A 72,089-nucleotide genomic window follows, 5' to 3' on the forward strand; every position below is an offset into this window, starting at 1 on the left:
AAAGCCAAGATGCACACTCAGGTGGTCCTACTCCAGAGCTTGCCTTTTTAGTTATCTACGGCCTAGCTGACCTTGTGAAGCCTTACTGGACAGTCTATTCCAGAGTCCTCGTCACCCGAGTTCTTGTTACACCATTACTAACCAACATGAGAGTGTTTATCAGCACATTACAAACCAATGTCTGACTATCCACATGACTTTAAGCAAGTTACTATCTCCAATGCCAGCTGACTCGTGTAAAAAGGAGATACACTGCAGTGGGGACTGAATTAAATAACATATGTAAATGGCCTAGTACACATCAGCCATATAATAGGCACTCAATTAATTGTATTTACAAATCAGACTGATATGAGAATTTATTGTTTAAAAAGTACTCTGGGGTTGGAGGAGGGGGCAATTCATTTTGACTGGGGAGATCAGAGGTGTTACAGGAAAGGTAACAGCTGGACCTTGAAGAACAAAAAAAATGTTAACAGGTGAGGAAGGGCATGCTATGGTCTGAATATTTACGTACCCCCAAAATTCATATGTTGAAGTCCTAGTGTCTGTTGTGATGGTTTTAGGAAGTGCAGGGCCTTTAAGAAGTGGTTAGGTCATGAGGCAGAGCAAAGGGATCCCTAGCTCCTACTGCCACATGAGGACACAGGGAGATGTCCCGGAAAGAGAGAGGGTCCTCATGAGAATGTGACCATGTTGGCACCTTGCTCTTGGATTTACAGCCTCCGTAACTGTGAGAAATAAATTTCTTTTGTGTATAAGCTACCAGTCTGTGGTATTTTGTTATAGCAGCCGGAACAAACTAAGACAGGACATTCTAGGCAGAGAAACCTACATAAACAAAATAGCAATATCTCAAGCTGCCCCTGCCTAGAAGAACAGGAGTCAGAAGACTGAGACTCCCCTATAGGATTGTGGGAACTGCGACCCCCAAATCCGTGATTTCCACCAGTGTTGCTGAGTAGTTAAAATAAAGCCCATTCCTTCTGCAGCTATCAGCAGTTTGTAATTCTCTATTCACACGTGGGGACCACTGCCAGTTACTCATGCGTCACTTTTACTTTTTACCAATGGCGAGTCACTCTTGTATTGGCAGGAATAGCTGCAGTCACTGCATTGGCTCATCTGAGCCTGAGGTACTTGATCCTTTTCTTCTCTGGGGACTGTCATGCCTTTAGCCTGAAACAGTAGGCCACCACATCTACAAGGGAGATGTGTACGCCCTTGGGTTTGCAGTTGTGGGGCAGGGCAGTTACTTAATTTCCACATCCACTCTGCTGGGCTAAAGTCAGTGGTAACTCATCTCTCTTTGGCCAAGATCCAGTGACCCTGGGACAGCACTCGCTGGTCTAGTCTCCTTGCAATCTTTGGGGTAGGGTAGGGGAGAGAGTAAGAGTCAGGGAAGTTCTCTGCCCAAGTGATCCTAAGATGGCCTCTTCACAAGTCAGCAATTCCAGGATTCTTGCCCCCCCCCATCACCTCTTAGTACCACTGCTAAGTTTCTGCTTCCATGCTCCTGTTCACAATGCTCCCATTATCTAGACTTTTCCTCTTCACTGCCCATGTAAATGCCATCCACTCTTCAAGGTCCACTTCCTAACCTCTGTTGATCTCATAAAACTCCTATGGTACTTGGCATCTGAATTTTATTATTTCAGAAAAAGCAGAGGCCTTTCCAAAAAAATGCCTAAAACTTGATCAGAAAACTGGCCTAAGCATCTGAAAATCTATGTTCTAATTCCAGTTCTATCATTTTATCACTGATTATTACAATCTCAGTCTTCATCTTTTATGAATGGGTTATATACTAGGTATCCTGCCTCAGAGGACTGAAATGAGGCTCATATAAAAATGTATGCAAAAACATTCCTGAAAACTGTAAACCACTATTCAACTGAGGTATTAATGTGGGTAGGTTTTATCTTCCTAACTAGAAAAGTTCTTTGGAGGATAAAGATCATGTCTGTTTTGTATAACCTCCAAAACTCTTCAGAATGTGCTAGAGTCACAGAAGGCATTCAGTATTTGTTGACTAACGAGACACAATATTTTTACTAAAAAAGAGGCCTTTTGGTCAGTTTCAAGAGCTTTACACTCTTAATTTTATTAAATAAGATTTTAATTAAAGTATTCATTCAGTGTTTTAAAGATCCAGTGATTTTTCTGATTTTTGAATGACATTTACAAGCATTGTCTTTTTGTACTCTTCTGCCATCTAAATCTAATTTCATTGTTTTTGCTAGATTTATCTGAAACATCAGCATTTTCCTTTTGAAGTTTCCAATTTCAAAAAACTGATTTTTGAAAAACAAAACTGGAATTCTTCAAAATTTTCACCTTAAAATGAATAGTTTTCCTTTTAAAATATTTTATTTGATGCAAATGTGAAACTCAGGGAAGCACAAATCTCATTTAACGACATGTAGTCAGTCTTTCAATTTATGGTGGGTTTAATATTGACAAAAATGTTATAATTTTAAAACTTTAAGTTAAATCTGATTTTTTCAGAGGCTTGGAGGTTATGTCAACTTTCTATGACCAAACCACCAGTTAAATGACATATTTTTTTAATCTACATATTGTTCTCTAATATATTTAACTCACTCATATAACTCACTTATATGAGAACCACAGCACTCATATAAAATTTTCTTTACTAAATCAGCATTAGTCTGTACCTATAAAAAGGGAAAGGAACACTTAATTATCACTCACAGGGGCAAGCCTGGTGGCATAGTCATTAAGTTCACGCACTCTGCTTTGGCAGCCTGGGGCTCACCCGTTCAGATCCTGGGGACAGACCTATGCACTGCTTATCAAGCCATGCTGTGGGAGGCATCCCATATACAAAATAGAGGAAGATGGGCACAGATGTTAGCTCAGGGCCAGTCTTCCTCAGCAAAAAGAGGAGAATTGGCTTCGGATGTTAGTTCAGGGCTAATTTTCCTCAAAAAAAAATAGCACTTACATTGTGCCAATCACTATGCTTATCACTTTAATTACAGTTAATCTTTATTATTCCTGCCTTCTGTATTTGCAAATATGCCTACTTCTTAAAGTTTATTTGTAACCCCCAAATCAAACCTGGAGTGGTTTTGTGAAGTAGACATACACACACGCGAAGTGGGGAACATTTGAGTTGCTCAAGGATGCACACGTTCCCGGCTGAGGTCTAAGAAGGCCACACTCTGCCTTCCTGTTTCAGGTCTCATGCTGTAAACACATGTCTTTTTTGTGGTCTGCTTAGTTCCATGATTTTCATGTTTTTGTGCTTTTTGTTGCTGAGTTCGCTGTTTAAAATGGCCCCTAAGTGTAGTGCTGAAATGCTGTCCAGTGTTCCTAAGCGCGAGAAGGCCGTGAAGTGCTCCACGGAGAAAACACGTGTTAGATAAGCTTCCTTCAGGCCTGAGTTGTAGTGCTGGCCTTGTATAGTCCTGGCCAATAGTGTTGGCCCTGATTTCACTGTTAATGAATCAACAATATACATGAAATAAGGTGTCCTTAAACAGAAACGTAAATAAAACAAGGTTACGTTTTGATTGGTTGACAAAATGTTGTGATTAGAGGCTCACGGGAACCTCGCCTTTATTCTCCCTGGGAACAACAGTTCAGTAGATGCCAGGTCAGTGTTCCCAGAGACTTTGTAGAACCTAATGACTGAGAAGAATGAGGATCCACTGTACATTTGTTTGTTTTTAATCAACAAAAAAATTAATGAGCTAATTCTTCTCTTAAAACATTAGGGAAAATTTCAAATATGCACATAGACAGAACAGCATAATGAATCCCCAGGTGCCTATGACCCAGTCTCAGCAATTAACAACTCATAGCAAGTCTTGTTTCCTCTTTCTCCTCTCCATAGCCGGGTTGTTTTCAGACAAATCCCAGACATTATATCACTTCATCCATAGCTATTTTATGGGTACATTCTTGTTAACTTTTTTTAAATTATAAGAGTAGAAAATCTGGAAAACAGAAAGTAACAAAGAAGAAAATAACAATATAAATCGATACTGAATTAACATTTTGATTTATTTCTTCTCTTTTTATGCATAGAGTAGATTAAAAGACTGGAACCATACTCATTGGATGCTCCCTTTTTATTTAACATTAACATAGGTTTCCATGTCGTTGAATATTGTTCAAAAAGATAATAAAATATAACTCGATACCTTTAATAAGAGGCATGTCACGTCTTTATAATGTCTGTTTTATCTTTTTGAGAGATGTGACTGGTTGTTTAAAATTAGGCTTTTTACTTTGAGACAATTGTACATTCACATACACTGTAAGAAATAATACAGAAGATACAGTATACTCTTTACCCAGTTTCCCCCCAGTGGAAACATCTTGGCAAACTATACAGTAATATCACAACCAGGATAACGACAGCCATACAGGAAAGACATAGAACTTTCCATCACAGGAGGATCCCTCCTGTTGCCTGTTTATAGCCAAACCCACTTCTTTCTCGCCCTCAACTCTTCCTTAACTCCTGGCAACCACTAATCTGTTCTCTGTTTCTATAATTTTGTCATTTCAAGAATCTTATATAAGTGGAATCACTCAGTATGCAAACTTTTGGGGCTGGCCTTGTTCGTTTAGCATAAGATTTATTCAAGTTGTTGCATACATCAATAGTTTTTTCCTTTTTATTACTGACTAGTCTGCCAGGTGTGGGTGTAGCACAGTTTGTTTAACCATTCATCCTCTGAAGGACTAGGTTGTTTTCAGTTTTTGGCTATTATGAGTAAAGCTGCTACAAAAATTTGTGTACAGGTTTTGGTGTGAACATAAACATGCATTAGTTTCCTCTTGCTGCTCTAACAAATGACCACAAACTTAATTTAAAAATCTCAAATTTATTATCTTACGGTTATGGAGGTCAGAAGTCCAAGTTTCTTCTGCAAGCTCTAGGGGAGAATCTGATCCTTGCCTTTTCTTTCTAGAGTTGGCTGGCATTCCTTGGTTCCTGGCTGCATTAATCCGACCTCTGCTTTCAATATCACAGGATTCTCTGACTCTGGCCCTCCAGCCTCCCTCTTATAAGGTCCCTTATGATTACATTGGGCCCACTTGGATCATCCTAAATAAGCTCTCCATCTCAAGATCATTAACTTAATCAGAACTGCAAAGACCCTTCTGTCATGTAAGGTAACACATTTACAAATTCCGGGAGTTAGCATGTGGACATTCTTGTGGGGCTATTATTTAGCCAACAACAAGTTTTCATTTCTCTGGGATAAGTGCCCAAGAGCTCAGTTTTATAGGAAATTGTCAAGCTGTTCTCCATAGTGGCTGTACTAGTCTACAATCCCACCAGCAATATTTGAGCAATGCAGTTTCTCTACAACCTAGCCAGCATTTGGTCACTTTATTTTAGCAACTCTATAGGTGTGTAGTGGTATCTCATTGTGGTTTTAATTTGCATTTCTCTAATGGCTAAAGATGTTGAACATCTTTTTATGTGCTTATTTGCCATCTGTATATCCTCTTTGGTGAAATATCTGTCCACATCTTATGTGCTTTATTTTTAATGCAAATAACCAGAAGCTCTTCAAAAACTTTTTCACCAGGGCTAATCACAGAATTTACGACTTCTTTGGGTGGATTTTTGGCCTAGATCTTTGAGGAAACTTAAGTTCAGTGGTTCTAAAACTTAGTGTGCCTCAGAATCACCTGTTGGACTTGATGAAACACAGCTTATCAGGACCCACCCCAGAGTTTCTGATTTTATAACTATGGGGTGGGGCCTAGAGAATTTGCATTTCTAACAAACTCCCACCTAGCACTGATGCTCTTATCCCAGGACCACACTAAGATATGCTTTAGGGAAACATTAGGCTTACTTGATGTTTTCTGCTGCCTTTTCTCTGTCATTGTAAATTTCCCTGTATTAAACATGAGAATGAATGAATGAATGAAAAAATTGTTGTGCTCCAAAGTGAAGTGCTGAAAAAAAAAGGATGGGGCCATGTCAAAAGGACACAAAAATTAACCTGATCTCCTAGTGGCCAGAGCTTGGAACAATTTGAGCAACAAAATAAATAATGATAATACTGGATTACATGAATTCCAAATAAGACATGTAGATACTCCAAGAGATGGAGCTTTAATTCTCTTCTCCTTGAGTGTGGATTTGAGGGCTGGATTTCATGACTCACCTCCCAAGAGTGGAGTATGAAAGGTGGAAAACAGTAACTTTGCTGCGGATGCCACCTTAATCAAATGACCAAGATTAACATCACTAGCCATAAGTCATATTGATGTCATGTGCCCCTTGATGTCATACAATGAGAAAGGCACCTCACTTGTGGTATTGTCCTCCACAATCCCTCACCCCAGTCTCGTCGTGAGAAAACATCAGACGAACTCAATTTGAGGTTCATTCTAAAAAATATCTGCCTAGTACTCTTCAAAATTGTCAAGGTCACGAAAGACAAGGAAAGACCAAGAAACTGTCGCAGAATGAAGGAGACAGAAAAACGACATTCATGACAACACTGTGGAAATTCAAATAGTCTGTAGTTAACAGTATTGCATCAATGTCAATCCCCTAGTTTTGATAAATTCACTGTGGTCACGAAAGATGTGAACATTAGGGGAAGCTCAGTGAAAAACACAGAACTCTCTGTACTATCTTTGCAACAGTCCTGTTCATCTATAATTATTTCAAAATAAAGAAGTTTCCTCCTCTCTACCATACACGGAGTTTGGTCCCAACCCTAGACATTCTGATTTGGTTAATACAGTGGGTCCCCAAAATTTGCATTTGTATTAAGTTCCCCAGAGATGATGCTGTCAGAACCCCGGGAAACACTTTGGAAAACATTGGTTTAGGGAAACCTTTAGGCTACTTCATGTTTTCTGCTTTGTCTTCTCATTGTAAATTTCTCTGCAGTAAACACAAGAAAGAAAAAAAAGTTGTTGACTTTTCTGTTTCAAAGCAGGTTTAATTTTTTTTTGTTTAGGCTTTATTCAGTGTCCTCAGCTTTTAATTTTACCTTAAGCATGATATTTAAGTATACCTTACTTTTAAAAAGGCAACAATCAATCTTCAAACTGAATTTTCCAGGCTTGTTTCACTTACTATGTTACTTAAAGATAACAAAAAGCCTTAAAAGTTTGGTTTAAATACGGGCAAAATTCACAGCTAAGTTTAAGTGCTGTTAAGAAAAGAAGCGACTCTGGGTAATTGCTATGCTTACACAGTTTATTACTATTTATCTCTCACTATCTATTGTCCCCTTCTTCCTTAGAAGTAAACTTTCTGATTTTTAGCTGAGCACATGGCCACCCAGAATATATCAGAAGAGGGCACCCAGAATATATCAGAATATATAAGTTTCCTTCAACCAGGTATTTCGTAAGATTGTGTTCTAGTTAGTTAGAGGTAGGTGGAAGTGGGAAATGCAATTTCTACAAAATGTCCTTAAAGGGAAGAGATGTGCCTTTCTTCACCTTGCTTTCTGCTGGTAGGAATGTGATTATGATCGCTGGAAGTTGAGCAGCCATCCTGGACCATGATGGAAGTGTTACTATGAGGATGGTGGGGCTAGAAGGAGCTGGATACCCGACACCCTGACAGCAGCCCAAGCCTTGGACTGACTACCTTCAGACTTCTTCTGTATGAGAGAAAAACAAACCTCTATCTTAAGTTCCCGTTATTTTGGACTTGATATCACCTGCAGCTGAACTTAATTTGAACTGATACAGTAAGTTCAATCAGTTCGATACAATCAGGAGTCATGCATAAGTGCAAGGCCAGTGATTATAGCCGTGCAGAGAGGAAGTTCCCTGGATAAAGGCACCAAGGTGGCCGAAATCCAGCCTGCCCTCTCCTTTCCAAGCTCTGAACAGTGCTGTTCAGGAGGGTGACATACCAGTGGCCCTGTAGAACAGGGAAATTTTGTCTACAATCTAGAGAGAGCAGCATTTTCCAAAATAGCATCTGCATTCTCCTGGAGGCAGTGGAGATGATTTTAGATAGTTCCCAGATATACTTCAAAAAATATATATTATTAAATTAAATAGGTTTGTATATATCAGGGCAGTTAAGCACTCCATCCGGCAAGTTCAGACCTCAATGCTACAAAGGACAATAAGGAAGGAAGGAGTTTGTTGAGGGACAGGAATGAAAGAGAACAGAAACTCACCAGAACATCATGGCATCAAGCAGTATTATATGTGGCGACAGTACAAGCTTTGGAGTCAAACTGCCTATGTTCAAATCCTGGCTCTCACAGTGACTGTTATTTTGGGCATGTTTCTTAACCTCACTGTGTGTCAGATTTTATGATAGCACTTAACACACAAGGATGTTGTAAAGATTTAAATGATTATTACAGTCTCTGACATATAATGAACACTCAATAAATGTAAGCTATTACCACCATTCTGAAAATTTAGCAAAGGAACCAGAAACTAGCCCTGTATAGCAACTGTCTGTTGACAGCTTACTCTGTGCCAGGAATGGTACATATCTGACCTAATTTTATTCATGAGGAAACAAACTAAGGCTTAGAAAGGCTCAGTGGCTTGAGGTTATACAACTAATTCTAGCCCAGCCAGAATTCAAGATTGGTTGGAGTCCAAAGCTAGCTTTTTAACTAAGATAATTAAGGATCAGATATAAGGCCTGCAAGCGTTCACAGGATTCCTCTTGTGTACTCTCAATTTCCCCACTCAAGCACTTTCAAACTAGAAAGGTCTGTGCCTGAGTGGAGGATGGGCAGACCGGCGAGACGAACAGCGACAACTGGAAAAGTGGGAGGAGTCTTGGGAAATAGCCAGAGGGCTCAGCCTGAGCTGAAAACCAGGCTGAGTCCCTGGGAGGTGTGGCAAAACGGAAGAGCAGGGGAGCTGAACAGACGTGACAAGTGCTTCTCGGCCTTTTACAAAAACGGTACTCTCAAGATAAGTTTCAGTTCTACTACTCAGTGCTTCTAAAATCTTGTTACATTGTAAAACCCAAAATTAATCCTATAATTCATCAATTTTATACTTTCTAAATTATCACTTATTTTATGGCTTTAAAATAAAGGATTTGGTTATTTAAATTATTTCTTTATATGGAGACCGCATCACACCTGTTAGGCAAGGAATCTTTGCCTTTACTGCAAAGAAGTTACTTTAACAAACAGTTCAAAACGTTGCAAATTGGCTCTTTTGGTTTTGCCAATTTGCAGAAAAGTAACTGTCAGTTTCTATTGAAACTTCAAACGTTTCTCCTTTTAGGAGTAAAAACGCAACTATGCTTCTCTTTCCTAAGGTAACTTTATTCATTCCTCAAAATCAACAACGTCAGGGTAGGGGAACACAAGTCCATGAACTGGGTGGCAACGTTAGACTCCCGGGGTGACGGGTGAACCGTGACTAATTCTCATCCAGTTCCTGGGGCTCGGAGAGAACGAACACTTGTGGGCGCACCTCTTATTTGCTTCCGCGTGGCGGTGCCCAGAGCTCCAAGGAAACCGCGTTCGCTGCACGTGACGGCTCGCGCGGACGGCCCAGCAACCCTATCCTGAGGGCGCCTGGCTGACTCAACCACCCACGTGGCTCTGGATGGCCTCGGGAGACTCCCGCGGAGGCCGGGCCACCACGGCTGGCCCACCCGGGGCTGGCGCGGCTGCGGCATTCCAACCGGCCAAGGGCCAGTCCAACGCCAGGAAGGCGCCGCCAACCCTGCGCCTTCGGCCCCGCTCTACAATCCCTGGCAGCCGCCACCTCCCGCCCAGGCCCACTTCCTGCCCAGAATGCGACCGAATCTGGGTCCGGTCCGGCTTCCCGCAGCCACCGAGCGGGATAGAAGGAACGCACCGCCGCGACCCGGGCAGTCGGCGCTCGCAAACACGCAGACGCTCTACCTCCTCGGCGCATGCGCCGGGGCCGGCCGCGCGATGCCGTCTCCGGTGACGTGGCGAGGCGGGGGCGGAGCCAAGGTCGGTGGCGGGAGGGTGGGGGAGGGAGAGCGAGGTGAGCACGGACGTCAGAGTGGAGAGCGGAAGGTCAGGGAGGCTCGGAGCGGAAGTGAGACTAAGGCGTCTGTCCGCCATTGTGGACCCGAGAAGCGGAGAGAGAGAGGGGGAAGAGGAGCGTGCAAGCGGAAAAGACGGGCCCCTTCCACCGACTCCTGAGCGCGAGGCCCTCTTCTGGCTTCTCAGCAAGCGGCGGCGGCGGCGGCGGCTGGAACAGTCCCTCGGCCGAGGGCGGCAGCCAACTGCTGTGAGTGCACGGGGAGAGGCCCAGGCGGCGGCGGCGGCGGCGGCAGCAGCAGCAGCTCCTCTCGGGTTGCGGTGAAGAATGTCAGCCACTAGCGTGGATCAGGTGAGGGAGCAGAGGCCTCAGGCTCAGCGAAGGCCTGAGCCCCGGAGCTCCACCCTCGCGCGGGGCTCCGGCTCCTCCCCGCCGCCGCCGCCGCCGGCCCCATAACGGTGCCCCGGGCGCAGGTTGCGGCGCTCCTGCCGCCCGGGCCGGGGCGTGCGCTCTGGCCCCGGAGCCTGCGGCCGAGGCGGGCGCCGCGGGCCGCGCCGGGTGGGGGAAGGACCGCTCGCGGGGCCCCGGGGCGCATCCCGAGGGCGGCGGACGTAGGGCCGAGAGCGGGCGCGCCGGGAGCCGGATCCCGAGCGGCGGGGAGGAGGTTTAAAGCCCGGGGTGGGTGGGAAATCGGTGGCCCTGGAGGAGGCGGTGGGTTTTCCTCCTACGCGGATTGTTTAAAATAACTTGTCGTTGATAACGTCTTTGATTAACACACGTTCCCTCTCTTCTGTTTCTTTTCCCTTTTCGTTACCACGCCTTTCGTCTTGCTACACAGAGACCTAAAGGGCAAGGAAATAAAGGTGAGTTTGGATATTTTTCTCTTATTTCCCAGTGTTGGTTTGCTGTTACTTTTAAAATATGTGAGGGGCTTTTCTTTGTTTTTGCTCCCGTTTCTTTTTAAATGTTTCTTTGAAATGTAAGGTTAGAGAAACGTTCATCACGGTTAAGGCTGCCAAATGCTATCCAAAGGTTCGGTGGTTCCTTCCTTTGAAGCCACTTTTATAGAAACCAAAGTGGTACAAGAAACAGTTTTCTTAGTTGTATTTCAGTTAAGGAGGTGTTGTGATGGAGGTAGTGCCATTTCTTTAATTCTACAGTTTTATCTGTATTACGTAACTACTTGTGCCACAAACATTTCTACTAATGTATGTAAGTAAGTGGACATCTTGTTTGGCATGTCCGGATTATATTGGCACATGCAGCCCACATGGAACACCATGTCACATTAGTGAAAATTGTGCTGTTGATCACTGATTGTATTGAAGTAGGCTGCAGTGAGGCACTAACACGTGAGAGATCAAAACCGAACAGGCATGTCATCTTGCTGTGTAGTCCTGATGGCAAGGTGTGACTCAATCTGGTATTTTAGAAAGGACTGAGAAGGAAATAATTTGTGAGGTTTCTGCCAGGATTATGTGATTTACTTCTTAGTTAAAAAAATATATCTATTACTGAAAGTAAAGCATTTTAAAAAATAAGTGTAATTTGTATTTATTAGTATGGTATGATACAGTCTACTGATTGAAACATTATGACATTAATCATGTGACCTTAGTAAGTATAGAACAATACGTGCTTTCTTGGGACAGGGCCAATTAAATAACATTGCAGCAAATTATATATTTATAACATTTGTAATAGGGCTTGAAATTAGACTAAGTAGAATTATGCTTCCTGTTTTTTTATTTTAGTAGCAAAGTATTACCTAGAAAATAAGATCTACAGTAGCCTTTTAGATGTAAGTTCAGTGTTTATTGGTGCTCTTTATATTCTTAGGTTTTTTTAATTTGCTATTGCAAATTTGAAAGGAATGGGTTCTGTACCACAGCTTAATTAATTTTCTTTGAGTGGTAGTACAATTTATTTGGGAATTTGTACATACCCAGGATATGGCACTGTATTAGGTAACATAAATTTATTGCTTTGTTTTGATGAAAGATATATTTTCTTGGAGTATATAAACATTTAGAAAATTTAATTTTTACAATTTAATTTTTAACTTTTAGTTAAGGTTTTAATTTTAGAATTATGCTCTGTGTTGTAAGCATAAACCTCAGAATTTGATATTGTTGACTTATTTTAAATAAGTTTTAAAAAATTTGTCTGTATATTTAAAAAGAATGATCCATTAATTTCTTTTTGCTAGTCTACCCATTAGGAAGTTTATAGACTTGGAGATATGTGGAATCTGTGGTTATTGCCTAGCATAAATTATTTTATCCTAGATCTGTGGGGAGGTGGCACTTTGCAAGGCTATTTGAAATGCTAAGTGTTTTGTGTTATCTGCTTTAAGGTAAGTATGCAAGTTCTATGAAGTACTTAACTTGTTTGACAAAACAAAATAGAGCATCTACAGCATTGTAAGCCATTAACTATATTACTTTGTTTGACTTATGACATAGTCATTTCACTTAGGTATGTCCTAGTAACATCTTTGATGATAGTAAATAAAAGTTATCTATAAACAATATTGCCTATTGATTATAAATAAATATTTTTTGGTTATCTAAATTTTTTTAATCTATCAGTGTCACCTCTGTTAGATGTATTTAGACACACATGCGAAGTACTTATTTGGATAGTTCTTTATTCCAAGAAATTTTCTTTCTTTCCCCCTTATTGTTCAGTTAATAATATCTTCCATGGATAGAACGTGGACTGGGATCCTAGGAGACCTGTGTTCTAATACTGCCTGTGGCTACTGACATGCCAAGTGAGCTTGGACACGTTGCACCTTTTGGTCAGAATTTCCCCTCTATCTATAAAAGTATTAATGCTAGCCATAAATCCTTTTGTATGCCTTGAGGATTGTTGTAATTACAATTACGGTAATCCGATGGTAGCCATTATATTTGCTGGATTTCTTTTCACCGTCCTCCCCTCATCTATTTTTAAGGTGCAGGAAGACTGTTGACTCAGACCGGGCAGGAGGGAAAAACTCTACTGCCTAAAAGTATTGGTAATCATTTAAGATGCTTTAAAATGGTAGATACTACAAGTGCACAAATACACATAGACATTACTTGTGTTTTTATGCCTCTGTAAGGCAAATTACGAGGAGGAGGCAGCACCTCCAGTGAACTGATATAAGGAGCTGTGTATGTATTTAAGAAAAACTACTCTGCCTTAGCTGACTTGGTTTTCAAGCTAGTAAAATTGTTTTATAATTCTTGTTTACTCTTATGAAGCAGAAAGCAAAGTTATTTTTCTTGAGCTATGGCCTCACTATTCTAAGAATATGAGTATTAAACTTGAATTCAGAACTTATCAAACTTATGAAAAATACGTATTTCTGAAGAGTTAAAGTTTTGAAAGGATAATCCTTTTCAGTTGACTTAATGTAATTTCAGAGGTGGTATATTCCTTTCCTGAATTATCTTCAGTTAACAGTGTTAGCCTAACACCTGGCTTTAGTGTCTGATTTTCTGCTGAGTGTTTTTCTGTATATCCTTAATGACATAAATCCATTAAAGCAGCTGAAATTTGAAAGGAGTTCTGTATCAGTCTCTTTGTAGGGCAAAAATGCTTTTGTAGTATAAATAATAGTTCTAGGTTTACTTGTTTATAAATATGAATTCTTTTTAATTAACAAATTGTCCCTATGTTCAATATTATAATTATCCTTGACCGGGATAGTACTCAAGGGTAGTAGAAGTTTAAGGATAATTAATTGCTTATTGGTCCATAATGCAAAATTGACTTCATTATCACTTTTATTGATTAGCAAGTGGAATTTTTGCTTCCTGGAATAAAAGTGTACTGTTGCTTTTCCCTGCAGGTAGCACACATAGAAGTGTCAGATCCCTTATACCTAGTAGCCTCAGGCCTTGCTGCCTGCTTCCTCCTATCCCTTAAGTTTATAAATAGGCAAATATATGGAAGGGAATTTATCTTTTCCTTCCTCTCCTCCCCATTCTCTTCTGGCGGAAGGACCCATTCATTGTTTGGTACAACTGCAATTTAAAAGACTAAGGTTGAATTTGGCTCTCTTACAGTGTTTCAGAAAAGTAGCGGAAAATGCCTTGTATTTTGGCAATATTCTTTTGTATCCTCTCCCCACCTCCCCTCTGGAAATGATTGCAAAGCACTTTACTGTCATTTTAGGCTTCATTTTAATACTAATCCTCAAAACATTCCTATAAGGAGATAGAGGGTACATGGTATTGTCACTGTTTTTGTAGGTGGGAAAACATGATGCACAGATCTGTTGACTTTCCTAACTTGATGTAGTCAGGACCAGAGCAAAGAATCACCTGGCTCCTAAGGCCCATGTTCTATCTTGATTTGACTCTGCTTCATAGAGCAGAGGAAACAGGCGAAGAATCATGTAAGTCATCTGTTCTTTTTTCCCTGAAGAACTTGTACAGACTATGGAACTGGCTTGGATTTCATTACTATTTACTGGCTTTCAATCTCCAAGACATTAGATTGTCTTTAAGTAATGTTTGAAAACTAAAGTCTTTAAGATAGTTAAATTTCTTAAAGGAAGGTATGCTTCTGAAACTCAAGGGCTAGCTTCTATTCTCATTTCTAATTTAATGCAAATTGCTTGTCAGTATGAGTGAAATACTTTTGGTAAACATTTTTTTGCTTAGAGTGCCATACTCTTTGAATAATCTTTTAGGAGTTTTTAGATGTATTTATGCATCATTTATAAATGACCGTAGACAGTATTTACTTAGTGTATGCGAATATTTTGTTCTTAGTCTCAGCCTCTCAGAATTAGAAAAGAGAAAGGATAGAACAGGAAATGAGTAAGAATAGCAGTATAATATCTATTTAGATGAATTTTAAGTAGGCACTTTTTTTTTTTTTTTTTGCTGTATTAGCAGTATGGACTAACTTCCTGAGAATCTTAATGAATGTGAGAAATAGTTGTAATTTTGAAATGGGTACCTGTTTCAGATACTGACTAATATATACTAGTGTAATAGTACAATAGTGTGAAGAATTTTTTTTCAAGAGGTAATAAACTGTGCGTAACTACCTTTGATAAAGGAGGGGTAAAGGAGAACAGGTATGTCAGAATCTCTTGGACTGAAATGATTATTAGCCCACCAGAAATAACCTAAAGGCGCCCTCCTCTTTATTTTCCTCTCTAGTGGCTGTTACGTATTTAAATTCTAGGGAGCGCATTTAGCTCAGGCCTGATTCTGATGCAGTCCTTCTACAGTTAACCACCTCAGGGGAGCCAGGATCAAGGTGACATTGAGGTTGCTCTTGTAGTCTTTGAGGGGCAGTGTAGTATCATAAGAGGTCTACTTTGACGGCTTCACAGAGTAGCATCGTTTCTTTGATCATTGCTACTCAGCGGGTGGATTTCACCTGTCTTTGCTTCCATGCCACTGTCAACTCATAGTATTTTAGGTGATGTTGGGAAAATTAGGGAAAATAAAAATGTTGTGATATTATAGAAGAACACACAACTTAAATCCATTGCCCCAAACCTAATTTATACTTTGTGACGCTGTATTTTTAAGCAATAAATCTTGCAGATTTTGAGGGATTTTTTGTTTCTAAGAGATTAGTCAACATGCATCAGAAACTTTGTTTTTTCATCTCACGTATTTCAGAAGTAGTATAAACAGTGTGTTTACATAGTGCTAGCACATCAAGTTTTAGTCTTGTAAAATTTCTGTTTATGTGGTCTAGAGTAATTTTTGGTCCTGTTTGGATCTTGTAATATTTTATGTAGTACTGTCATTGAATACTCAGATGAGCTGAGGTAGGTACTATTAATAACCTCCTTGAGCAGAGAAGTGGAGTTAGAGAGACTTAGTCGCTAACTAGAGATCACCCAGCTTCTCACTGTTGGACTTGGGATTCAAACCCAGGACATTCTTACCTTAAGTCTCTGTTCAGAAGCACTCTGAGACATTGTCCAGAGAAGAGCAACTTTATAGAGCATTTATAAAAATCATCTCTGAACAAATAGGGTGTTTATAAATTATTCTGTTTTTCTCGTGTGTCGCAAGAGTAATCATGGTTATTTTTAGTATTTGTACTTTCATGTGAAAGTTCATAGTTTTTTGCTTTAGAATTAGGCCCTTTTTATTTAGATCTTTCATAATTATTCGTAGTGATATTTCTTCAAGTGAATTTTAGTCACTTTCTTTAACCAGAGGCGTTTATTTACTGTAACTTTAGTTACCAAAGTTATTTTCTTCTTTATTTACCTTTATTGAACTAATTAATATAGGCATTTAACAAAGGTAGAGAACATTCAGAAGTCTATTGTCTGCAATAATGTTTGAAGTGATTATTTTAGATTTAAATACAGCACTAATGAACCTTCCACCGTTTTAATTTAACTATTTGCTTACTAGAGTGTTGAAATTGGGCTATTTATGTTATGTTATTGGTAATTGGAAGGGTATATATAGTTAGTGTTTATGTAGTCTTGGCCTGATAATATACAAGATTTGTAAGTTTTGGGTGGCACATAAGTATTAATATTCCAAATTAAGTTAATCCTTAAGAGGATTTTTAAATGAAGAGAGCAAAGAACTTAGGATTTAACTTTCTCTGAGTTGGTTTGAAAAATATTGAAAATGTTACATTGTTCTGTGAGTTTCATAAAGATAATTACAACACATCTAATGCAAACGTATTTTTTAGTTTCAGTACAAAACGGTTCGATTCATCAAAAAGATGCTGTAAATGATGATGATTTTGAGCCATACTTAAGTAGCCAGACAAATCAGGTAAGTCTGACAGTCCAATATTTAGGAAATCAAACTTTTATTAGCAATAATTGACTTTCCAAATAGGTATTTTAATTGAATGAGTCTAACCATAACATGGATTAATCTAGCCTGTCTGCATAATAGTGAATAGCAGTTGCAGGTTTATGGCACTGGAGAGTTCTTTAGAAATTATAGATGCCTGAAACTAGATTATGAAATATACAGATTTGGAGATGAACATTATTTGTATATGTTATGGTTCTTTCTTTTGAATATTGAAAGAATTTAACCTTTTAAGGTCACTGCCACATCTTCATAGCCAAAGCAAATTACAAGGTTTAGTTAGCTAGAAATTTGTGGGGAGGACTAGTTTGTGCCTAAAATTTTTGATGAAATGTCTTTTCTTCTTTATTTGGCATTCCAATTTGAATTTCAGTGATAATTAAAGTTTTAATATGGCCTGGTAACATAGAGAATAGAATTAAAGACTTTATAAACATGCTTGTATATTGCAAGCATGGAGAGTTTCATCACATCAAATACTGGTGGCTTTTGAGGTTCTTTTGTGTTTAGATTTTTCACAAATAATTTTGTGAATTTGTATACAGGAGTAATTTAGATTTAAACATTGAAAAAGAAAAAACAGTGCAACTCTTTGGTCTCTATACATTTCTGCATCCATTTCTGTTAATAAAAATGGCACTACTAGAAATAAATTTTAAAAACTTTCCTTAACCCGTTTCTTTAGAGAGAATGTCGTGGAATGAAACTGCTTTTATTGTTTTGCTTAAAAAAAGTTATATGAAAAATGTACCTTGAAATCTTAACCTCTAGTTTTTTTAAACTATAAAAAAATAAAGAACCAAATGATACTACAGAACTTGACAGTTGTACAGAAAATTTGAATAAAAAGTAGTTTCCAATTTGTGGAAGGTAGGATTATTTTTAGGACTGTGGAGACCCCTGGTTATTACCTTCAACTTGATCTACCTCTTGGTCATTTCTCTGTGACCACCCCCTCTCTCTGTTGGTCTACATCCCCAGCTTATGTTGGGAGGGAATAAATAAATGAGAAAGAATAAAAACAAGTGATCTAATCTATAAAAGTTCAGCTACTCTTAAAAAAGAATGAAAAACTTAATTTCATGCTGATAGAACCTAACGTTTTGATCTCAATAACAAATTAACTTTCCACCTAAAGGTTGTGAAAACATATATCACTGGAAAGTAGGGGAAGATCATTTGTTGTGAAATGTGTTGCAAGTTTTAAAAGAAATAGTCAGTGTTCTATTTGGGCCCGTATGGTAATCTCAGTTAATATTCCTTGTGGCAGTTTCCCAACTTTTTTCAGAAATTCTGTTATTTTGAGGTATAGTAGATATTTCCCCAAAAAGGTCTCCATGATCAGATAGGTTTGGGAAGTTTATTTGCTCTAAATAATTGATTTGATTTTTGCTACTTGATTTCATACTTTATAATGTAAAATGAACTTGTAAGATGGGGATATAGGATGAAGATCCTTTCACTTATGTTTTCAAGGAATTGTAGTGTCATGTAAATGTTTGAGCGTTAACTACCTGTATGAGAATTCATTTGTCACAGAGGCTTCCAAGATTGTTGTTTTGGCATTCCACAGAGGTGCCCATATCTGCCTAGGAGAGGCTAGAGCAGGGTACCCTGGATCCCACCCAGGTGGCCACCAGTGTTGCTCTGCTTTTTATCTGTTTTGTATATTGGACTTCTGCATAAGATTTCGCTTGTAAAAAAACTTTAAAGGTATTGGAAAAACATTACTTTTCAAGAATATAGAGGCATTTACCTCAGTGAACTCAGTTTTTAAATTGTATCATAAAAGTTATGTTGGGGCAAAAACATCTATAAAAGATTTTTTTTTATGTGATGTTTTAAGTGGAAGATCTTATGCTTTTCTTAATTAAATCATTATTTTAATTTGTGATATTCGAATCAATATATTCCTGTGCTACTTAAGGAGAAATTTTAAAATTTGATATGGTAAGGCTGTATCTTACCGTTACCATGCCAGTGCTAATGAATAGTTTTTCAGCAATTATCTATCTATACTACTAAAAATAATCATCTGTAATGAGGACACATATTTGCCTTTTAAAGAGTACTACTAACACTGTAGACTATGGAAAACTCTGTTTATTCGAGAGAAAAATTGAAAGTTATCTGAAATCTTAAAAGTAAGTTGTATAAGAATTTGTTACTCATAATTGCCTAGCTAAAATAGAAAATTAAAAAAAAATTGACCTTTTAATGTAGATGAGTGAAAACTGGACTTAATTGGTGAAATATCTCAAGTAATTATTTGCAGATTTAAAGTTATGCAAGTATTTATAGTTCCTTGGACTTGCCTAATTGAAATAATTCTTTAATTAAAAAATTTTCAACTAAATACACAATGTTTTTAAAATTAAACCTGTTCATCTGATTTTCAAATTATAAAAAACAAAAATCAGTCTTTTGTTTGGGAAGATGTTTGATGTTTTTGGCTATTGATCTAAATTGTTTTGTATACTTAGATTTAATTTAGATCAAACCGAAGGATACTTTAAAACAGGTTGTTGGCCTTTGCTTCTGTGGCAGCATATTTCTTTTATAGTGCTCAGTTTCTGGGGGAATAGTTTTTATAGCGATTTAAAAGTAAATATCTGTCTTTCAGGTCTTAAAATCCTCTATAGTTCCTCAGAATAATCTGATGATTAAGTTGATTGGAAAATTCAGATTTAATTGACACTGTTAAAGATGCCATGTGGTTTGCGCATATAAATTTGAAAGAATGAATTGGAAAAATGGTTTGTTTATCTGCTTGTACATGTGGGGAGATAAATTCATAGCCATGTTTAACAGAGAAGAAGTATAGAGAACTAAGAAAGTAAAGTAATATTTTGAGTTTCGTTATTTTCTGTCCCTGCCATCACTGCCTTTAGTTAAGTTTTTCATTCTCTCCCCCTTATGGAATGATATCCTAACCGGTAATTCTGTATTGCCACTTAGCAGTCTTAAAGTCCAAGTCTGATTATACTGTTGTCATGTTAAAGAACTGCCACAGCTTCACAACAGTGGATACCCTTATTATATTGAATACCCTTAAAATGGCTCCACTTCCCTCCCTGCGTCATCTTTGATCAAATTTTTCCCTCGTACTTGCTCAGGGAAATAGAACTTATTATTTTCTGAAAATATAAATATTTTCTTAGTATTTTCTTTTATGTCTTCCCCACTAGACCTGTGAAGTGAAATGCTGCAGGTCAGAGACCATGTTCATCTTCTTGTCTCCAGTGACTGACACCATGTCTGGGACATAGTAGTCATTCATTATGTATTTGATGAATGAATGAATTAGATTATCTGCTAGAATTAGGGAATGAAGAAGTATGGTTGATGAAATATTCAAGTTGAGTATGATGTATAACATGTTTTTCTTATGACATCCTTATGGTTAGATATGCGTGGATTATATTTTTTGAAAAGTACAATAATATTTTAAAAACTTAGAAGAAAATACATAGAAGCATTAAAAGTATACTAAACCTCACTTAATTTTTTGATGTTAATTCAGAAGTCAGTTCGAGTTTGAAGTACCTCTCAGGTTTTTAATGGAAAGCAGTTTTTCATTTTTCTCTGTGCAGAAGTGCTGTTAATGGTGAATAATGCCTTAAACTTTTTTTAATTGAACTTCTAAGACATTGTACAATGTTCTTTCTTGGAAGTTTGGATACTTACAAAGTAAAAATGGATATTAAGTTACTATAAATAAAAGACTGTCAGTTATAATGGGTTGTATTAAAATGTCCTCAGGTCAGAATGAAGTTTTTCTACTGTTGTTCAAGTTTTCTTTGAGATGATAGAAAAATAATTGACCTACATAAAAAGGCTAAGGAATAATGATTATAAATGATTTTGAAATTCTAAGGAAGAACTTTTAGTCTGTCCTATATTTTAGTTTCCAAATTAGAAAAAAAAAAACTAAAGGCTTAACTCCTATGCTTTACTTCCATAAGCATTTTTCAATTAACAAAGTAGATTTAAAAAAATTTTTTAAACTGATTAGAGCAGCAAGTATTATCCCCATTTTACCAACGAAGAAACAGAGTTAGAGATAGTAAGTGATCTGATGAGATGCCTGACATACAAAGTGGAAGAGTAAAGAATTGAGCCCATATTTTTGACTACTACATCACCCTCTGACTTTATACTCTTAAGATCTGGACTAAGGTTGTAATTATACCTTGTGCTTTGTGATTAATTTACGTTTTAAAGAGGCAGGTTAAGTTGTATTAATAAATATGACTTGTTGATTGAATAATGTGTCCTAGGCACTGTATCCGTATTTCCTTTTAACAGATGAGGAAACTATAGAGTTTAAGTAACCTTGATACTTTCACATAACTGATAGTACCTGGGCTGGGATTACAATTTAGATACTTCTTGGCGTCACTTCAACCTTGTATTAAATGGCCTCTCCAGGTTGTGTTTCTAAGTTTATGCTTTGGGTAAAGGGTCTGTGGATCTGTTCTTACATATTTAATTATATCCATTAATTATATCATTTTATATTTACATACTCTTGTTATTTTTCCCTTTCCAGTTAGTTCTTGAGAGAAATATCAAACATTTCACATCACTTTGTTTAAAGGTTGTACATCTTTGAAGAACATAGTAAAATTTCATTATTACTGACTAACTTCCCGATTATGAATCATTCGGACATAAATTGTTAAGTTGATTATGTCTCATTATAACCAGGTTTAAAGTAAAAGGTGAAAGTAACTTTTGAGTTATTATTTTCCATCATCAGTAAGTGGAAATTTTTTTCCTCTTCACTACCTAAGTACATTCCTCTAATTGATATTTCATTTACTTAGCAATTAAAGATTTATCTTAAATTTAGCAAAGCATATTTTATAGTATTTCCAGTTACAGTCGAAGCTCTACTGTTGACCATATCTTACTTTTAAACTTTGAAGAGTTTCCTGCAACTTTGTTCTTACTAGAACCCAAACTGAAGTCTGCCATTTGAAAGGAGACTGCTTAAGTTACTTTCATAGAGCTAAGGAAGAAACATCTTGAAATTCAGCTGAAACTGCTGAAAGAATTGGGAAATAAATGGTTAGCATTGTTTGACCAGCTGGAGAAAGCAGGCCACTTATCCAGTATGCTCAGGGTGGTAGTAACACCGTGGCAGCTTTAGTAAGTGCGTCTCTGCTTATTAGCTAGAGCTGTCTGTCGGATAGGCAGTTGTGACTAATGGAACACCTTTTAAGGTAAACTTCTTATTTTGACAAAATCACCAATTTAGGGGTGAAGTAGTAAAAATCATAATTTAAAAAAATAATTGAAAAGATGTATAATAAAAGTCTCCACATCCAAAACAGTTTGGGCCTATTGCAGCCCCAGAGGTGACAGAATCGGCAAAAATTTGTTCCCCACTAATTTAATAGTATAGGTTGGGGGCTTTCTTTTTTTTAAAATTGGTATGGCATAGATAATCAGTTAAAACAGTGTTGACAAACTGTAGGCCAGGGACTAAATCTAGTCGATGCCCTGTTTTCTTTGAGAAAACCCTTGAGCCTTCAGCATTTATTTTTTTTTTTTAAGATTGGCACCTGAGCCAACAACTGTTGCCAGTGTTCTTTTTTTTTGTTTCTTGCTTTATTTTCCCAAAGCCCCCATACATATCTTAGTTGCAGGTCTTTCTAGTTGTGGGATGTGGGACGCTGCCTCAACGTGGCCTGACAAGCGGTGCCATGTCTGCACCCAGGATCCAAACCCTGGGCCGCCGCAGCGGAGTGCGCCAACTTAACCACTCAGCCACGGAGCCAGCCCTTAGCCTTCAGCATTTTAAAGGGTTGTTTAAAAAAAAAAAAAAAAAAAAAGATGACTATGTGACAGGGACCAATGACTGTATTTGGCTTGGAAAACTCTTTAGTTTGCTGACCCTTGAACTGTATTATGGGTATAGCCAAGTTAGAAACTTGATGTGTAACTGTTGTATAAAGCATTTGTGATGGTGAAATAAGAATATTCACCATAACTTATAAGTGTAATTTTACAAACACTTTATTACGAAGAATGAACTTAAAACTTTCTACTTGGTCTGCTTTTACACTCCCACATCCAGGTAAGGACTTACTGAGTCTGGATTTCAGTGCCAGCCTTCTAAATTAAAACTTTGCAACTTCTTATCTCCATGTTTAGCTCAGCTTTTCTACTCTTTCCCCATGTAGAATTGTTTACTTTCTATGTTAATGTGTCTTTTTAACTGTAGATTTTCTTTTAGAATGAGTATCTTATCAGTTTTTGTTTTGGTTTTTTTTTTTTTTTTACAGTGTAGGCATTCTGTCAGTCTTTGGTTAAAATAAGTAATAAAGTATTAAAAAATACCTTTAGTAACTATTTAAACTAAAAAAGGACAGTCTTTAAAGTCTTTTTAATCAATTATATGTGTTCATTTATACTGGCTGAACTTCTGTTCACTTTCTTTAAGTTTTTTAGAGTCTTGCAGTGACTTCCTTGTCAGTATGAAACACTAGGAGTACTTCTGTTTTTCACTAATGAATTAGTGGCTGAATTACGTGTGTGTGTGTGAGAAAGAGAGAGAGATCTTCATGGATAGTAAAGTTTACTCATTAATTTCTTCCAAGAATTTTGTCTTTGAAAACCATTGTTTGTGATTTGAGCTTCCCTCAGGCTTCTCTTGTATTTGTATTTAAATACAGCCCTGAGTATTTCTAATGTCAGTTTCTGTAATGATGCCACTACTGTGGTCGTTCAAAAGATGCTCTTCATTTCCTTCATACTAATCTTGTGAGCATCCTTTGAATATATTTTCAAATACAGTTAATAATTATCCATTGTAGTAAAGAAAGTGTTCAACTAAATTAGTAAATAGTAACACAGTTACTATTTCATTCCAGTTTTGAATATGGTAAAATATATTTAATATGAAGTGTATTTAAAAAGTCATTTTTTTCACTAAATAGTACTGAGAAGACAATTGTTTTTTGTTTTTAAGTTCAAGCTTTACTGGAAATACTCAGTAAATCTGTGTCATAATTATTAATTTAAATGCAACCTCTTTGTTTTTCTTATTTTCATTTTAGTTATATCAGAATCATTTCAAAAGACAAAATATTAAACTAACTTTCTCACAGACAGTGGACAGTTGTAACAGTTGTGAGATGTGTCACGAGTAACTTAACAGTAACAATAAAGCATCTCAGTTTTCTTTCTTTCATTTTTTTCCTGAGGAAGATTAGCCCTGAGCTAACAGCTGCTGCCAGTCCTCCTCTTTTTGCTGAGGAAGACTGGCCCTGAGCTAACATCCATGCGCATCTTCCTCTACTTTATATGTGGAACGCCTGCCACAGTGTGGCTTGCCAAGCACTGCCAGGTGCCATCCTGCACCCGGGATCCTAACCAGTGAACCCCGGCCTGCCGAAGCAGAACATGGGCACTTAACTGCTGCACCACCGGGCTGGCCCCAAAGCATCTCAGTTTTCAATGATAGGCATTTAAAAAATAATTTAAAATGAGTTAAGGTAGTATCTATGATGTTAGTCACAGATTTGTAGTGATATACTTTCTGAGTGGGAAAGCAGTGGCAGAAAAGTTCCAAGAGATTAACAGCAAAAAAAATGGGTTAAACACTGTTTCAGAGAACTTAGAATAATAATGTCTATATAAATTGTGAATAATCAGCCTTCAAAATAGTATTGACCCTTGCAAAGGGAGTACTAGTTGTTCTGTTGAGATACTAGCTTAATTTTTTCACCTTGCTTAATTCTACAACTTCTAAAGCTCTCCCTGAGGCTTTAAAAATCACACCTAAATCAAAGAGTAAAAATTTATTATCAGGCCTGTTTTTGGCATATGAAATCCATTTTCAAAAGAAATCCTTAAAATATTTTTAACATTGGCTAGTAACAAATTTGACTGTTTTTTTTTCTTTAATAGAATTTTTTTGTCCTGATTTTCTGCAGATCACTAAATGATTAGTTAATATTATTAAAAGTAAAATTTGATTTAATTGCAGTAATTTTGGAAAAAAATTACCAGAACTCACTATTTCTAAGTTAAAATTCTGATCAGGAAAGTGTTAAGTTTATTGCATAAAATTTAGAAGTAGAGCACAAAGAAAATAGACATCTGTTATCCTACCGCTAACAAACCATAGTAAGGTTTGCTTTTTCAAAATGAGCAAGGCAAAGCAAAAGAAGAAACAAATTTGAATCATGCTATAGGTGTAATCTTGAATCTTTTCTTTTTCTTCTTAGAATGTGAACATTTCTCTATTTTATTTTTTCTTTATGAAAGTACAAAATTTAATTGCTGAACTGGATTTCATCATATAAGATATGCTATAATTTAATTCCTCTATTATTTGGTATAGCTTCCAGCTTGTTTAATCTTTGCATGTAAATTTTTGGATACATCACTTACTTAAAATAAAGCTGGCTGTAAATGATCATTTTGTGTCTGCAAAGCTTATAAATGAGACTTTTATAGAAATTACAGTATTTTTAAATTGTGCCAGAGGATCTGGCTGTTGAAAGAAAGAATCCGCATTCCCCTCCCCCCCAAAAAACCTGCAATTTTATAAAAACTATTTTAAAATAAAACTAATCATCAGCAAATTTTTCTGGTGATAAAACTGGATTTGACGTTTTGTGTTTATCTGGAACCAGGTGCATATGTTTTCCATTTATGTAAAACTATTTGATTTTAATCTTTCAGATGTCTTCTTTTCCTCTACTCTTCAAAGGACATTTCACTCCTGATTACCATCTTTTGTTTTCCAGAGTAACAGCTATCCACCAATGTCAGATCCATACATGCCTAGTTACTATGCTCCATCCATTGGATTTCCGTATTCTCTTGGGGAAGCAGCATGGTCCACGGCTGGAGACCAACCTATGCCATATCTGACAACTTATGGACAAATGAGTAATGGAGAACATCATTATATACCAGATGGTGTGTTTAGTCAACCTGGGGCATTAGGAAATACCCCTCCATTTCTTGGTCAACATGGATTTAACTTTTTTCCTGGTAATGCTGATTTCTCTACATGGGGGACAAGTGGATCTCAGGGACAATCAACACAAAGTTCTGCTTATAGTAGCAGTTATGGCTATCCACCTAGTTCTCTTGGGAGAGCTATTACTGATGGACAGGCTGGATTTGGCAATGATACTTTAAGTAAGGTGCCTGGCATAAGCAGTATTGAGCAAGGCATGACTGGACTGAAAATTGGTGGTGACCTGACAGCTGCAGTGACAAAAACTGTAGGTACAGCCTTGAGCAGCAGTGGTATGACTAGCATTGCAGCCAATAGTGTGCCCCCAGTTAGCAGTGCAGCGCCTAAACCAACCTCCTGGGCTGCCATTGCCAGAAAGCCTGCCAAACCTCAGCCGAAACTTAAACCCAAGGGCAATGTGGGAATTGGGGGTTCTGCTGTGCCACCACCTCCTATAAAACACAATATGAATATTGGAACTTGGGATGAAAAGGGGTCAGTGGTAAAGGCTCCACCAACCCAACCAGTTCTGCCTCCTCAGACTATAATCCAGCAGCCTCAGCCATTAATTCAACCACCACCATTGGTGCAAAGCCAACTGCCTCAACAGCAGCCTCAGCCACCACAACCACAGCAGCAACAAGGACCTCAGCCACAGGCTCAGCCTCACCAAGTGCAGCCCCAACAGCAACAGCTGCAGAATCGCTGGGTCGCTCCTCGGAATAGGGGAGCTGGCTTCAACCAGAACAATGGAGCGGGCGGTGAAAACTTTGGTTTAGGTGTTGTTCCTGTCAGTGCTTCACCTTCTAGTGTAGAAGTGCATCCAGTGCTTGAAAAGCTAAAGGCCATAAACAACTATAATCCCAAAGACTTTGACTGGAACCTGAAGAATGGACGTGTGTTTATAATTAAAAGCTATTCTGAGGATGACATACACCGTTCCATTAAGTACTCTATCTGGTGTAGTACTGAGCATGGTAATAAGCGTTTGGATGCAGCTTACCGTTCCCTGAATGGGAAAGGCCCACTCTATTTACTCTTCAGTGTGAATGGCAGTGGACATTTTTGTGGAGTGGCTGAAATGAAGTCTGTTGTGGACTATAACGCATACGCTGGTGTCTGGTCTCAGGATAAGTGGAAGGGCAAATTTGAAGTTAAATGGATCTTTGTCAAAGATGTTCCCAATAACCAATTGCGGCATATTCGCTTAGAAAATAATGACAACAAACCAGTTACCAATTCAAGGGACACTCAAGAGGTACCCCTAGAAAAAGCTAAGCAAGTGCTTAAAATAATTGCTACTTTCAAGCATACCACCTCAATCTTTGATGACTTTGCACATTATGAAAAGCGTCAAGAAGAGGAGGAAGCCATGCGTAGGGTAAGAGTACAGTAATTTTTGTGTGTAGGGTTTTTTTATTGGGGTGGTATGCATGGATGGGTATTCCTTAATGCCTTTGAATGTTGTGTTCTGAGTTTAAGAACTTTACTCTGAAGGAAAGCAATCATTTCACTTAAGAAAGAAGTCTACAAATACCCTTAAAGGCCTCTGATGCCGTATTCCAATCTTTACTCTTTCTTTCCCAAGGGTGAGTAACCCTTACTCTGAGTTTGCTTCCTGCCTATTGTTCATACTCCTCAGGTGATAAAGGTCATTGATTCATGTTCATCAGAGTTCAGTAAGTTTTGTGTTTATAATTAAGCAGACTTAGGAACTGGCAGGGACTCTAATCACTAATCATAAACATTAATTTTATGGGAAAATGTGTTTGGAGTTTGAAACCAATAGCTTTTAAATAAATATTTGAATATTATCCATTTTGTATTTATCAGAAGTAAAATAGATTTTTTTCTTTCAAACTCCTGGAGCATTTTTATAATTTGTGCACTTAATGCATTTGTATACAATATAGTAAGGATTTGACCTGAGGGCAGCCGCTCAGAGTTGGGAAGGCACGGATGTTTGGTTTAATTTCAGCAGCATTTGATCACTAATCCTGTTACTTACCCTCTCTGAGACTCTCAGGGAGATTTCCCCTGAAGTTACACGCTGTGCTTGCAGCATACTGGCCAGAATTCGATCACAGGGCACATAGAGCAGTACAGGCTGGGGAATGTTTTCCTTTCTAAACTACAAAAGAAAATTAGGGTCTTGGTTTTAGGAGGACAAGAGAGAACGGATGGTGTAGGCAACTAGCAGAGTTTTCCATGGAGAGTACATTTAAATTTCTTTTCAGGTGAAGCAGGAATAAAGTTAGAACCTTCTACAATAAGTTGTGTTGTTTGCAATGGAAAACTCTTATGTAGAAGTTAAGATAAAGTAGGAACTTAACTCTATTTAAAGCGTCAGTGATTGTTTCTGTGAGTGAAGTTAGATATCTTGTGGCTTCTTGGTCTGTGCAGAAGAGGGAACTTTTGAACTAACATTCCTCACTGGTGAATAATGTTGAAGTAATGATCCTAGAGCAGTAGTTTCCAAACCTTAGGGCACATAAATATCAATTGAAGTATTTCTTAATGCAGATTCTCGAGACCCACCCCAGAAAAATCTGATATATTTGATAAGGGACCTGGTGGCATACATTTTAACAAGCACCTCAGGTGATTCAGGTGCTAGTGATTGCTGTACTGAATTGTTAGACTTTGCTTTGGAATAATACAGATGACTATTTAAGGCTCTGCTCAACCTTGTGAATGAATTGCTGAGTATAATTGAGCTTTCTCCCATTTAAATGTGAGAAGTAAGGGAAAAAGGAGGATCAAAAGTAGCTTCTGAATTTTTGAACTCCGCAGTTGAGTAAGTGGGTATATGGTAACTGACATTACAAATAGAGGGTCAGGAGAAATGATTTGGGGTATGAAAAGTAGGATGCAGGTGAAAATTTCATTTTTAGGATGTGCCGATTTTAAGATGCCTTTGGGAAAGACAGTGAAATCTTTTGGATGAGGCAGGATGTAGGAGTTAAAGGTTAGGGAGCTTTTTGTTCTAAATAGTTGATTCCATGGAAGTGGGATGAGATTACTCAGGGAGAAAAGATGAGTGGCAAGGAAATATATATCAGCTTTTCTTTGTCCCACTCACGTTTGTTTGTCTTCCCATATTTCTTCCCTATGCACTCTGAAAATTTAGTCCCGGTTTTATTTCTTTTATTATATAATTGTCTCGAGTTATTTACAACAGTTACATATTGTTTTGTAATCATATTTATACAGTGATTTAAACTTCATAATTTTTAAATTTTACATTTAAATTGCTTTATGGTTTACTACCAGTCTTTTTATAATGTCTAACTCATCTTTGACATGTTTACTTTGAATCTTATTTAACTTATTTTGTTATTTTTTTAGGAAGAGTAATTTGGTAATGTATCTGTTAAGCCCTTATACAAGAAATGCTTTTCTTTGGCCATGATGTGTGAATAACAGTTCGCCTAGAGGATTCTTGGGTCACAGTCTTTTCATTTAGGGCTCTGCTTTATAGTTTTATCTTTATTTTATATTATTTATAGTTCTATGTTATGGAGAAGTCTGAGACCAGCCTAAATTTTCTTCTTTGCAAATAGCTATTTCTGTCTCTGCACAAAAGATTTTTCTTTATTCTTGCAGTATGAACATGTGTGGAATGTGTACAGTATGGGTCTCTAGTATAATTTTCCTTAACCCTTTGTCTATAGGCCAAGTTTTCTTTTTTTTTTCCTAGTAATGTCTAAAAATATGTTGAATCTTTGTCCCTGAGTGCCATTGGTTCTTATCTTTATTATTTTTCTCTGCATTTGGAGAACTTTTCAAATTTGAATTCTCTGTTATTCATTGGATTTGGCTTGTGTTGATTCTGTGATTTGTGAGGTTTTGAATTCTTCAGGGACAGTATTAGTTTGCTTACATTATCACATCTAGCTCCCCTTTCCATCTGTTGATTGTTTTCTTACCTAAATCCCTTGACCCAGTCCATGTTGATTTTGAGTACAAAGATGACTGTTTAAAACCTATTTTTGCTTCATGTAATTATCATTTTTAGAAACTACTTCATCTTCCATATCCTTCTTAATGTGTTTTCTTCTCTTAATTTACATACAGTAAATTTGTAAATTCCCTTTTGCTGTCTCTGTAGTTCAAGTGCCCCGCTCTGTCTTCCCCTAATTCAGTGATCTGTTCTCTGTCTCTGTGAGGCATTTTTCATAATGTTACATAAATGAAATTACACAGTATTTAATCTTTTTAAGACTAACTTCTTTTCTCAGCATGATATCTTTGCAATTTATCTGTGTTGTTTTGTGTATCACTTTTTTATTCCTTTTAATTACTAAGTACCTTTCTCTTCTTTGGATATGCCACCGTTTGTTTATCCATTCATCCATTGAAGGACGTCTGGGTTGTTTCCACTTTTTGGAGTGTGTAAATAAACTCCTATAAATATTCTGTACATATACTTTTTAAAAGTTAAAAAGTCATACAGTAAATTCACTTTTTTGGATGTACAGTTCTGTGAATTTTAACACATTTGTAGACTTGTGTAACCAGCATGACAGTCAGGATACAGACTAGTTCCATCATCCCCTGAAAACTATCTTGGACTATCTGTTTATATTTACATCCTTCCGCCGAGTCTAACCTCTGGCAGCTATGATCTGGACTCATTATAATTGTGTTAGTGTCCTTTTTTGTGAAAAAATAGTTTGACTCATTTTGGCTTTTTTTCTCTGTCATCACTGAACTAGGAAGAGGATCATCTACATCAGGTGTTTCCTCCAAAATAGTTTTTTTTTTTTAAGGCTTTCCTTTAATGCTTATTGTTAGTTGCATATTCTCTTCCCATTGCAAATGTGGAGATGGAAGAGTCATAATGTAAGTTGATTTTACCAGTTAAATGATTGATCACCATGTGAAGAGTAAGAAGAGAGAATCAGTACAATGGGTATGCTAGTAAGTGAAATTTGACTTTTCTTTTAGTTTGAAACCTCCATGTCACTGAACAGTTTTCCATGCTTATTAACTGTTTGTCAGTTGGGGTATCACGTGTCCTTGCCCAGTTTTCTTCCTGGTGCTCTTATCCCTTGTCCAGGCAGAATTTGTGGATTTTCATTTGTGTATTTTCTCTTAGATATGCTTGTGCTTGCACTTTGGCTTTCCAGCATAACTGCTTTCAAATACTCTTGGCATCCCAGTGATGAAGGATGTACTCCCTGTCTGTTCTAGGTCGTCTTTAGCGCCACCAAAAAGGACAAATTAGTGTTGTTTTGCTAGAATTCATTCCTTTACTTGTTAGACATTTTTTGTTTCTTCTTTAAATAAAGATTTGCACGTCATTACTTAGTGTTTCTCTTTTAACGTGACCCCATCTGTCTTGTATTTAGCTGAAATTCCTCAGAGCTTCTGGTATGTGGAGGTCACATTTTCCCAAATGCATATCCTTCAGACCTTGAATAAAGTGGGATTTCTTAAACAAGAGACAAAACAGCACTATTATAAAAGAAAAGATTGGTAAAATTTGACTAGATTAAAATCTGTTCATCGAAAGATGCTTTAAAGAGAATTAAAAGACATGTTAGGAACTGGGAGAAATTTGGACATAACTTACCGAAGATTAGAATCAGGAATATATAAAGAATGCCTATGAATCAGTTTAAGGAAAAGATAGATAACCCAATAGAAAATTGGCCAAAAGATATGGATAAGTCATTTTATGAGATAGGAAGGAAGATGGCTAACAAGTATATAAAAAGGTCTTCAGTCTTAATAATTAGGGAAATGCAAATAAAGAGTATAATCAGAAAATCTTTTCTGTCCGTTTGTTTGGCAAAATTAAAAAATTTCGTAATATCAAGTATTGGAGAGACTATACATCAAAGTCTCTTACACAATTGCAGATGGAATATTAAATTGATATAGCCTCTTGGGGAAGCACTATTGCATTTTTTTATAAAGCTGAACATTTCATATACATTGTAATTCAGTAGTTTTCCTTCGAGATATATACCTAACAGAAACTTCCAAATACCCCAGAAGACATGCAAGCATGTTCTTTGGAGCACAATCGATAATAGTAAAAAACTGGAAATAATCCAAATCTCTATAAGCAGGAAAATAACCAAAATGCATTGTTGCTATAGTAATATAGTAGGATGATTGAACTATAGTTACATGCAACGTATGAGTGAATCTTTTTTCCTTCATCTTTTTATTTGGAAACGATTTTTAATGTATTTGGAAAAATACGAATAGTATGTAGGACACTCATATGCCTTTTACCCAGATTCACCTATTAGCAGTCTTCCCTGTTTGCATTATGTTTTGTTGAACAATTTGAGAGTAAGTTTCATATATCATAGCTCTTTACCTCAAAAAAGTATAGTGTATTTCCTCAGAATAAGGATATTCTCTTATATAACTGTCGTAGTCTGTTATTTGAGCCACAGTGTCCTTTGAAGCCTTTTTTTCTTTTTTATAATACAAGGTCTAGGCTAAGATCAGGTAAAGGACCTGGAATAGCCCAAAGAGTTTTGGATAAGAACAATTTTGGAAGGCTTATACTGGCCTGACTTTAATTCTCTGCCTTCCCCAAGTTTGGGAAGATTGTTTCCTTTGCATTTTAGTAGAAGTTTTATAGTTTTAAATTTTACGTTTAGGTCTGCAGTTGCTGTAGTTTTCTTTCATTTCTCATCTTACTGTGTTCATGGTTTTCTTAAAATTCGTGAGCCTACTTGTGATAGCAGACAAGGACTTTAAAAAGCTAATTCCATTTTGTCATTGCTGGGTCTTTTTTATTGACTAATTTTTTTCCTTCTTGTTATTTTTTTCGGTGGAGGAATTCCCCAGTTTGCCTTGCCAGCAAAGCACCCTATGGAGGAGCCAACCAGACATATCTTGTCTGGTTATGTAAAACTTAGTCAGGCCCTCTATTTTAGAGTGATGGGTATTGATGAGAAATCTATGTTATTGTATTTGTCCAGTTCTTCATTCTTAGATTCGACCACATAATTTTGATACATTTGATTACAATCAAGCTTTATGAAAGAAAACCCAAGACAGACCTACCAAAAGAAATAGATAATTCAGGGAGCAGAAGATAATTTAAAATATAAAACAGAATTTGACTTGTTGTTAGGATTCGTATGTAAAAAGAAAACCAGAAAATGTTCTTGGAAATGAGAAATGCAATTGTCAAAAAAAAAATCAGTGATCAAGCAGATTAATAAAATGTTCATATTTTTGATTCAGTTATGATCTAGAATTTTAAATCAAATAAATTTCCAAATGTGGAGCAATAGAGATGAAAAATATAAAGGGGGAAAGATGTGATGGAAAGAGAGGAGATCCTCTTCTTTCTAAACGAGTGTTATTAAGAGTACAGGGAAAAAATACACGGAAGAATGATTAAAGAAAAATTTCTAGAGCCAAAAGGTACACATTTTCAGAAAGAATGGGCTTACTGCGTGACCAGCATAATTATTTAAAATTAAAAAGAAAAGGGGGAAAAAAAGACAGGGTAAAGAGAAAATCTTAAAAGCTTCCTGAGCAAAAGACAAATTACCTGCAAAGGAAGGAGAATCAGACTATCATACTTCTCTCATCTATACCTCCAAATACTCATATGTAAAATTAATTTCAGAGTGGGGGGGAGGTAGTATTAGAATTATGTTCTTAAAGATGAGTATTGAATTAGTAGTGGGGAGTGCAAAATAAAGATTTCAAGTGTACAAGAGCTTAGTCGCATGTCCTTCATGAGAAAGTTACTTGAAGGAGTATTTCAGCAAAATGAAAAAGAAAGTCAAGAGATAATAACAGTTGGTAGCTGGTTATACTAGAACAGATTTTTCACAACAGGGACTTTGCGTTTTGAGTTAGACAAGTCTTCATTGTATGCAGTCTATCTCAGGACTACAAGCAGCTCTCTCCTCTGTCTGTTAAATGGCACTGTGGTCTTTGAAGCCAGACAAACGAAATGAGCCCTCACTTGGAAACCACTGACCTTGAGAAGTGAAAGAAGCTAAAAAGAAAACATAAAATTCCTAGCCAATCTTTGTTCTCTTTGGAACATAAGCTCTTATGAAAGTAAGACTTGCTTTATTCTCTGCTGATTCCTAGCACTTAATGCTTGGCGTAAAGTAGGTGTTTAGTAAACATTGTTAGATGAGTAAATGCTTTGAAGAATCTCTTTCCTTTTGGAACATTTGAATGTCATAGGATGTTTTTTCTTTATTGGTTTAATTACTGCGCTTTATTTAGGAACTATGTACTTGATCATTCAAGTTATATAATAAATGCTGCCTGTTGGGTTTTGCATTTGTAGAAATGGACAATAGTATATAGAAGATTTAATTAGTTAGAACAAAATGTTATGAGGTGGAGTGGGAAGAACAGGTTTGAGGAAGGGTAAATAAATGTACTATTTTTCTCATCTTTCTGAAAGTGAACAGATAATTGTTTAAAGATGATATGTCAAGCGGTTGTGCCTTATGCATATTATTTAATGTCATAAGGACAGTCACTAGAACTGAAAATAGTGCGGTGTCTAGTGTAGGGATGGGGAAGAGAAGGAGAATATAATATATTCACTGTGATAAGTTACTCATCATATACAGTGGGAATTGATAATATCTAAATGACACATCAAGAAATTTGTGTATTAATATGCTACTTAAAGTTAGAATGGCAACCCATCAGAGGACCTTAATTTAGAGAGGGCTAGAGGAGGAAAGGGGAGCTTTACTTTAACTTGCTTTTTGTATGTATTACTTTCAGTGATAAAGCTACTGTAGTTGGAAAATAAAAGAAAGAAAACAAAGAACTAATAATGTACTGAGTTTATTTCTGCAGTATAAATTCAAGTAATCTGCATAGCAGTAGCATTTACTCTATTCTACTATTTAATCTTTTTATTGAAATTTTACCTTTGTTGAATGTGAGTCATTTAGATCCTACTATATTCTTTCACTCTTGTAAATCTTTATTGATCAGGAAACATAATCTGAGGTGAGATTTTTAGTTCACTGGCTCTTTTAATTCCATATAGGAATAATTAGAGGTTTCAATTGCCCGTAACTTTGAGATGAACTTCCAAAATATGGCATTTACTTATTCCCTTAGAAAGAGGTGAAGACCTGCAGCGTAAGCAGAAACAAGCGAGACATAATTATAATAAAATCCCTATGAAATAGTTTTCATTTCTAGAATCTTCTATGCGTTTTAGTCATTTATGCTGTTTTATATTGTTGGGTATTTCCAAAGAGTAAATTTTAATACCTGATATAATTTTTTTCACAATTGGAATAATTGATTCTGAGATGAGATGATGTTAGGTCTGTCACATCGTAACCAAGTTTGTGTTAATATACAAGAAATTACTTCACTAATAGTTAGACCTCTGACAGCAGTAAGCATTTCCCTGACAGTTCTATACTACTTTTTCTCAAGTAGAACATTTAGTTTAATGCTTTCCCGTTAATCAAATTACAGTCTTAGGATCAAGAATGGGTTGAGGTTTCTGATCAGCTACTTTTTTGGTCAACTTTTCTGATTGTCGTTCTCTGTTTCTGAGTGAGTTAATTATGATTAACAGAAACAAATTCATTTTGGCCCAGGAGATATCACACTTGATACCAAAAACTTTTATATTAGATATTTAAATAATTCTCTGATAAAACATTGTGTTATAGTTTGAATAGTCAAGATGATTCAGTTTTTATTACAGTAGTAATCTATTCTGAACTTGGTAAGTATTCTTTTCAAGCCAGGGGGAGAAAGGAGGTACTTCAGTTAACATTTTATAATATTGGTTTGTTTTAATTTTTCCTCAGATTAATTTTGTTTCCCCCTAGGAGAGTTAATGGTGACTGTGTTATGTTCCAGTACTGATAAATAATTCTATGAGTTTTTAGTAAACGAACTACCTATAGTTTGTTGGGTTAATTATAGATCTTTGGGAGATAGTTCTTCTGTACCTGTTATGGTATGAACAGTCATCAGTAAATTGAATGGTATTTCAATTATTTCATTTAGTTTTCTTCAGCAAATACATGATTACTTCAGGAACATATATATTTAATTTTAAGTGAATGTGAAATATCTTAAGTTTCTGGAAGTAACAATTACTGAATAGTCTTTCCTCTTAATAGTTTATTTTAAAAATTTGACATGCAGTTTCTTCATTTAGGAATTTACTAACTATTGCACTCTAATTTCTGAGTGAAACTGACTTTACTGTCTCTTGGCAGAAAACTGAGTTTATTGAATGGTGTTTCTTTTTTTTAAAATTTTTTTCCTGCTTTTTTTCCTCCCTAAATACCCCCAGTACATAGTTGTATATTTTTTAGTTGTGAGTCCTTCTAGTTGTGGCATGTGGGACGCTGCCTCAACATGGCCTAATCAGTGGTGCCATGTCCGCACTCAGGATCCAAACCTGGGCCGCTGAAGCGGAGCGTGCGAACTTAACCACTCGGCCACGGGGCTGGCCCCTTGAATGATGTTTCAGCTCTAGTATCTGTCACAGTTGACATTCCGTATTGGTGTACCCTCGTTTCCATTTGAAATAACATAAGGGAATAGAAACAGATCATAGCATATATAATAAAAGAACTGGGATGTAAAACTACTAGTGGACTATTCCACTTGTAAATGACAGTCTGGAATATAATTATCTTATTATTTTCACTTTATTGTAAAGAGTTCAAAATCTGACTGTGAAATAGAGTTGCATGTGAATTCCTTTGCTTGGCTTTAGGAGCTTCTGTTACCAGGTCCCCAATCAGTCTGGTTCTTTTTTTGAGGAAGATTAGCCCTGAGCTAACATCTGCTGTCAATCCTCCTCTTTTTGCTCAGGAAGACTGGCTCTGAGCTAACATCCGTGCCCATCTTCCTCTATATGTGGGACGCCTGCCACCGCATGGCTTGCCAAGCGGTACCATGTCCGCACCTGGGATCCGAACCGGCGAACCCCAGGCTGCCGAAGCAGAACGTGCACACTTAACTGCTGAGCCACTGGGCTGGCCCCCAGATCAGTCTTTTTTTTTTTTTTGAGAATTCTCCTAGCACACATCTTGTATTGTAGTCAACGTGTATCACCATATATTTACATCCTGTATGTTTTTTCCTTAAGTTCTCTTATTCATACAACAGATAAATAGTAAAGGTTGTCAGTGAGCCACTAAGGATAAATAGCCATTTCTTTCTAGAACTCAGTCTGCTTGGAGAGATAAACATAATTTCTCTCAGGAGAGTTTTGTAGTTGTCAGCATTGAGGGCCTGCATGTCTCTTGCTGAATTTATTGCTAAGTATTTTGTATTTTTAATGTCATTGTAAATATAGTTGTATTTTCAGTTTTACTTCCTAGTTGTTTGCTGCTGGTTTATAGAAATATCCTGTATCCTATGACTTTCATAATTTACTTATTAGTTCTAGTAGTTCTAGTAGAACATCCTTGGGATTTTCTGCCTAACAATCATGTTGTCCTCAAGTGGAGATGTTTTTCTTTATGATCTTTGTCTTTGTCTCTTTTTTCTTTTCGGTGAGGAAGACTGGCCCTGAGCTAACATCTATGCCAGTCTTCCTCTATTTTGTACATTGGACACCATGTCAGCATGGCTTGATGAGTGGTGTGTAGGTCCACACCCAGGATCTGAACCTCTGAACCCGTCTGTTGCCAACCTTCCTCTTTTTGCTTGAGGAATATTGCTGCTGAGTTAACATCTATGCCAGTCTTCCTCTATTTTGTATGTGGGATACTGTCTCAGCATGGCTTGATGGACAGTGCCATGTCTGCGCCCAGGATCTGAACCTGCAAACCTGGGGCCACTGAAGCAGAGTGCATGAACTTGACCACCCTGCCACTGGGCTGGCCTCTGTACTTTTTCCTTTATTCTTGCAATTATGTTTTTAATATAGTATTACTTAAATATGAAATTAAGTGAAAACTGTAAAACCAAAATAAGATGATACATAAACAAAATACTTAATTTATTGTGATGAGTGATGTTATTTTGCTGAAACTAAATCACAGTTTAAAACATCAGTTAGTCCTAAGTCTTAGAACCATGTTCTTACTCTCATTTGGACCACCTAAACATATGTTATGAGTGTTCTTCCCCATTTTTCACTATTTGAACTTCTTCCTGACTCTTCCATTTCATCGTACACTTCAAAGTTATTTAATCTTTGGTTGGTACAGATTAATAGTTTTTATGTTACTAGACTGCATCTATTCTTTTTTGAAACCTGAAATACTACTTTATTTTGTAAATGCAAACTTGGGCACTGGAATCTCTTTTTTTCTTTGGCTGAGGAAGATTCACCCTGAGCTAACATCCCTGTGCCAATCTTCCTCTATTTTTTAGCAGGTGTGCTGCCAGCACAGCATGGCTGCTAACAGTGGTGTAGGTCTGTGCCTGGGAACTGAACCCAAGCCACCTGGGCTGGCCCTGGAATCTTTTAAAGCACTTTTTTATTATAGAGTGGACATGCAGAGGATCAAGAATATTAGAGTCTCGCTTAAATGGAAATGTAAGTTTAAAAAATTTCAAGAGTTGGGTCAGCCCTGGTGGCCTAGTCCTTAAGTTGGGCACCTTCTGCTTTGGCAGCCCAGGTGTGGTTCCAAGGCATGGACCTACACCTTGTCTATCAGTGGCTATGCTGTACTGGTGGCTCACGTAGAAAAAATAGAGAAAGATTGGCAGCAGATGTTTGTTTGCTCAGGGTAAATTTTCCTCAGCAAAAAAGAAAAGAAAGGAAAAGAAAAAGAAATTTGAAGAGTTGTCTTCCAAAAACAGAACCTCCAAAGCATAATCATTGTTCTTTCCCTTGATTTTTTGTTTTGAATTTATTTTACAGTGCTGAGTTGGTCTATTTTCTTTGCATTCTTTGTGGTCTTGTAATGCAAAAGGATCCTTGTTGTTGGGACAATGCATGTCAGAAGCTTATCTCAGTATTACAGTACTTTAAGGGCTCTGGACAAATGTACAGTCTTTTGAACAGCCGGGAGTTTTATTCATCAGTTACGGCCCTTCTTTTACTCATTAGCATGGATTTTTCCAGTCCTCTCAGCCAGCCTATGCAGATTTCATTCTGGGTAAATCATTAATTTTCCTGAAGAATTGAATTTATTGTATATTTTAACTTCAGTCATTGTTCATCTATAAACTGGCCTTTCTTGGACCATGCACACTCTTTTAAATTTAAAAATATAGTCTGTTATTTCACTGATTTTAACTTTCGGACAGAATTTAAGTAACACTTTTATCCTTGTAAACGAGGAGAAGAAAAGCAGGGCAGCCATTAAGATAGCAATATCCTGTAGAACATAGATGTATTTCATATTTCTGCAGCAATGTATTTGGGAGTTGTGTTTTTCTAACTTTTTATTATGATTTTTAAAAACTTTATTTTGAAATAATTTTAAAGTTATGGAAATATTGCAAAGGTAATACAGAGAATTTCTCTATATCATTGTTTTCTTTATTATTAACATGTTACATATTCATGGTACATTTATCAGAACTAAGAAATTAAATCGATCTGATGCTGTTAACCAAACTATAGACTTTTTTCAGAATTTCAGCAGTTTTCCCTCTAGTGTCTTTTTCTGTTCAAGACCTGGAACACCACCTTTGAAGACTGCTGGTCAGGTGTTTTGTAAGGTGTCCCTCAGTGTCTCTTTGCCTAATCCTTTCTCATGATCAGACTGAGGTTATGTGGTTTGGGGAAGAATACCACATAAATGAAGTGTTTTCTCATCCAATCATATGTAACTTAGTACTGATGATATTAACTTTGATTACTTGGTTAAGGTTGTGCCTGCTGGGTTTCTCCAATGTAAATGTTCTTTTTTCCCCTTTGTGTACTTCTCTTCTTAGAAGCAAGTTAGTATATCCAGCCTACTCTCAAGAGGAGGAAGATCAAGCCCCAGTTCATGCAGGGAGGAGTATCAAAGAACTTGTGAAATTTTTTTATTTATTTAGCTCTTCCATTAGTTCTTTTTCCTGCTTCTAGATTGTTCATTTTTCTTGGGTTTATCCTCCAATTCTGTTATTTTTTCCTTTGTGATTTTTACCTCTTTTTTTCTGCTTTGTAATTTGAGGTATTTCTTGGACTTAATGTTCTGCTTCCCAAATGAAGCAGTGACCATGTTTCCCTTTAATTCAGTTACTAAAAATTTCAATTTGAAAATGAGATTTCTAAGCTAGAAAAAGGGTTTTTGTTTTTGTTGCATTTGGGTCTCAAGTGCCTGCTTCCTTGCTTTTTTCTTTTTCATTTTTTTCTTTGGCTGAGGAGGGTTCACCCTGAGTGTTAGAACATTTGTTGTCAATCTCCCTCTTTTTGTTTGAGGAAGATTCGCCCTGAGCTAACATCTGTGCCATTCTTCCTCTATTTTGTCTGTGGGTTTGCTGCCACAGCCCCTGATGAGTGGTGTATCTCCATGCCTGGGAACCAAACCTGGGCTGCCAGAGTGGAGCACGCTGAACTTAACCACTAGGCCATGGGGCTGGCCCCTCTTTTTTTCTTTTTTAAGTGTTCACTGCCTCCTTCAGCAGTTCTGTTTTGTTGTACTTGTGTTCTGAGTGCTTATCGTTATTTTCTTTCTGGGTAGTATGGCTTCTTAGATCCGCAGTTACTTTTTCTCCTCATTTGGGCTCAGGCCTGGTTACTGACATATTGCTAATGGTGATAAACCTACAGATGATTAAAAGGAACTAAGTCATTTACGTGTAATGTTAAGGGCAAGTTGTTAGTTCCTCTGAGGACACTGAAGAGAATTTCATTTTCCAGCTCTTCCCTAGCCTTAAGAATAGGGAAATCTTAGCTCATCTGTTAAGCTCTGTCAAAAAGATATTGTTGGCAAGTAAGTTTCTTGCTGGAGTTCATCTCCATAGGCCAAGTTCTCGGTCTTGACCTTAGGAACATGTATATATGTTGGTCTCTGGTACCTTTGCTCAGCTCAATGTGGTGAAGAAGCCTTACATCAGAGACTCAAAAGCCCTCAAATATCAGAATCTGCCTGGTGATGCCCAGCTCTCCATTAATGGAAAAGTGAGGGAGGAGGGATCCCTTTCCAAATTGTTTTCTGAATTCTCAATCACAGAAGTAAAAATTGAGTTCTGTGAATCACTTTGGGAAGTGTTTATCCTAAAGAGTGTACATGTCTAAAATGCAGTCTTCTGAACTATCACTAGAGGCTTGGCCCTTCTCCGGGTTTACTGATCATGGCTCCTTTATTGTAATTCTGAAGGAATTGTTACTTCCCCACAACACACCAGGACTTGTAACTGTGATGTCAGCCATGTAATATGTACCTTGTTTTGTAGCAACACCAGAAGTTAGTGATGTTACCGATAGCTCATCATTTCTTGGTCTCATATTTCTAGTGGTTTGTAGATGATAGCATGCCCATAGAGATCTCATTATATTCAAATATTTAATACTAACAGTGTGAGATGCAGTTCTAGATCTTGTTAATATAAATGCGTTTTTTTGTTTTTTGTCTGAAAGCAGAGATATTGATCATAAACTTCAGAAGGACTTGAGTTTTATTGATGAATGTTTACCTTGCTGAAGGTTCCCAAATTTGCATACCCATCCTGGACCTTTCCTCTTATCTCCAGATTCATGTATCCAGTTGCCTCTTCCATATCTTCACCTAGTTGTCTAATAAGCATCTTAAATTCAGTGTAACTCCTGTTACTCCTGGGGCATTGCCTGCCCCAAACCACCTCCGTCTTTGTAGAGGGCACCACTCTTCTTCCAGTTGTTTAGGCCAATAGTGCTAGAGTCATTCCTGATGCCTCTCTTTCTCACCCAATGTCTGATCAGTATCAGTAAGTCTTGCTGGCTCTGCTTTCAAAAGGTATCCTGAATCCAAGCACTTTTCACTAGCTCTCTCTCCATCTTTCATCCCTGTCTAAGAGTTCTTATTATTATCCTACTGGTTTATGATTTGTGATAGCCTTCTTACTGGCCTTGCTATTCCCACCTTGCTCCTCCACACTCTGTTACCAGCAAAAACAGCCCTTAAGAGATCTTTTTGTGACAAGTGAGACTGGATTGTTAGTTTTCTCATGCTTTTCTTGACAATGTTAGTATCAAAGTATTGCTAACCTCAGAATGCGTCAGGAAATATTCCCTCTTTTTTAGTCTTTGGAGCAGTTGGTGTAAGTTTAGAATTATCAGTTCTGGGACACTTAATCAAATACACCTATAAAACCATATGAGCCCAGTGGTTTTTTTATTTGGGGTAGATTTTTAGTTGTTGATTAAACTTCTTTAGTATGGCTCTTCAGGAAGTTGTCTGCTTTGTCCTAAGCTTTTGCATCTTGGCATTAATGGTATTTTATTTTTTAGCTATATCAGTCTTTGTGATATTTTTTATGCTTCAATTCTTTTTTTTATAAGTCTTTCCAGAGATTTTTTTTGGTTATGTTGTCCCCCGACTCCTTTTAATTTTGGTCTCTTTATTTTGTTTTCTGTTTCATTATTTTCTCCTGCTATCTTATTTCATTCCTTCTACTTTTGGGGGCTTACTGTTACTCATCTCCTATTATTGAGTTGGATGATGAGCTCATTACTTTTCAGGTTTTTAAAAAAATTCTACACATGTAAATTTCCAGGTGTTTTTTGGGAACTTAGACTTAGCATTTTTGTTATTGTACTGATGTAAAAATTTTTGAATTTCCATTATGATTTTTGGGGAGACTTTTAGAAGAGTGTTTTAGAATTTCCAAAAGTGGATGGGGGTTTTTTGTTGTTGTTTTGTGCTTGTTTTGCTTCTAAAATTGATGTCAGAAAATGTGATCTGTATGATACTCTTTGGTATTTACGTTTGCTTTCTGGTCTGGCATATAGTCTCCTTTTGTGTTTGTTCATTGTGTACCCTGTAATTATTTGACTCAGTTTTCTGTAGTCTGTGTATTCAGTCTATATTTTTACTAACTTGTCTGCTTTACTAATTATTAAGAGAAATGTGTTCAATTCTCCTGCTGTAATTAGGAACTTGTCAGGTTTTCTTTGTAATTTTGACAACTTTTAACATTTGTAAAGTTGTATTTTTAGTTTAATATTGTCATAGCTTTTAAAAAAGTGTTTCTTATTCAGTATGTAGCGATCATTTTATCTCCAGCAGTGTTTTTTCCCTTAAAATCCATTTTCTCTGATATTAGTGTAGTTGGATCAGTCTTCATTTGGTTTGTTTTCATTACTTTTAACTTTTCTGGTCCTTATGTTTTAGTTAATAACATGTTATTTCTTGTAAATCATATTTTAAAAAAAATTTTAAAATTTGAGCTATTTTGTTTTCATTGATGAACCTACAATCTTTCGATTGTTTACTGTAAATGTATAAATAATATAACTGTTTCTGCCATCTTATTTTTGTGCTTTCTGATTAATCTAGATCTTTCAAGCTATCTCTCCCTCTTTTTTTGTCCTATTGGATTGATGGAGTTTTTTGTAATTTTCTTCTTGTCCACTGAGTTGGAAGTTATGCATTAAATACATAGATGTATTATAATATATATGTAATCTGTATATTTTATTGATTCATTTAAAGTGCATAGTTGATGACAGTTCAAACGGAAACAGCGCCTCTAACTTCTATTTAAGTAACACATAATCCTCATTGATCTAACTAATCATCTTCCTTGAATTAAACTCCTCTTTGTCTAACTTATCCTTAAGGAGTGTCCCCTTTTTTCCTATAGTTTTGGGGCTTTTCATGAAGTTGATGAATTTCTCTAGTTTTGATCAGTCATTTTATGGAGAAGAATGAGCAATGTGCTTTCACTTCTTGCTTCATCTGTAACACCTTGTTTTATATCTAGCTAATTAAGGCTGGCTTCAGAATTTCGCATACAAATCTTTTTGTTTCCTTCATCTGAGAACTAAACTTTCTGTATGTTTAGGCTGCTTTTTAAAAGCTTTAGGGCCTTTGTAAGTTAGACTGCAGCTTCCTAGTACCAGATTCTTTGTCTTTTTTTCCCCCTTTGTTTGTGGTGTTAGATTTTGTTTATTCTTTTGAAACATGATTAATTAGCTAGCTCTGTGCTTTCATTTTTGTTTTATTCTTTAATTTCCAAATATCCCACTGATAACTTACGAGTCTATGAAATAATTTTGTTTGTGGTTATGAGGGCATTTATTTTATTAGCTTTCTGTATTAAATACTGTTATTCAAGTTTCTAGGAATATATTAAAATAAAAAAGAACTGACTTTATAACAAAGAACTTAAAGTTCTCTTTGGGATTTAAAGTACAGTTTTCTGATGGTGTCACAGAGGATGGGAAGCTAATCTGACCATGTGCAAAATACATTCAGATTTATTATGGAACATGTATTACCCATAAAAAAATGAGAGTAGTGAAAACAGAAAGAGAGTCTTATAAAATGTTAAACACAAGTGGTTTTCAGAATGCAGTCCTTGGACCAGCAGTACTAGGATCACCTATGAACTTGTTAAAAATGTGAACTCAAACATACAGCTTCAGACCTTTGGGGCCCGGTAGTGTTTCCACAAGCCATCCAGGTGATTCTGATGCTTCTGAAAGAACGGCTGAGTTACACATTGAAGCAAGATGGCACAAACTACGTGATGTATTCAATTGATAGGCATACACAATGCTGGTCATCCTTTTTTCAAAGTATTATGGGCAAAGGTTTGGTTAATACACATGAAAACATCACTCAGGCTTTTTATTCAAGGTGTTTCTGGTTTTGTAGAAGAAATTAATAAGGATTAATAATATTTCTTGATGTGGAATATGAGAATATGATATGGAGGAACCTTGTGCTTGAAAGTATTTTTTTTATTTTTACTGAGATCTTAATTTAATGCAACTTTAATGCAATTTACCTCAACCCTTTTCCTTTCCTCCTAACCCTACATCAGCCAGTAGTTTTCAAACTGCTGCAAAGGCCTTTTAGGTCTATTTGATAGCTCACCATCAAAAACTCATTGAAAGGGCTAGAAAGACATTATTATAATATTCTCACCTTAAACAAAATCCTTGTGGGAAAACAGGGCTGTAGAGAGGGTCTGTACTCTCCTGAAATAAGTCTTTGTGTTTGGAATGTCTTTATTTTAAAATATTTCGTGATAATCAATCCACTATGGTGGATATAGGTAATAGTAAATCATTTTTAAGTAATTACTTGAATTAATTATTTGAAGAACTTTTATGGAGATGTTTGCATTCTATGTGCATATAATTTAAATCTTTAAATAATGATGGTATTTTGTTAAAATTCTTTGTGTTTTTCTTTCAGGAGAGAAATAGAAACAAACAATAACCATATGAAGATGTCCTGTTAGATTACAACACTAATGATGTAGACTCTGAAAATGCCTAATAAGTCAAAGAAGACGTTATTAAAGCTTTTTTTCTGCTTAAAGGTGACATCTTTGAACTCTTTAACACAGAGTTGACTCTTCTTGTAATGGTTTTCATCAGCGCATCTGCCCTTATACTCTCACCAAACACACTTGAGAACTGTAACTTCGTCAAGCACTTTCTGTCCTGAAGCTTTTACCAGTATCTGCTGTCTTTTGTAATTATGCATCCTAGCTAAGGCACAGAAGACTGAATGAATGCAAGGATTCATTAACTCTTTGAATTTGTTAAATACTAACAGTTAACCATTAGAAGTGGTTCAATGATGTAAGAGTCACACTGCTTCAACTTTTTCTTTGTTGTAGTTTTTAAATTGTCAATTTTTAGCTATTTGACAGATTAAACGCAAAATAATCATGCCATATTTAGTCCTGGAGTTCAAGTCTAAATGTTTATGTGAAAAATTATTGTAGTTAACTTTTAAAATGGCAAAGCAACCTTACTCTCTATTTTAGCCAAATGAAACATAATCTGAAATTATATTAGAACATTTCCCTTGTCTTCAAACTGTTTGGTGTAACAGAATATTGATATGCAGCTTGGTGGATTTCACCAGTTAATGCACATTCTTCTCCCCGCCTTCCCCCAATAATATGTATACTGAAAAATGTGCATTTGTCTGAGGAATTATTTTGTTTGCTACCACTTAATGAATCTCAAAATTTTGAGTAAATGTACCTCAGTCTAATCAGACTTTTTATGACCTTTATAACTACATTTAAAACCCTTAATTCCTATTTCTGGGTGTTTGCGAGCCTGATTGCTATCATGAAGTAAAAATTTATTACTCTAGGTATTCACTAGCTAAATAAACATAGTTCTTGTTTAGCAAGCATATACTGTTCCTCAACTCTTTTCTCCAGCTTTTGCAGTGTCCTGGCATCCTTAAAATACTTTGAAAATATGGCCTTGATCCATGGATTAAATCAGTATCTAAGTGAATGTGTTGATGTTTTATTGATCAGATCTATATAAATGGGAATACAGCATATATCTGGGTATTCTTATAGTTATCTTTTTAACATCTTATTTTTTTCATTAATTACATATCAACATTAATTTTATATCTTGAAACAAATTGATTTTGTATAATTAAATGTATCATGCATCTGTATTAACTGATTTGATGGCATAAAGTTATGAAGATAATGTACTGCCCCTTATATTACTGTTCCAAAAGGAGAAAGCTATGTAGAAAGATACATTAAGGGTGAAATAGCAATACAGTAGATTTGAATACCTTGATGTTTTGCATTACTCTATTTATGTTTACATCATGTTTAGAGATGTTTTCATTTAGTATGGTCTTTGGTCACTTCAGTTCAAAAATTTCGTGACATATTTCTTTGAGGCTTTCATTTATATAATTTTTTTTGTACAGTGTTTTCTTAAAATGCACAAATACTGTATTCAAGTGAAAAAGATACAGTATTTGCAGATAATCATAGCTCCTTCACAGTTCTTTGGTAGTCCCAGTGTAGTTATATCAGTGTCTACTGAAGGGAACATCACAATATTAATGGTATATTACAGAATAAAGACTTTCTTAAAGGAAAATTGCACCTATTTTACCTTTTTAAAGAGTAAGCCATGAAATCTTGTTACACATCTCTTAACTATTTATAATGAAAATTGGCATTTGGGTAGTCACCATAGCAATGTTCTACATCCCTATATGGTAGGACATGTTCAAAGTGACTGTTGTCACTCTGGAGGTCCTATTAGAGAAAACTGTAAAGGGGTGACCTTGTAGAAAGGATATGAGTCCTCTCTCTGAGGTTCTCTTTTTCTTGGTGCTTTATTAGCAACTCTGAATATTTTTATAAAACTAGTTACATTATAAATGGATTCAAACTTGTTTAATTTACTTAAGTTTCTATGTAAGAAGTGTCAGGGAAACATTCAGCAAGCAGGCTGATTGCAGTAGCCGACTCAGAAGTGTCCAATGTAATTGAGTAGTCTGTTGATGGTGAGGAGTACATCCCAGTGCCTTTAACCTGGATTTCTAATATTAAGTGAAATGGGTGCAGCATTCCTTTTGGAAAAAAAAAAAACAACAACAAACACTTTATCTTTTCAATTGGTAATTTTTTTCCTCATTTTTCTTCAGAGCACCTACTTTCTCTCCCTCCTTGGTCTGTCAGTGTATTGCAAAATGTTTTTCCTCTAAGCGAAATTATCACAGGTTGTCTCAATAGCACAGCTAACTGAGTGTTTCCTAACTGTAGAGACCAAAAGGGAGAGAACTTGGGCTCTACAGTCGGAGACATGTAATCAAATGTTCGAATAGTCACAAATTAGGATATTATTGGCCCAGTGAATTTCTTGCTTAATGTTTTTCCAAGATCTGGTTTGAATGTTTCTTATTAAAGTTATCTTATGTGGGTATTTTATTTTGAAAGGTATTATAGTTTGTATATTTAACAGTAAGGGGGAAAATGTAACCAAAATTAGTATTCTTTCTCTATACATATTGGTACTTGAAGATTCCTTGCAAAAGAAACCCCAGCCTTTTCCTAATTTCAATACTTGATTCCTTATTTTAACTTAAGTGATCTTTCTAATTCAAAAGCTGTGTTCTTTTTGAATACCATGCATGGGGGTTAAGCTGATGTTAAAACAGTTTGCAATAAAAAAGAATCAGCTTAAGTCATTTAATCATTTCAAGTGCATTCTGTGTCCTATAAATTGTTTGAGAAATTTAAGAGAATTGTGTTTTCATTGAGTTTTGCATATCTTTTGTTATGCCATGTAAATTCCCTTCTTTTTCGTATGATTAAAGAAAGGTTATGATAAAATGATTAGTTCATTTGCATTCACTTGTAGCAATTACATGAGAATTTGAATTTTGTCGTGTTTGGGTTTGTTCATTCCTGTGAATGATGGTACAGTTAGGTGAGATTTTCTGTTATGGTACCCAAACTCACCATTTGGTCCTCTTTAATCTTTGAGGGTTTCAATAAAAATTGTTCACTCATATCTGTGTTCTTTCCATTTTATCTTTATAAATATGTATTGCCTGCCAGAAAACATAACATTTTTGTCAACTTTATTGTGGATTTCCTGATGGACATATCTTTCAAGTACAAATAGATTATATCACTCATTTTAGTTGGCCTAGTGGGGGAATTAAAGAGAGGGAAGATAACAGTTTATCCTAATTTTTTTCCACTCCAGTGAGCTTATTGAATTGTGTGCTCTTAATACTAAAAGAGAAAGAGGCCTATTTATTTTCAAGTAATAAGAAATAGTGGCACCAGTTGTCTAATAACCCTAATCCCCCATTCTTGGTACCAAAGAATGCTTTTCTGACAGTCTGTACATTATTCTTTGGGATAGATAGAGCTTATGTAGATAGGATCATGGTGACTCTGGATGGCACATTGATCATTGCTGGGCTCTCTATCTAAGGTACTTGCTCAGATGCGGGGAAACCAAAAAGTTTCGTTTTGTGCTCTTGAAACCCACCATATGCATACAACAGAGTTGGCCTGTGACCAGGGCACAGTTTTACAGAATCACTTTAGGTGTCCCACACTGGAGCATCACCAGAACCTTTTGACTGGTCTTCTAAAGCGAGGGTTTGCATCTCATTAGCATACTTACATTTGAGACTACTCATTTGAAGTTGAGACCCTAATTGGCTTGGCTTTGTCTTGCTTAGTGATACTAGATTTAGTAATTCTAGTCTAGAAACTAAAATATTCTTGGAGTCAGAAGTTAACTGGCCAGTTCAAGGTCTTTTTCTTTGCTTTCTAATCACAGTATTTGCCATGGCATGATCTTGCTGTGTAGTCTTTGCTCGTTTGTCTTGGTGCAGTAATGAGAAGCAGATCTCTTCTATATTCGTGCATAGTAGTGGCAGTTTAAATACAGTTTGTTTATAAAGAGTGCAGTAAATTCAGAATTTGTAATTTGAGTTAGCTATACAACATTGGGAGTAAATGTAAATGAGAAGTTGTTTTCATAAAACTTAGTATGCAAGGAAAGATATGAGTGCAGAGTTCATAACACTGGTGGGTTCCTCATCCCTTCCTGCCACCCCCCTTGCTCCTCCAAAGAATACTCTACTTAGAACACACTTAGAGATGTAGATAATTGAATGTCATTTAAAAATATTATTGGATATTTCTGACACATATGTAACCAGAATGGAATTAGTGTATAGGCGAAGATCTTAGAATTGGGAGTTGAAAGACCGGACTTCCAGTTACTTCTAGCAGATAGATTGACAGCAAATCATTCCCTTTGTTTTTAGTGCACTTATTGGTAAAATCAGAGCTTGGCTCTGCATCTAAGATTCCTGGTAGAATGCATCTATGATTCTTAGCCATTCTGAAATTTCGTAATTTATGATTTAAATAGCTTTGAAGGCTATGGCTTATTCTAGCAATGGTGAATGTTCGTTTTGAAAATAAGTTTGGGACCAGTGTAATTTTTTTATTTGATGAGGAAGATGGTCCCTGAGCTAACATCTGTGGCAGTCTTCCTCTATTTTGTATGTGAGGCACTGCCACAGCATGGCTTGATGAGAGGTGTGCAGGATCTGAACCTGCAAAGCCTGGGCTGCCAAAGCGGCGTGTGCCAACCCAACCACTATGCCACTGGCAGGCACACAACCAGTATAATTTTTAATAGTCATCCTTTGGTTATTTTCAGAATATAGGTAATGAATACCTCAAATTATATTTTATTCATTGAATCTGATAAAATATGACCACTATTTCCCTTCAGTGAATTTCAAAATCTAAAGGTACAAAGTCCCCATCTTTTCCACAGTGTTGGTAAACAGCAAGAGAATGTATGTCACAAAGAAATCCAAGTTTCTTTTATTCTACTGCCCTTTTACATTATCTTTTTTTTTTTTTTTAAGTAGACCTTATTTTTTAGGACAGTTTTACAGAAAAATTAGGCAGCCAGTAGAGAGAGAGCCCATATACCTTGCACCCAGCTTCCCCTATTAACATCTTAAGTTAGTATGGTACATTTTTTATGATTAATGGACCAACATTGGTACATTATCATCACACTTTTTTCAGGTTTTTAAAGTTTTTTCCTGATGTCCTTTTTCTCGTCCAGGGTGCCATCCAAGGATATCACATTACTTTTAGTTGTCATGACTCCTTAGGTTCCTCTTGGCTGTGATGGCTTCTCAGGCTTGTTTTTGATGAAATAGAGGAGGATGACAAATCCTCTACCCTCTGGGTCCTTCTAGCTGGCGTACAAATTAAATTGACGTGAGACAGAATAACAGGAGAAAATCAAACAAAGCTTTGTAACGTGTATACATAAGAGAGACCCAAAAAACCTGAGTAACTTGCCAGAATGGCCAAGCTGCCAGCTTAAATAGCATCTTCAGCCAAAGACAAAGAAGAGTGTTGGGAGTAGTGGTTTGGGGCTTCAAAGGGGAGGAAGGCAAATCACGTGGAAATGGAGAAGCAAATGTTTGGTAGATAAGAATGGGCTTAGCCAGGACTCTCACAGTCTGTTGATAGCCAGAGTTGTCTATGATGATGGCCTGTCATGGGGGCAGCCTTTTTATCTTAAATTCTAAAATCCTAAAAGGCAGTTAGGCTGAAGGTCAAAGTTTCTTTCAGAGTGTTTTGTTCTTACTTATTTTGAGGGGCAAATTCTGATTCCCCCACAATGACCTTGACAGTATGAGGAGTATTGGTCAGATAGTTGGTAGAATGCTCCTCCTCTGGAATTTATCTTGTGTTTTTATGATTAGATTGAGGTTCTAAGTTTTGGGGAGGAAGACCACATGGGTAAAGTGCCATTTCTGTCACATTATATCAAGGATGCATACTACCAACATATTCCTGTTGATTTTGAGCTTCGTCACCTGGCTCAGGTAGTGTTAGGTTTCTCCATTGTAAAGTTACTCTTTTTTTTTCCTTCTCTTTTCCATACTCTAGTCTTTGGAAGGAAGTCTCAGTCCACACTCGATTGGGCAATTTTATTCCCCCTTATCCTTGTAGTTTTAAAGGGGAGTATGGGAATCTGTTTTATTACTACTTAGCCTCATCCCAGGAGGCTTGTGTGTCAATACAAATATATTTGTTTTGCTTTTCTCTTTTTAGAACAACTCCCCTGCCGTCCCCGCCACCTCTTTTCCCTTCCTCGTTTTTCAACAGAACAGTTGTATTTTGGAGAGATTCTAAAGAAGACTCATACCTATTCCCTGAATTAATTCTAATTGTGTGTATTTTTACACAATTTTTTAAAAAGTGGTTTTTAAAAAGGGATTGAAGATCTATCAATAGAGAAGATTTAAATGATGGCACAGTATTTTGATCTTATGTGTATAGGTAAGAATGGATAGTCGTTCAGATTTGGCTGGGTTGAAAAACCTGAGGTAGGAGTTAAACAGGATATTATGGTTAGAATGGTGCATTCCTTTAAAAAGAAAAGGTGATTTAAATAGCTTGGCATGTGTTTTCTGATGGAATTCTTTTGAAACACTTACGAGGCTGCTGCATAATATTCTGGCCAAAAGCATGGACTTTGGAGGCCAGTACACCTGTCCCAGAATCCTGGGGCCACTGAACTAGCTCCAAGCCTGTATTTCTTCATTGATTAAAAAAATAAAAGAAGGCTAATAGCCTCTGTTTCAGAAGGATTAAATGCAATAATATTCATAAAGTGCTTAGCACAGCCCCTGGGCCTGTGGCAAGGCCTCAAATGTTAACTATTACTATCCTCTTGTTTCTTAGGGAGAATTTAGAATTTATTGATTATCATTGAAGATTTCTTAGAGTAATCTTTACTGCTTACATGCAGTTTAGAAGTTGTAGAAAGTTGATTAGTTTCATATGGTTCATATTGATATTGAATTCAATTCAGTTCACACTGAGATTCTGAGAACTGTCACTGCCTGAATGAAGCCTAGTTAAATTATTTATCTTTGTTTTTGCAACTTTTGGCTTCCAGGGTTTTCAATGATATCACTCTTGCTTTTTCTAAGTAAAATATAACAGCATAGAGTTGGTTTGTCCTTCTATAGAGCAGAGCAGATGGCAGAACCAAAGGCAAATTAGACTAAAAGGAAAGCAAATATGGACAATAACATAAGAAAACCTATAAACAATAGAAGAAAAAGAAGCCAAAGATGAAAACTAGTTCAAGAAGAAATTTTTTGCTTTGTTATTATTGATGTCATGTAAGTATATTAGTGTCAAAACTGAAGCAATTTAGTTAAGAGTTTGATGTCCTTTATTCAAGGGAAACAGTTCACAGTTTGAGGAAGTACAGTGCCTCACGAGCAGCGGAGCGCTCTTCCCGAGGGAGTTTGGGCAAGAGTGCATTTTATAGAAGGTTGGAAGAGGTTACACTGAAACAGCATGGTTGGCTGTGAGGTCAGAGATTTCCTGCTAAGGCTAGCAGGTCCTATTGCTGAGCTAGCTAAAGCCAAATTGGAGCATTGTGGCTGGTGAATGTTAGGTTTCCTTAACAGGTTTTTCCCATAAGTGCAGGCTGACCCAGGTTTAGATTTGTGACATGCGCCCGGCCACTGGGGTGGCCTCCATTCTCTGGGTCCTCATCACGAATTAGCTTTATCATTAATAAATTCTAAGAGCTTCATTATGAATATTTAGTAACAATTCAAAATAGACACACTAATATGGATGTTACCTGCATATTTCATCAGTGACCTTGTGCAGTTTAGAAGGAACAGATATTTGACATACATAAAATAAGATGGCTCTTCTAACTATTCTAGTATATATTGAAAAGGAAGATACTATTTTGAGGTAAAACGTTTACAAATAATGCTTCAACATAATATTGTTGCATGCTAATGTTCAAGCAATTATCTCCGACACATATATTACATGATTTCTGCTTGGGCTTGCTGCATTAACTGACTTTTGGTTTCCTTGCTAAAGCACACAGTGCTTAGAGCACAATTACTACTTGTATCCCGTAGCTGTTTTCTAGTTTGCCTGTGTTTACATGCTTACTAAGAGTCCTCTGTGCTTCTATCTTGTTTATTCCAGTTGTACTTGTTTCTTTTATGATGAGATTTAAATATGTAACCTGGTAAAATGTGACTAAAAGAGAGTTGTTTCTATGAAGGCTAAATTGACTGCTTTGGAAAAATACCTGATAAAAGTGAGTTGTCTAATTTATATAGATTGGAGGTATAGATCAGAAAACTGTAAAAACTTGGCAGGAAAACCATAAAATTTTGCATGTAATTTGCAAGTGTATTTTCAGTTCTCACTTCGGTGGGGAATCTTACATGACGCATTAGAGGTGACGTGTGGTTTACAGAAGAGAGACATCAGAGAACTCGAATCAACAGATTCCTACTCAAAGGAAAAGCCTTGGGCCTATATCAGAAAATTGGTGAATAAAAGTATATGTCTGTTTTCAATTAAAGTGTTTAAGGTTTGTTTGTATCACTTTTTATGAATCTACTCCTTAACTAACATCTGCTTCATTATTTAACACCATTCATTTTTAAGATTTTAACCTAAATTATTCTTTTTAAAGTCCCAAAACTTTTTTTCTCTCTACATTAAACAGGTTAACCATTATCTGCATGTGGCCCATGTGTACATGTGTATTGATAAGCTGTTATGACATCTTTGCAAATAAATGTGAGAAAGAAGTATTCATACCATTTAGAAAATTATAATGTGCTAGCGCCTACATATTTATTTCAAATATCTAAACTGTGAGAAACATTTTCTGTATGAAATGTTGGACAGAAGAAATGCACCCAGTAACAATTCCTGGTATCTATATTTAAAGCCGCTGAGACGGTGTCAAGTCTTGGGAATTGCCTTGAGTAAACTATTCCTCCTTTGCAAAGGCACATGTTTCATTTCTCAGAACTTACATAAATGGATGTTTTTTCCCTATTACTCCCTTTTAATAAGGGGAAAAAAATGCCCAAGGAAAAGGAAGTTAGCCGTAAACACCTATCTAGGAGTTATGTAGCTTTTGCTTTCTAGATAAGCTTGTTTTTACATTTTGTCTTTGTTTTTGTTTTAAATTTCTCTTGCTTTCCAGACAATATTTGAAAAGTCACACATTAAAAGCAAACAAAAACCAATGGAATGCATATTAATAGCATATATATGTAGAAATAAACTAATTATTTGCATCAGTATTTATTTGTATAGGCAATCGTATTAAAAAAAGATTTCACAGAAGACATTTTGAACAGCTTTCCAACAGGTCCAAATTTTACAAAGACATTAGTACCAAGTTTTATTCATATAAAGACATACAACCTCTCCTTCCCCCTTAGTTCACGTGTACAGTTTGGTGAAGAGACTATTCCAGTTCACAATGAAGTTGCAGGTTTCACTGTTTGCAGGGAAAGCCTCAGACGTTTAATCATTCCATACCTTTTTTACACCATCCACGGTGTGCACAGGCCCCCCCTGGCACAGATTATCTACTTTCGAGTGGTTGCTGAATGGTTTAGATCCTTGAATTTACTGTCTCAAGGATCTGGTCTTCATTTATTTCTTAATTTATTAAACTTATCACCAGTAAATGTTGTATTTGTAATATTTACATAATACTTATAGTATATGATAATAATATCAAATTTATTAACAGGTTGGGCAGCAGTTCTTGCACTTTTTAGTCTCAGGACCCTATTACTCAGAAATTATTGAAGAACCCAAAGGCCTTTTGTTCGTGTGGGTTATATCTATTAATATTTACCCCATTGGAAACTAAAACTGAAAAATTTTAAAGTGCTTATTGTTTCATTTAATAGCAGCTGGATTTTCATCTTTCGTGTGTTCAGTCTGTTGCAATATCTCTTGCCACGTGATCCTCTGGAAAACTGGATTGTACACTCATCAGAGAATGCAGCGAAAAGGTCAGTACGACAGTGAATCCAAATTTGGCATTGCAGACTCCCTGTGGGAACCACTCCTCTGGGACACACTTTGTTGATGGACTATTTGGTGTTCATATTCATTAAAAAAATCTGGGGAATCACTTCCTCACCAGTCCTGTCTTGGCAACTCTCCACTCTCCACATACACAGGGCCCCTGACCTTCCCACAGAGGCATACCATTCTTTTCTCTTCTTGATCTATTAACATAAAGTCAAATACATATCTCAGTTAACATTTATAACAAAGGATCTATTGATTCACAGCTTTTAGTTATCATTGAACTTTTTTTCTTTAACTTTATATAATTTCCTCATCTTATCTGGTGCTTCATTGCCTGTAAAAATAAGAATGTGAGTGGTTTAACACTCAAAGTTAATTTTGATTTGTGCCACAAAATAAGTTTTGCTTTGTGTTTTTAGAGGAATTTTTATAAGGATACTTTGTATCTGAAAAGATACGATTTTATCTTATCTTATCCTTTATCTTATCCTTGGTGTTCTTGTCTTGTCTATCCTAAGCCCCACTCTCCCCATAGTGTTCTCTCGCTTCCCTTTCCCTCTGCTCTTCTTTCAGTACCACTGATTTAACTTACCAAGCTCCAAGCAGAGGGCATGGTAACAAAAGCAGGGGCATATGGTCAGGTAATCAGTAATGCGCTTCTCCACTTTCCTCTGCTGTCTTTCTCTCTCATGTCAAGTCAGTGCTCTTCATGCCCATTGTTAGCCAGCCCAGATTCGGTGCAGGTCTCAGTTCACACCACCTTCTTTCTGCCTTGTTGCTGTGCTCCAGCCACAGTGGCTTTCTTTCCTTTCCACAAACTTCAGATTCGTTCCCACCACTGGGTTTTTCTGTCCTCTCTGCCTGTATCAGATATTTTCTCTCTTCACCTACAGGGCTCTGCTACAATAACTTTCTCAGAGAGTGTGTCTCTGATCACGATATCTAAAATTGTTATTCTGTCTCTCTATTCTCTTGCTTTCTACTTTCTTCCTAGAACAAAACTAAAAGTATTTGTGCGTGCCCTTGTCTTTGTTCTGTAAGCTGTGAGATTCACGAGGGAAGGAACTCCGTCTTCTTTATTGCCCTAAACACTGCCTGGCACATAAAGCGCTCAGTAGCTACTGGTTGAATGAGTCATTGATTCCTCCAAGCCTCTTCTTAGGTTGTGATGAATGGAGCCATTACTATTGATGCTGCAATGGTGGCCTTCATTGCTTAGGAACCGGAAGTCAGTCCATGAAATGGTGATGCATAGAGTAGGGAAAAGTTGGTGCTGCTAATTATTGCTTCAAAAAGCCATGTGACTTTCATTTTCCTTATCAAGGAGCAAGTTGACTGCCAGCTAATATCTCCATTTCACCTTAGTATTCTATTTGGCTGCTCTTTGAAGTCTGCCTCCCTCTCTCCCTCCCTCCCTTCCTTCTTTTTTTCCTTTTTCCCCAAATTGTGTCTGATTCTCATTTACATTGGATTTTCTCTGGGTCAGATAAGGGGGAGGAATGCAGTGTGATTTACGCTGAGATTGTTTAAAGTGCTAGAAAGACCTGGGAAGTCATTTAATGACACCTTCCAGTTATAGATGAAGAAACAGGGTGGGAGTCTATGACTTTTCCAAGGTCCCAGTTAGTGACAGAACTAAGACTTCGACTCCAGATTTTCTATTTCTCACTTCAAAGTCAAACGCTTCTAAATCTGTGCCCAAACCTACTACTTAGTAGTTGACTCACCAAGCAATTGAGTGCCTCTGTTTCTTATTTGTAAAATGAAAAATATCCTCACTCAGATTTGTTTGGAGAATTAAATGGAAATGCACACTGCATGGCTCTTGAAGGCTTCGATGCGTGCCAGCGTTTGCTCTTCCTCCCTCGTCTGGCAGTCTTGGCCATCCTCATGTAGAAAAGCTTGTTCTTTCTCTAATTTGGCTAGTGTTCGTTTCCTCCTCTGCAGTCAACCATAGATCCTCTAACTCCTTGTCAAAGCCGGCGGCTTTCAGCTTTCACATGCCCAAAATTGTCTAGACAGGTGAAACTTTAAAAGTTTTATTTTTAAAAATTAGTCTGATTTTTAGAGATTGGTGTTTCCTTGTTATTGAAGCATATATATCACTTTTCACTTGAGAGATGCCATCACTTCTTTAAATTACACTAACACCTCTACCATATAGAAAAATGACCATAAGATGGTCATTATTCATGGTACAAGAGTGATGCTTCCAATTCTAGATACAGTGTTAAAGATCTTATCAACTGACTTTTATACTCCCCAGCTTAATGTGGTTCTTAGTTGAATAATTACAAAATAAAACAAAGATAAATAAAAACTTTGAAAAATTACACAAAGTGACAGCAGAGGGAGCTATTGAGGTTTGAGTACATTTTCCCTTGCCCTGGCTGAGGGTTTTTTTTTTCTTTAAACTATATAATATTTTGACTTCGACTTTCTCATCTCAAGTATCAATATGCAGGAAAAGTTTTATCATATTGGAGGATGTATATACCGTTTAGGGGAGTGAAAATTGAGGCTTTTTTTCTATCAGCTCCCTTCAATTCCCTCGTCATCCCCAACACTCCTATAAAGGTAGTGGGTATAAGAAAAGTAATGACAGTTTTACAGTGGTAATTCTAGAAATGAGTCTGCTCCATTAGTGGCAATCTGGGTCATCAGGATCAGTGCTCCACAGCCCATTGTCCCAAACTGTGTTTTTGCCTGGCTTCCTGGAGACCACTGTTGGGCTTCAGAAGTCTTAGGGCCTGCTTAAATGATCGCCAGTGCTCTGCCCTGCTTCAGTTATATGTAGTGGAATATGAGACCTGAAAGGGCTAAAATTCACAGCGTTTCGTGAAAAACTCTCATTAGAAGGGAGGACAGTTGTACCAGGACTAGATGTGGTGCGTGCATGCCTGTGTAGTACGTGGGTGGAAGGTGGTGGAAAAAGTTGGTTTCAGGCCTTTCTCCGCAATCTTCTTTAGGTCACATTCATGTGTATGATCTACTTCTGCTCTTGGTATTTTTGTCTCTCCCTACCCTACCTGCTGGTCCTGTGTCTCCTAACTGGATCCTCAGCCTGAGTTCTCCCGACTTGAGCCTCTCCTCCACACTTCAGCCATAGTCTTTATTTTTTTCAACGCTACTCTGAATTTCTTTTCTAGAGATTTTTCCGTTTGTGCACAAGTGCAAAGTGGGTGGGTGTGTAGGGATACTCCTTGCAGGATTATTTGTAATAGCAAATTAAAAAATGGGAATGAATCTGTTCATCTAAAAAATAAATTTGGAATTCCTTACAATGAAACACTATTTAGCCATTAGTGCTGATGTGGGACAATATTGACGTATTTTCTTAAATTAAAAAACTCATGGCACATATGATCTGTATGATCTGTACCATGAGTTTTAAAATTTAATGTGTAATTGAAATATATGATTTACATATAATTTTAATACATAATTTAAACTTAAAGCAAGTTTTAAAAGATTTTATAGGTAAAGTTTCTGGAAATATACACAAGACATTCATAACAATGGCTGCTTCTGAAGTGGGTCCTAGACTTGCTGGGTATGCGGGAGGAAAGAGGAGAGATTTTGCTTTTTGTCTTGTAGCTTTCTTTGATTTCAGCTGTCTACTGAGAGCTTATAATTAACAAACTAATTTAAATTTAAATGAATAAATCTATTGATCTTCCAAGATTGAAGCCCAGGTGTCAGTGTCCCCCTGATGCCGTTCCTGACCCCCTTGCTCTGATTTAGATGATGCTCCTTTGTGGTCACTGAATTGAAATCCTCTTCTCTACTTGAGACAGCTTCATGTGGTAGAACCGGTAGGGGTTTTGATCTCAGGCCTAACTGGGGTAAAATCATAACTCAGCCTTTATCTGCCGTGTGGTATTGGGCTCTTGAGACATCTAACCTCCTTTAGCCTGAGTTTCTTCACCATAAGAGTGGGAGTATTGATGCCATTCTTGCAAGATTGTTGTGAAAGGCAGAGTGAATTTATGCAGAGGCTCATAGTATGATGACAGGCGGATATGCTCGGTAAGAGGTATTAGGTGTTTTTTTGAGGATGGAGGTTGTTTTCTCCATTCTAATAGCCTTGACAGTTAAATAAATGCAGTAATGGTTTTTCTACAGGGTTTTTCTTCTGTGGCATAACAACATTTCTAGACTATCAAATTGCACCTGTACTATGTCTCATTCACTTCAAGCTGTGCACTCAGCCAGCTGTTTGGATGAACAATCTTGATGAAGTCTTAATACCAAAGCCTGACATGTTTCCAATGGTCCTCTACTGACTTACCTAAAAGGGGAATCTAATGGTGGCATCCAGGCACCATTTTAGGACGAGCACGATTGTAGAAAATTCAGCATGAAGATTTGGCATTCTCAAATCAACTATATAGGTAGTTTCTACTGCTGATGGTGTGAGTTTTATCTGGCCAGCATGGAGCAGAGAAGAGCAGTCAAGTTGGTGCTGCCCCCAGGGCATCACTAGCTTGCATCAGAGACAGTGGGTGGTCTTAGAATTTTAACAGTGTCGCCCCCCTCTTATGAACTACCTCTTTTTAAAGGCACTTCTCTCAGACTGCTTTTTATTATGCTTTCTTTTGAAATTGTAAGCAGCATTGTCCGTAGCAGTCTTGTCAACACAAATTTTTAAATGAATGAATTAACCCATGATTTTTGCCCAAGTTTGATAATATTCCCAAGCATCTAATTTTATGTCATTTTGTTTAATGAAGTATAATCAAACATTTTCTTCTGCTTCTTGAGAAGCATTTAGATAGCAAGAACCACTGATCAGCTTGATTGTTCCATAAAGATGTAAACGCTACTGGCAGAGTTCACTTGTTTAGAAGATGCTTCTGGAACTTGGTACTGCATTAATGTGATAAGATGGTGAATCCAGGTGAGTGAAATACATATCAGAAATAGATCCCATAAAAATTCAGTGCTGCTCATCTCCTTTAGTTCCTTTCAGCAACAAACCAGAAGTGTGCTTGGTTTTAGCTTTCTGCTTCTTTTGACACTTTGCTTTTTATCAGCAACAAGAGATGTGTTGTTTTAGCTTCTGTTTTAATCTCTGTTTTAAACCTTGCCCCCCCCACCGCCCACATGCCAAAAACAAATTAAAGGTCTATTTTTCTTGATAGCTAAGATTGTTATCCCAGGAAATGATTCAGTGAAAATGTGTCTGCATAAAATAGCAGTAGCAAAATCTGTTCTTAATGAAATGCATTGTTCTAGCAAGAGCCCAGAGCTCAGCAAAGAGGTCAGATGATTCCCCCAGATCACCATAGCCAAAACTTTGTCAGTCAAGTCAATATGCCAAGTTATATACCTGGGAGGAGATAATTCCTAAAGTGTATCTCCAATAAGCCTACTTAGGGTGATGAAAAATGGCCACAGTTCCTTTGTCATTCCCCTAGTTGAGAGGTAGAGTTTATCTTCCCCTGGAATCTGGCTTGCTCTGTGATTGCTTACACAATGGGAGGCAGAGCAATGACACTTGCCTAAATGGAACTAAGCCTTAACAAGGTCTGGAAGTTTCTGGTTTACATTTTTGGGAGTCCAGAGTGGCCATATAAAATGTCTGGCTACCCTGTTGGAGGGACCGCAGGATAATACATGGAGAGAAAGACCGATCCACCCAGGTGTCGTTGGGAAGCCTCTAAATGACTTCAGTCTCATCCCCCTCCTGATCACAGCCTCGTGAGAGACCTGTCACAAGAACCTATAACATAGGAATTTGGCTTTGGGATGGGTAGAAACTGGAAGTGATTCAAGGAGATTGTTAGTGAGGCCTGGAAGGACAGAGAGGAAATTGTCATTGGAGGTTGGAGAAAAGGTGACCTGTGTTACCCATGACCAAAAGCTTGGCAGAAAGTTGATAGTATGGAAAATAGAGAATATACCCAATGAACTTGTGGCTAGAGCTCTCTGCATACATTCACTGTACCCCTCTCAACAACCCTGTAAGGATGGCATCAGCATTCCTATTCCCAAGGTGAGGAAATTCAAACTAATGAAGGTTAAATACTTTGCCCAATATCACACAGCTGCTAAGTGTCAGAGTCAAACTTTTAACACAGTTTGGCTAAGGGGCTTGTCAGGCAGAATGAAAAGTACTAATGGATTTCTTTTATATGAAAAGGTATCAATAAAGAGAGATGAACTAGAGAAGAAACTGTTGCGTTTTTGAGCAGAACCTAGAGGACACATTTCCAAGCAGGGAACTCTGGGAGACTTGGCAGGTGCATCTATCTGACGAGAAAATGGGAAAGGTTCTGTTGTTGGAGGGTGACTGGCAGCAGCTAGGCTGTCTTACATATGGCCCAATGACTCAAGCCATTATGCAAACTCTTCAGCTGGGATGGAATCATGCTCCACAGAAAGGCTTTGGATATCAGTTTCAATGAGTACTTCATGGCCAACTCATGGAGACTTCCTTAAGGCTGATAAATTCCCAGGAAATGTGGTGGAATAAACTATTCAAAGCAGGAGAGCTTTAGCTTCTCCATGCTATCTGTACAGTGGACCAAATGGCAACTCTAGTGATGAACCCCGTACCCAGAGAATGATGGGTGAGTTCTTAAAATCTGCCCTTCAATGTGGGGAACTCCACAAATTTTGTTGTTAGTACCTGGAGTCCCTGTGCAGGAGGCTATGATGATTTACCAGGATAAAGATAGACCTTGCCACCCCCAAATGAAGCAATCTCTCTGCAATCTGAGGCAAAATTCCCCTTCAAAGGAACCTAGCAATAGGCTATATGGATATGGATTAATAGGGATTCCCAAAGAAAAGATTGATGGGGTAAGCACTGGAGAAATTTGGCCCATATATCAGCTGGGAGAAGTGGGATCCAGGTGGCAGTTGCCCACCCAACTGAAACAGAAAGTGTCTTTTTAGAACTATATTCCCCTGTGGTGATCAACCTCCAGCTATGGGAGGGAATAAGTTGGGGAGCTGCCTGACTGTATACTCTTGTGTCCTGATTTGACAGCTTATAAGGAAAAAGACTAAGGGTGGGACCAAGAAGGAACTGGCCCCAGAAGGAACCGGCCCTAGAAGGAACTGACCCTAGAAGGAACTGACATTAGAAGGAACTCTCTGACCCTAGAAGAAACTGAAGAGCTTATACTCCGTTGAGGGTACAATGGGATAGGGTAGAAGGGTTAGGGGTACAAATTTTTATGGTTCTTTTGGATACCAGTGTTCACGTGATTATCTTAACAGGTTCTTTTGAGCAGTGGGGGCCACACATTCAATTCGCTGGATTTGAAAAAGGAGTGAAACGTGGAGGGGAGGTAACTGTAATCATCTGGATTGGGCTGTTCAATCCACTGTTGGGCACTGCTGTTGCTCTCATTGCTGAATGCATAGTTTCTATTGATGTTTTACATGCTTGTATTATAAATGCTTATAAATTGCAAGAAGGTTTTCCCAATTGAGAACAATTACTTATGAGAAGATGATAGTGGGATGAAATCACTAACAGGGCTTCTAGTTCCATCCATGTTGTACAATGAAAACAATAGAATTACAATATAGAAATAGTGGAATTCAAAACCATGATTAAGGCCTTAAAGGCAGCAGGAGTATTGAGAGATGCAATTCTTTACAACAGGTCAGTGGCCATTGAAAGTACTAATGGAAGCTGGATACTTATGGGAGATTACTGCCACTGAATTCAGTTATTACAGTCCTGGCTTTTCCAGGCATTGTATATCAAAATGGGTAGTACCTTGAATGTCATCTTGAACGTTGCTAATGCCTTCTTTTCAATCTCTTTGGCACAGGGAGATCAAGATCAGTTGCCTTTACCTAGCTGGGGCTTCAGTACACACTTATGGTATTGCAACAGAAGTATGTGCATTCTTATGTTATCTGCCATCAATGGGTGGGCTGAGACATGACGTAAATCTCTCTCTCTTTAGAGGGCGTAGTTTCACTGGATTGATAACATCACTTAAACAGGCCCTACCTTAGTTATCTGTTTCTGGGTAACAAGTGGCTACCAACTTAATAGTTTAAAATAACACAAATTTTTTTATTTATAGTTTCATTGTATCAGGAATCTGGCATGACTTAGCTGGGTCCTCTGCTTCAGAGTCTGTCATAAGGCTGCAATCAAGGTGTTGGCTCAGGCTGGGCTCTCATCTAGGGGTCTACTAGAAAAGAATCTGCTTCCAGGCTCACATAATTGTTGAGTGAATTTAGTTCTTCAAGGATTGTTGGACTGAGGGCTTCAGTTCCTTGCTGGTTGTTTGCCGGAGGCCACCTCAGTTCCTTGCCATGTGGGCCTTTCCAAAGAGTAGCTTGCTTCTTGAAGACAGCAAGGAAGGGGGTCTGTTAGCAAGATGGAAATTACGTAAGATTATGTAGTCTAATTATGAAGTGACACCCCCTCAGTGCTCAGGTATTCTGTTGGTTGGAAGCAAGTTATTCAAGGGCTGGATCATACGAGGCTGTGAATGCCGGGAGGTGGGGTTATTGGAGAACACCTTAGAGTTTGCCCACCATAGACCCCATAAAGAACAGGTGACAATGATTTGAGAGTGTATACTAACTCACATGAGAGCCCAGGGGAGGCTTGTTAATTGTGATAAAATACAAGAAACAGCCACATTCTTGGGAGCAATGTATTATGAGGCTCAAAGTTTGACCCCTGAGACAGTAAAGGAAAAGTTATTTACCTTATGGCCTGCCCACTACCAAAATGGGAGCCCAGTTCTTTATTTGATTATTTGGGTATTGGAGACAATATTGATTCATTGAGGCATTTGGTTGAGCCCAATATATAAGTCAATCAGAAAATATGCCAAATTTAGCTGGGGATCTGAGCAGCAAGCAGAGATAGAGTCAGTGTAACAGGCTGTTTCAGAGCCCTACTCTTGGGGCCTGTGAACTCCAGGGTCTCCTTGAACTACAGGTTCTCTTGTTATCTATCACTATCTATATCTATCTATTACTCACAACAATGTTGATTGGAGCCTCTGGCAAAGAGCAACTGGTTTCTTGATGTCTGAGCTAAATGTAAAGCTAATGGTGTCTACTGGATGACAGCAGCTGGCTAGACCAAAGACAGCTTTGGAAGATTGACTGTGATAAGGTCAGGTGAGCACAATGGCCTAAATTGAAAGCCACACTGTTTCTCTAGACTATACTCCTAAATGCAAGATATGTTTTGTTTTTACTGAGCCTTGAGCTGTGACTAACAGTGTAACTATCTGGTTGGGCACCTGGATGACGACTGAATGGTATATTAAAGACACATTTCTGTGAGACCATGGGCTCTGGAAAGCCATTGCTGAAGCTAGATGGGACATTTCTGTAACGCATATAAATACTTTTGGGAAGAATCCATGCTGAGATAAGACTACATGAAATGATGGATTGATTGGGCCTACACGGCCTAGGCAGGCAGCATCAATACTTGATTTTGTCCTTTTTTACTAATTTCATTATCACTGACAGTTTTAGGGTCTGTTTTTATTGACTGATTTTTGTCTTGGTTATGGGTTACGTTTTTCTGCTCCTTGGCATATCTGGTAATTTTTTATTTATTATTATTATTTTTATTGTGGTCATAATAGCTTATAACATAGTGAGATTTCAGTTGTACATTATTGTTTGTCATACACCATATAATTATGCCCCTTCACCCCTTGTGCCCACCCTCCACCCTCTTTCCCCTAGTAACCACTAATTTATTCTCTTTGTCCATAAGTTTATCTTCCATATATAAGTGAAATCATATGGTGTTTGTCTTTCTCTTTCTGGCTTATTTCACTTAACATGATGCCCTCAAGCTTCATCCATGTGGTTACAAATGGGATGATTTTGTCTTTTTTATGGCTGAGTAGTATTCCATTGTATATTTATACCACATCTTCTTTATCCAATCATCTGTCGATGGGCACCTGGGTTGCTTCCACGTCTTGGCTGTTGTGAATAATGCTGCAGTGAACATAGGGGGGCATAAGTCTCTTTGAATTGTTGATTTCCAGTTCTTTGGGTAAATACCCAGTAGTGGGATATCTGGGTCATATGGTAGTTCTATTTTTAATTTTTTGAGAAATCTCCATACTGTTTTCTACAGTGGCTGCACCAGTTTGCATTCCCACCAGCAGTGGATGAGGGTTCCCTTTTCTCCTCACCCTCTCCAACATTTGTTGTTTTTTGTCTTGGTGACGATAGCCATTCTAATGAGTGTAAAATGGTATCTAAGTGTAGTTTTGATTTGCATTTCCCTGATGATTAGTGATGCTGAGCATCTTTTCATGTGCCTATTGCCCATCTGTATGTCTTCTTTGGAAAAATGTCTGTTCATATCTTCTGCCCACTTGTTGATTGAGTTGTTGGTTTTTTTGTCATTCATTTGTGTGAGCTTTTTATATATTATGGAGATTAACCCCTTATTGGATATATGATTTTCAACTATTTTCTCCCAGTTGGTGGGTTGTTTTTTCATTTTGATCTTGGTTTCCTTTGCCTTCCAGAAGCCCTTTAGTCTGATGAAGTCCCAGTTGTTTATTTTTCTTTTTTTACCCTTGTCTGAGTAGACAAGATATTCAAAAATATCCTTTTAAGTCTGATATCAAAGAGTGTACTACCCATATTCTCTTCCAGAAATTTTATGGTTTCAGGTCTTACCTTCAAGTCTTTGGTCCATTTTGAGTCTATTTTTGTGCATGGGGAAAGATAATGGTCTACTTTCATTCTTTTGTGTGTGGCTGTCCAGTTTTCCCAGCACCATTTATTAAAGAGGCTTTCCTTACTCCAGTGTATGTTCTTGGCTCCTTTGTCAAAGATTGGTTGTCCATAGATGTGTGGTTTTATTTCTGTGCTTTCAGTTTGGTTCCATTGATCTGTGTGCCTGTTCTTGTACCAGTACCAAGCTGTTTTGATTACTATAGCTTTGTAGTATATTTTGAAGTCAGGGATTTCCCTGCCACCAGCTTTGTTCTTGTTTTTCAGTCTTGCTTTGGCTATTTGGGGTCTTTTGTTGCCCCAGGTGAATTTTATGATTCTTTGTTCTATTTCTGTGAAGAATGTCATTGGAATTCTGATTGGGATTGCATTGAATCTGTAGATTGCTTTAGGTAGTATGGACATTTGAACTATGTTTATTCTTCCAATCCATGTTCATGGAATATCTTTCAATTTCTTTATGTCATTATCGATTTCTTCCAGTAATGTCTTATAGTTTTCTTTGTATAGGTCTTTCACCTCCTTAGTTAAATTTATTCCTAGATATTTTATTATTTTTGCTGCAATTGTAAATGAAATTGTATTCTTGAGTTCTTGTTCTGTTAGTTTGTTATTTGAGTATGGAAATGCTACTGATTTTTGTAAGTTGACTTTATACCCTGCAATTTTGCTGTAGTTGTTGATTATTTCTAATAGTTTTCTGATGGATTCTTTAGGGTTTTCTATATATAAAATCATGTCATCTGCAAACAACGAGAGTTTCACTTCTTCAGTGCCTATTTGGATTTCTTTTATTTCTTTTTCTTGCCTAATTGCTCTGGCCAAAACCTCTAGTACTATGTTGAATAAGAGTGGTGAGAGTAGGCACCCTTGTCTTGTTCCTGTTCTCAGAGTGATGGCTTTCAGTTTTTCCCCATTGAGTATGATTTTGGCTGTGGGCTTGTCATATATGGCCTTTATTATATTGAGGTACTTTCCGTCTATATGCATTTTATTGAGAGTTTTTATCATGCATGGATGTTGGATCTTGTCAAATGCTTTCTCTGCATCTATGGAGCTTATCATGTGGTTTTTGTTCCTCATTTTGTTACTGTGGTGAATCGCATTGATGGATTTGCAGATGTTGAACCATCCTTGTGTCCCTGGTATGAATCCCACTTGATCATGGTGTATGATCTTTTTAATGTATTGCTGTATTCAGTTTGCCAATATTTTGTTCAGGATTTTTGCATCTATATTCATCAGTGATATTGGCCTGTAATTTTCTTTCTTTATGTTGTCCTTATCTGGCTTTGGTATCAGGGTGATGTTGGCCTTGTAGAATGTGTTAAGAATATTTCCATCTTCCTCTATTTTTTGGAATAGTTTGAGAAGAATGGGTAATAAATCTTCTTGAAATGTTTGGTAGAATTCTCCTGAGAAGCCATCTGGTCATGGACTTTTATTTTGGGGGAGGTTTTTGATAACTGCTTTAATCTCTTTACTTATGATTGGTCTGTTCAGATACTCTATTTTTTCTTCATTCAGTCTTGGGAGAGTGTAAGAGTCTAAGAATTTATCCATCTCTTCTAGATTGTCCAGTTTGTTGGTGCATAGTTTTTCATAATGTTCTCTTATAATCTTTTGTATTTCAGTAGTACCCATTGTAATTTCTTCCCTTTCATTTCTAATTTTATTTTTTTGAGTCTTCTCTCTTTTTTTCTTAGTGAGCGTGGCTAAGGGTTTGTCAATTTTGTTTATCTTCTCAAAGAAACAGCTCCTTGTTTCATTGATACTTTCTACAGTCTTTTTTGTTTCAATTTCATTTATTTCTGCTCTAATTTTTATTATTTACTTCTTTCTACTGAGTCTGGGCTTTGTTTGTTCTTCTTTTTCTAATTCTGTTAGGTGTAGTTTAAGATTGTTTATTTGAGCTTTTTCTTGTATATTAACATAGGCCTGTATTGCTATAAATTGCCCTCTTAGGACTACTTTTGCTGCGTCCTATATGAGTAGGTACAGTGTTTTCATTCTCGTTTGTCTCCAAATAATTTTTTATTTCTCCTTTTATTTCTTTGACAACCTATTGGTTGTTTAGTAGCATGTTGTTTAGTCTCCACATTTTTGTTCCTTTCTCTGCTATTTTCTTGTAGTTGATTTCTAGTATCATAGCATTATGCTTAGAGGAGATAGTAGATATGATTTCAATCTTCTTAAATTTATTGAGGTTTGCCTTGTTTCCCAATATATGTTCTATCCTTGAGAATGTTCCATGTGCACTTGAGAAGAATGTATACTCTGCTGTTTTTGGATGGAATACTCTATCCAAAGTCTTTATTCTAGAGCTAGTTTAATCTTTATTCTAGGGCTAGTTTAACTCTCACTTATATATCTATTAAGTTCATCTGGTCTAGTTTTTCATTACTTCCACTATCTCCTTGTTGACTTTTTGTTTGGATGATATATCCATTGAATTAAGTGGGGTGTTGAGGTCCCCCACTATTATTGTGTTGTTGGTAATATTTCATTTTATGTTTGTTAATAATTGCTTTATGTACTTTGGTGCTCCTGTGTTGGGTGCATATATGTTTATAAGTGTTATGTCTTCTTGCTGGAGAGTCCCTTTTATCATTAAATGCTTCCCCTCTGTGTCTCTCTTTACATTTTATCATGAAGTCTACTTTGTCTGATATAAGTATGGCAACATCTGCATTCTTTTGTTTGCCATTAGCTTGGAGTAGTGTCTTCTATCCCTTCACTCTGAGCTGATGTTTGTCTTTAGAGCTGAGATGTGTTTCCTGGAGGAAGCACATTGTTGGGTCTTGTTCTTTAATCCATCCTGCCACTCTGTGTCTTTTGATTGGAAAATTTAGTCCATTTAAATTTAAGGTGATTATTGATATAATCACTTAATACTTAATACTGCCATCTTATTGCATGTTTTCCAGTTCTTCTGCATATCCTTTTTTCTTGTCCCATGTATATTGGGCTACCGATTTGATTAGGTAGTTTTCTATGTTGGTTTTCTTCATTTTCTCCATGTTTATCATATATGTCTCTGTTCTAATTATTTGTTTAGTGGTTACCATTAGGTTCATATAAAAAATCTCGAAGATGAGAAAGTCCATTTTCTGATTGCCTCCTATTTCCTTAGACTATACTGATTCCATCCCTCTCCTCTTCCTCTTCTAATTTATTTTTGTCACATCTTATTCCATTTTGTGTTGTGAGTTTGTGGTTAAGGTGATGATGTAATTTTTATTTTGGTGTTTTCCTTTTCTTCATTCTTGATGTAAGAATTAAGTGTTTACCAACCTGATCTGATAGACAGCTGCCAATTTCTGATTGTTGCATACCTCTTCATCTCCTTGCTCAGGGCTTTGTAACCCTTTTCCTGTTTTCTTTTTTCTACTTGCAGGTGTGAGAGCCTTCTTGAGGATTTCTTGTAGTGGGGGGTCTTGTGGTGATGAACTCCCTTAGCTTTTGTTTATCTGGGGAAGTTTTTATTTCTCCATCATTTCTGAAGGAGATTTTCACTGGATAGAGAATTCTTGGCTGGAAGTTTTTGCCTTTCAGGATTTTGAACATATCATTCCACTCTCTCCTAGCCTGTAAGGTTTCTGCTGAGAAATCCTGTGAAAGCCTGACAGGGATTCCTTTGTAAGTTATTTTCTCCTGCTTTGCTGCCCTTAATATTTTTTCTTTGTCATTGAGTTTTGCCAGTTTTATTACTATATGCCTTGCAGTAGGTCTTTTTACAATAACATTGTTGGGAGTTCTGTTAGCCTCTTTTACGTGTATTTCCATCTCCTTTCCCAGGTTTGGGAAATTCCCCACTATTGTTTCTTTGAACAAGCTTTCTGCTCCATTCTCCTTTTCTTCCCCCTCTTGAATACCTTTAATCCTTATGTTGCATTTCCTAATTGAGTCAGATATTTCTCTGAGAGCCTCTTTATTTCTTTTTATTCTTAGTTCTCTCTTCTCCTCCCTCTGAAGCATTTCTATAGTATTGTCTTCTAAATTGTTAATTTGGCCTTCCATATTGTCAGTTTTGTTGTTTAGGGAGTCCAGATTTTTAAAATCTCATCCATTATGTTTTTCATCTCCAACAATTCTGATTGGTTCTTCTTTAAAGTTTAAATCTCTTTTGTGAAGAAGCTCCTGAATTCATTAATTTGTCTTTCTGTGTTTTCTTGTAACTCATTGAGTTTTTTTATGATAGCTATTTTGAATTCTTTCTCATTTAGGTTATATATTTCTGTGTCTTTGGGATTGGCTTCTGGGTATTTGTCATCTTCCTTCTTGTCTGGAGATTTAAAATACTTTTTCCTATTGCTTGATGGTGTGGATTTTTGCCTCCACATGGCGTTATTGTCTGGTCGCTGCTGCCATGTCCCGCCATTTGGTGAGGATCAGGCGCTGTGTATTCTGAGTCCAGCACAATCTGGGCATCCCCAGCTCTGGCCACTGGCTGCTTTTCTCACTGTGTGATGCTCTGGCTGATGGCAGATCTGGAGCACTGGGCAGGGGAGGGGTACTCTCCTTCCCCTGTGCTTCCCTCAGCCTCCACTTCTCACTCTGTGTGGAGCTCTGGGTGATAGCAGGACTGGAGTGCCAGGTGGGGTGAGGAACACTTTCTTATACCTGCATGCCCCTCCCAACCAATGCCTCTCTCTCCGCGTGGTGCTCTGTGCACTCACAGGGCTCCACCTGCCACTGCTTCTCTCTCCGTGTGGTGCTGCCTGCGATTGTGTGGCTGGAGCACAGGGCTGGCACACCAGGGCAGGAACAGAGTGCCCCTCCCCAGCTGAGCCACTAGTCTAACTGGCCCATCTCTCATTGTGCCACTCTCTGGGTGAACATGGGACTGGAGTGTGGGGCTGGTGCATTGGGCGGGAACAGAGCACCCTCTTCCCAGCTGAGCTGCTCATTTAACTTCCCCCTCCCTCACTACACTGCTCTCCTGGCAAGCATGGGGCTGGAGCAGGGAACTGGCATTCCCAGTGGGAACAGAGAGCCTCTCCCCAACTGTGCCCCTCCTTTAGCTGTGGGTCTTCTCTCTCTGCGGAGCTCCTGCTGAGCAGCTTCACCTTCTTCTGGAGGATCCAGTGTCACCATCACCTTCAGGCATATGGCTGCGTGGGTCTCCCAGACATCTCCTGTGTTGTGTGTGTGTGTCCTCTGTTGGTGTTTGAATGTCCCTCTAGTTGTATTTTAGAAGGGAAAGTCTGAGGGAAGAGCTCACTCTGCCATGATGCTGACGTCACTCCTCCATATCTGGTAATTCTTGATTGTCATTGTAAATCTTAAATTGTCAAGTTCCTGTGTTTTGTTGTCTTCCTTTAGAAAATATTTGAATCTTGTTTTGACAGGCTAGATATGTTACTTAGGGATTAGCTTGATTTTTTGAGGTTTTTGTCATTTAGCTTTATTAGGGCAGGTCAAGAGTAATATTTATTCTAGGGCTAGTTTAACTCTATTTGTAAGGACACAGATAAGATAAAAAAAAAAAGAATGGAAAAAATATATCATGAAAATACTAATTGCAAGAAAGCTGGAGTGGCTAAATTAAGATCAGACAATGTGGACTCAGGACAAGGAATGTACCAGAGATAAAGAGAGGCATTTTTTAATGATAAAGATGTCAATTCATGAAGCAGGCCTAAAAATTCACAAAGCAATAACTATGACAGAACTAGAAGAATAAACAGACAAATCCATAATTATTTTTGGAGTTTCAATACTCTTCTCTCAGTAACTGAGAGAACAAGGAGACAAAAAAATCAGTAAGGATATAGAAGACTTGAGCAACACTATCAACAAACTTGAACTAGTTTATATTTATAAAATCCTACACCCAACAACAATATAATACACACTTTCTTTTACAAGTGCACACAAAACATTTGCCAAGATAGATTGCATACTGGACCTTAAAAATGTCTCAACAAATTTGAAGGGATTTAAATCATACAGAAGACAAAAAAGGTCTGGAAAAATCTCCAAATATTTAGAAAGTAAATATTACTTTTCTAATGACCCATGGGTCAAAGGACTTCAAAAGGAAAGTTAGACAACACTTTGAAGTGAATGCTATGAAAACAAAATCTATTAAAATTTATGTAATGCAACTAGAAGAGGGCTTTAGAGAAAAATTTATAGTTTGAAATGTTTGTATTAGAAAAGAAGATAGCTTTAAAGTCACTTATCTAAACTTCTACCTTAAGGAACTACAGAAAGAAAAAGAAATTAAACCTAAAGTAAAAAGAAGGGAGGAAATGATAATAACAAAAGAATGAAAATCAATGAAATAGAAAACAACCATTGAGAAGATCAAAGAACCCAAAAGCTAGTTATTTGTAAAGATACATAACATTAATAAACGTCTAGCTAGA

General features: G+C 37.1%; 1 protein-coding gene across 5 annotated transcripts; it reads left to right on the forward strand.

Annotated features, from left to right (window-relative positions):
• Nucleotides 1–9,969: 9,969 nt before the first annotated feature.
• YTHDF3 (YTH N6-methyladenosine RNA binding protein F3) lies at nt 9,970–48,116 on the forward strand. 5 transcript variants are annotated; one of them, XM_046642033.1, is made up of 7 exons: nt 10,081–10,326; nt 10,814–10,838; nt 12,666–12,778; nt 14,220–14,365; nt 16,657–16,742; nt 25,553–27,151; nt 45,015–48,116. In XM_046642033.1, the coding sequence occupies exons 4-7, from the start codon at nt 14,308–14,310 to the stop codon at nt 45,036–45,038; spliced, it is 1,767 nt and encodes a 588-aa protein (XP_046497989.1). In that variant the 5' UTR covers nt 10,081–10,326; nt 10,814–10,838; nt 12,666–12,778; nt 14,220–14,307; the 3' UTR covers nt 45,039–48,116. The 5 variants fall into 5 exon arrangements, with proteins under 5 accessions (XP_046497992.1, XP_046497989.1, XP_046497988.1 ...); XM_046642032.1 differs by lacking the exon at nt 12,666–12,778; XM_046642036.1 differs by lacking the exons at nt 12,666–12,778; nt 14,220–14,365 and having other exon boundaries at nt 9,970–10,224.
• The last annotated feature ends 23,973 nt before the right edge of the window (nt 48,117–72,089 follow it).

The sequence above is a fragment of the Equus quagga genome, chromosome 16 (genome assembly GCF_021613505.1).
Source record: "Equus quagga isolate Etosha38 chromosome 16, UCLA_HA_Equagga_1.0, whole genome shotgun sequence".
Lineage (NCBI taxonomy): Eukaryota > Metazoa > Chordata > Mammalia > Perissodactyla > Equidae > Equus > Equus quagga.

Coding starts and splice junctions, on each gene's coding strand:
- YTHDF3 (XM_046642033.1), top strand. CDS start 14,308: ATGTTCTATCTTGATTTGACTCTGCTTCATAGAGCAGAGGAAACAGGC. Junction 16,743..25,552: donor TAAGTAGCCAGACAAATCAG/GTAAGTCTGACA, acceptor TTTGTTTTCCAG/AGTAACAGCTATCCACCAAT. Junction 27,152..45,014: donor AGGAGGAAGCCATGCGTAGG/GTAAGAGTACAG, acceptor TTTTTCTTTCAG/GAGAGAAATAGAAACAAACA.